The sequence below is a fragment of the Meriones unguiculatus genome, chromosome X (assembly GCF_030254825.1).
Source record: "Meriones unguiculatus strain TT.TT164.6M chromosome X, Bangor_MerUng_6.1, whole genome shotgun sequence".
Classification (NCBI taxonomy): Eukaryota; Metazoa; Chordata; class Mammalia; order Rodentia; family Muridae; genus Meriones; species Meriones unguiculatus.
The window spans coordinates 57,487,190-57,548,137 of NC_083369.1; the positions used below are offsets into that span (position 1 = coordinate 57,487,190).

Here is a 60,948-nt window from a genome sequence, read left to right on the forward strand (position 1 = left end):
CCTATTTCACAATGAGAAAACTGAAGCTTCTGAAATAGTCCTGGGAGACCTAGAATTGAAGCCTAGTTCTGTCATGGCTGGTATTCTCTCCATTACCCAAGGAAGATGCTGCAAAGAAATATTTCAGAAAATACTAAATTATGTATTAAAGGCAACTAGAAAAAAATATACCAAAGATGGTAGGTGGAGAGATGTTCCCAGATAGGGGGATTCTTTGTGAGGGAAAAGAGTTTACCCACTATAGGCTATAGTCTTTTTCTCTGGCCAGCTTCGAAATCCAGCACTGAAATACTCTCTGTGAACAGCAAATACCATCCTTATAGAGTCACTAGATCATGGTATTCCTGAGTTGTTTCATGTAGATGCTATTTTAAATATGGTCTGTTGATCATACTTTTGTATTGTTTGCAAACAAATTTTGTCTCAAGGTCTTGCAGCAGTCTAAGATAGATGTTGTTCCTATGTATAATTAAGAGAAGAAATATGAGCACCAAAGAACTCAAGTGATGTTGGCCACCCAGTAAGGGTTCACAGAAGCCTGACTGCTGGCTGTCTGGTTTCACATACACATGCTGTCAATGAGCATCAGTCAAAGATCATGCAGAATGCACCTGCAGTTGATAAAGCCAGGTCTGTCATGTGTTGCAGTAAATGAAAACACCCTATTCTCACCCACTGTATGCATTTCCCCTCAGGTAGCAAGCAGCAAACTCAGCTGTATCAAGCACAAGTGCATTACTAGTGATCTTTGGCTGGGGGGCGTTGATAAAAATGGAGGTTGCTCAACATTCACCTGAACTATCTCTACTTTGGACCCACAACTTCCATTTAGTGATCAAAAGTTTTCATGTTTAGAGTTGAAGAAGGACACTGAGACAGATTGTCCTTTATTAGAAGAGATAATAACATCATAGACAGAAGCATGGCAATGACTCTGAAGAGAGACCAACCCCAAAGGGTAGAGTAGGAGTCTCTTCTTACACCTTTCACTAGAAGTGGGGCATGAAGGAAATTGAAAAGTTTCCCTTTTCCCTCTGAACTTGGCCATTGCTGGGGTAATCAATAAATGTCCAGTTAAAGAATGTTAAGTTCACAGTAAACATCTTTTGTAGCCCTTTTATAACCCTAGACAACAGTGACCACAGTTGAAATTCTTTCTATCTGCCTCTTTGAGATGTGAGTCTGCCCACATGTTTGTAGGGGGTCTAAGTTCACACTGAACTGAACTGTGAGGTCTCATTGAAGTCCTTCATGTGGTTAACATGATTAATATTTTTATTTAATATTTATTATATTCAAACATAGTTAAAACCTTAAGATTATAACCTCTTTTGCTTATGTATTTGTGTACATATAAATTCATACATATAAAGGCACAGTGATTATTCATTTCCTACAAATTTTACAATTTTACAGGAATAAATTGCCAAAAGTGTAAAATTTCAACTTTTGCATAGAATAACTGAATTATTTGACATCCAGGTTACTTGTGGTTCCTTTCTTGACTCAGAATGTTCTTTTACCTCTCAGAGCTTTACTTTATACATTTTAGAATAATTTTTAAAAGCCCTTACTGGTAAACCAAAAGTTAATATGCACATAGATATTATTTATTGCTGAGTGACTTTTCAATGATAGCTAAAAACCTTCCTTAAGGTATTCATGGCTTATATATTGTTCCTTATAATAAAGAGTCCTAACTTCACCTTTATCCAGTGGCTTAAAGGAGGCATGTGCCTAAGCTCACGTATTTGAACACTTGTTCCACTATTGGTGGCACTTTTTGAGAGAGGTTAACTAATACGCTTTTATCACTGCAAAATAATAAAATCATTAAAATATTTTATATGCCTAAGATATCTTTGGGTTCTCTAAAATGGCCATTTAGGTGACACAACAACTTAACATTTTACCCTACTATAAAAGAATGAGGGGAAGACTTGTGAGTGGATGGAGAGGAGCAATGGGAAAAGATAGAAAGGGCAGCAGGGGCAAATACAAATAAAATATAGTAACATGTATTAGAAAGATATCACAATGTAACCTATTTCTGTATTCTAATCCAAAAAAGCAAAAGTATGGTGTGTGTGTGTGTGTGTGTGTGTGTGTGTATACAAGCACTCATATGTATGTGTATTTATGTGTTTCTGATGCATATCAATGCATTGCCTAATTTCTTCTGGGGTTTTACCTGGTTAATAAAGTCACTGTGACCCTATCTACACAGTACAAAAACAGGAAAAACTTTTTTTCCAGGTCTCTTTGAGGCTCATGCTCATAGAGGTTAGGAGCTCTGCAGGCCATTGCAAGGCTGCTTCTAGCTCAGCGCAGGAGTTTCCAAGGAGATTGAAGAGAGGGGCCAGAGCTAGGGCTTCAGAATATCTATTAGGTGCTAATGGAGAAGAATTACAGCTAGTATTACAACAAGAACGCAGCAAATCCTCACTGATGTCAGCCTCCTGCCGACTTTTCCACTTTGTGATAGACACAAGAAGTACAGGGAGGGGGTTGGGAAGAAGTTTAAGGCATGAATTCTACCCTAAGGAGCTTCCTGTAATGGGTAAAACTTTCTCTTCTCTCCTTCCCAACTGGGAACAAGTGTTGAAATACTAAAGGAAGCTCTCTTGGTGAGAGGGAGGGTACATGTGCTGGATGATATAGGCATGAAGCCTGTCATTGACGTAGGAAAACTAGTGTGCACAAAAGCTTCCATAGCTGAGAAAGAATGTAGGGAGAGGAACAAAGTTTATTCAGCAGAGCTTTAGGGACAGCAATCTGAAATATGCATTAGGAGGATGGGTGGTGGGATTGCCTAGAAGCCCATTTATTTAAGTCTTTTTCATTTGAATCTTTCTTTAGTTTTGATTGGTTAGGTAAGCAGGTGATGGATTGCATTAGTGTGAAGTGAAGCTGTCCCAACCACCCATGCTTTCAGGTGTATGAGAGAGGCTTGGGTCTGGAGTCTGGAGAGGGAGCCATTAAGAATCAAATTATTTCAGATACAGTAGAGCCTTCTTAAGACTCAGGTGCGACAGTGTTGTTGTAGACTCCCTAAGACCATATTCAAGGCCTTTCCATAAAAGCATTGTGTTTGTAGGGCCAAGGGTTGTATTAGGTAGATCTCACATGGGGAGGACTCGGTTGCCAGCTCTTTGATCACCTCCCCCTAGTAAGGCCACAGAGGAAAAGGATGCAGGCAGTCCTGATGAGACCTGATAGACTAGGGTCAGATACTAGGGGAGGAGGACCTCCCTATTGGACTAGGCGGGGGAAAAAAGGGAAGAAGGGTGGGACCAGGAGGAGATGAGGGAGGGGGCTACAGCTGGAATACAAAATATATAAATTGTAAACAATAATAATATAATTAAAAAAGAATAGGGGACCATCTTCTCACAAGACTATAGATTAGAACAATTCCTTGGCATGGTTCGTTTATTAAACGATCACAGAGCATCATAGACACAGGAGAGCCATGGGACAGGTAGAAGATCCACGTGTCCTGGAGATTTCACCCTCCTGACTGTAGTCATAGAGTTTTGAGTAGAGGGCTGATGTCATCCATCTGGACTACTAGTCTATTGTTTATCTCATAGCCACCACATACAACTACCATTCTGGTTTCTGCTCCTTCCAGTGGAAAGCTCCAACCTTGACAAAGATACAATTCTTCATTGTTCTTCTCCAGCAGCCAAGGCAATATAGTTTGAATTATTTTTTAAATACTTTCTTTAGTATTCATAATGCAAATAATGTATAATTGCAAATAATGCAAATAATTATTTTCCTATCCCTTCTATCACTTTTCCCTCCCAATTTCAGTCACTTTTTAAAAAATTTAATACTTACTGAGTACATGTAGTGTTGCCTGTATGTATATAAGTGTGGGACCATCTACTGAAGCATGAGTGACCTCAGGGCTCACATGCCTAAAGATAGATGAAACCTTTGATACCCTGCTGGGTAGAGTCTTACAGAGGCCCTCTGTTTTAGGCTCCTGGCCTGTTCCCTGTTTTTTCCCTCTTCTGATGTCCTTCCCATTTGTCTTTCTAAGTAAGGATTGATCATCTTACCCAGGGTACTCCTTCTTGCTTAGCTTCTTTAGGTGTACAGATTTTAGTATGTTTATCATATATTATAGGTCTAGTATCCATTTATAAGTGAGTATATAACATGTGTGTCTTTCTGCTTCTGGAATACCACAATCAGGATGATCTTTTCTAGTTCCCACCATTTGCTTGCAAATTTCATGATTTCCTTGTTTTAATTGCTGAGTAGTATTCAACTGTGTAGATGTACCACACTTTCTGTACCCATTACTCAGTTGAGGGACATCTGGGTTGTTTCCAGATTCTGGCTATTATGAATAAAGCTGCTGCAAACATGGTTGAGCAAATGTCCTTGTTGTGTACTTGAGTATCTTTTGGGTATATGCCTAGAAGTGGTTTAGCTGAATCTTGAGGAAGCACTATTCCTAATTGTCTGAGAAAGCACCAGATTGACTTCCAAAGTGGTTGTACAAGTTAACATTCCCATCAGCAATGGAGGAGGATTCCCCTTAATCCACATCCTCTCCAGCATGTATTGTTACTTGAGTTTTTGATCTTAGCCATTCTGATTGTATAAGGTGAAATCTCAAGGTCATTTTGATTTGCATTTCCTTGATGACCCTGGGCGCTCAGCATTGATTTAAGTGTTTCTATGCCATTTGATATTCCTCTGTTGAAAATTCTCTATTTAGCTCTGTACCCAATTTTTTAATTGGATTACTTGATTTATTGCTTTTTAACTTCTTGCATTCTTCATATTTTCTGGATATTAGTCTTCTGTTGGTAAAGATCCTTTCCCCAATCTGTAGGTAGTTGTTTTGTTCTGACAACAGTGTCCTTTGCTTTACAAAAGCTTTTCAGTTTTGTGAGGGCCAATTTATTGATTGTTGATCTTAGAGCCTGTGCTGTTGGTGTTCTGCTCAGGAAGTTATCTCCTATGCCTATGAGTTCAAGGATCCTTCCTACTTTTTCTTCTAACAGATTTAGTGTGTCTGGTTTTATGTTGAGGTCATTGATCCACTTGGACTTTAGTTTTGTGCAGGGTGATAAACATATACTCTACCCAGCAGGGTATCAAAGCTGATGCTGAAGTTCATAGCCAAACATTGGGCAGAGTGAAGGGAATCTTAAAAAGAAGGGGGAGATAGAAAGACCTGGAAGGGACAGGAGCTCCACAAGGAGAGCAACAGAACTAAGAAATCTGGGCACAGAGGTCTTTTCTGAGACTGATATTCCAACCAAGGACCATGCATGGAGACAACCTAGAACCCCTGCACAGATGTACTCCATGGTAGCTCAGTATCCAAGTGGGTTCCCTAGTAAGGGGAACAGGGACTGTCTGTGACATGAACTCAGTGGCTGGCTCTTTGTTTGCCTCCTCCTGAGTGAGAAGCAGCCTTACCAGGCCACAGAGGAAGACAATGCAGCCAGTCCTAATGAGACCTGATATGCTAGGTTCAGATGGAAGGGGAGGAGGACCTCCCCTATCAGTGGACTTGGAGAGGGGCATGGAAGGAGATGAAGGAGGTAGGGTGGGATTGGGAGGGAATGCGGGAGGTGGCTATAGCGGGCATACAAAGTGAATAAACTGTAATTAGTATAAAATATAAAAATAAAAAGGAAAAAATAAAAGATAGATGACTCTTCCCCAGCAGACATCCATTTGTCAATTGCTTTTCAGCTAGGAGTGGAGCTTCACAAGACCCTCCTCCACCATTAATGAGATTTTAGCTGGCTTGATCTTGTGGAGGTAGTCTGCATTTTAAAATGAGAATCTAGGTTGGACATATTGACACATACCAAGTTTTTTTCTTTTTTAAATTTATTTTTTTATTAATTACAGTATATTCACTTTGTATCCCAGCTGTAGCCCCCTCCCTCATACCCTCCCAATTCCACCCTCCCTCTTCTCCTCTCATGCCCCTCCCCCAGTCCACTGATGGGGAGGTTCTCCTCACCTTCTATCTGATCCTAGTATAGCAGGTCTCATCAGGACTGGCTGCATTGTCTTCCTCTGTGGCCTGGTAAGACTGCACCCCCCATCAGGGGAGATGATCAAAGAGCAGGCCAATCAGTTCATGTCAGAGACAGTTGCTGTTCCCATTACTAATCCTAGCACCCAGGAGACAAAGAAAGGTAGATCTCTGTGAGTTCAAAGCCAGTCTGCTCTACATAGAGAGTCTCAGTACAGTCAGAGTTCCCTAGTGAGATCCTGTCTCAAAGTAAATAAAAGGAACCTCTCTCCCTCCACCTCCTCTCCAAACAGAAGATAATGAATTGGAAAGAAGTTCTCAATTAAAAAGCAATGAAAATAAAAAAAGAAATAAAAATAAGTTTTGTAAAAAAAAAAAAAAAAAAAGCAATGAAAATATTCCCAAAGCGCTCATGAATTGTATTAGAGCCCCTCATTGGAGGGAGGAAATTTTCCCAAAGTATGTTTTGGAGAATGATACTTCTACAGGATATTGAAAGGTTAGAGTCCCTTGCATTGTGTAGTTGTTTTTTCTTCAGAATGTAAACAGAGGTACTTCAGTGTTGTCCAGGCCAAAGAAATACAGAGTGTATGTATATCCTGGTTACCTTTAATGGTCAACTCGACACAGCCTAGAATCAAGCCTGAGAAGGTGGTCTCAACTGATGTATTTCCCAGATCAGACTGGCTTGTGGGCAGACAGTTGTAGGGGACTGTCTTGATTATAAACTGATATTAGAAAGCCCCAGCCTGCTGTGTGCCTAAGAATCTTGGGGTATATATATCCCCAGGCAAAACAAAGTAACCACTTAGACATAAAGCCATTGAAGAGAACTCTTAAAAATTGTGAAGTGTAGTTCTCCACAACTGATGACTTCTGACAGAGCTTGGGGTGAGGAAGGACTCAGTTTTCTTTAGGGGTTGGCCACTAGGAATTTGACCATGCTTTAGTGAATATATGGACAACACAGATTGGACTTGATTTTTTTTTTTTTACTTCTTTTTCAGGGAGTTCACAAGTGGGGGTGGACCTGAGAGGACTAAGAAGTGAATGTGATCTGGGAGCATTATGTAAAATTTTCAAATAATCAAAAAAATATTATGTTGGGAAAAAAGCTAACTAAGGTGGGTATGTGAACAAGCCCTCAAGCAGCATTTCTCCATGGTTTCTGCCTTGCTTTCTTGACTATGAGTCCTCTATTTAGAGGGATGCTGTTTGGAATGGCAAGAAGGCCTGCCTTCAAGTTCATGCTGGAATCCCTGTTCTGATTTCCCTCAGTGACAAACGGTGACTGACCTGGAAACAAAATAAAACAAAACATAACAAAACCCCAAAACTTTCCACTCCCAAGTTGTTTTCTGGTCAGAGTGTTTGTAACAGCAACAGAGTTGAAGCTAGAACAGTATGCCTCCTCCAAATTCTTCCTCACCAGTTAGCAGAACTCAGAGTATACAGTAAGGAACCCCAAAGACATAAAAGATGTCCACTCAGTACAATCAAAAGAGTTTGGGCCCAGAATGACTGTGTACATTAAAGCCCAGCATGTTATCCCATCTCTTTCCTTTCTAAGCAACACTGGACTGTGATCACGCTATGAAATCGCTAGTGGCTGTATTAAATCACTGAAAATGGGTGTTACTTGTTACAATATTTATCCTATTCTATTCTGATCAATACAATCAGAACCTTCTTTTTTTTTGTAGCTTCTCCTGGGAGAAAAGCTTTTGAAGTGTTTATCTAACTTGAGGGACAGCTAGTAAGCACCAGATTTAAAATCAGACAGAATTATATTCAAATCCTAAAATACAGCAACTGGGCAATACTGGGCAATTTATTGAATTTGTGTTGTCCTATTTAAAAGTGAAGATGTTAACACACAACTCACAGAACTGGTGGAAAGAATGACTAAGATCGTATACAGAAAGTGCCCAGCATATAGCACATGCTCATTCAAAGAGCAATAATTATCATTACAGGAAAGCCCTGACAGACTAGGTGAGGCTAAATAAAACTAAAGTCTTATAAAAATAAATAGTAGTTTCTGTAGTTCCTTTCTAAACCCTGGTAACAAAGTGATTGGCTTGGCATTCACCTGTTCCAATTACTGCTGTCCCAGCTTCCTCCTGAATACTCTCTTTTAAGCACTATCTTTCTTTACATCATTATTGGGAACTAGTCAGTGCTCAATGTTCCATCCTTCTCTTGTTCCAACCAATACAAAAGCCTCAAGTGAAACTACACTCTACTGAGTCCCTGCTTCTTTAGAGGGCTCTGTGGGGTAAATTTTGTCTCTCTCTAGACTTAAGTTGTCAGCACCACCTCCTCTGGAGTGGTCTGTGATGAGTCCTATGGTTGGAATAGGCCAGGACTCTAATGTTCCCTTTCCACTCTCAGTGTTTAATTTCATGCTCTCATCATTGCTCAAAGATCAGCTGTGGACTGTTTGCCTGTCAGCCAACACACTGCCAATGAAAGCTGCTGAAAGACATGCCCAAGCACTCTGCAAAGAACAGAACTTGCAATTACTGCAGGCACAGAGCTTGATGGAGACTGCTTACTGCAAAGACAATTCTGATGGCAAAGGAATCATTGATCAAGGGTGCTACATGGCCTATGTGGACAGTGGTACAAAAGGTGTAATTCATACTCACCTACCTAGTCCCTAAAAGAGAACAGAATGTTTATTTAAATTTTATGTTTTAATAGATAAGTCATTAAATCATTCCTATCTCCTATTACTCCTCTCCAAGTCCTCACTATCCCCTACCAGTCTTCTCTCTTAACTTCCTGCGTTCTTTTTTAAAAACCCCACTAATCTACATAGTGTTGCCATTATGTGGATGAGTGATTGGCCATCTAAGGGATCATGCCATTTGTTGTGGTGCTGGGGATCAAATCTAAGATGTCTTGGATACTAGGCAAGTGTTGCACCATCTCGCTATTAACTACAGCTGTAAAAAAGTTTTGAGTAACCTGTCTTGCCCCAACCCCCAACACTTTCCCAATTTCTTTCTCCTCTCCTTCTCACTGTCTGTCTCTCTCTCTCTTACACACACACACACACACACACACACACACACACACACACACACATGCACACACGCACATACACTAAAAGCTCAGCAATTTTTAATTCTCTGTTTCTCAAAGTTGGCCTGGATCTCTTGTCTGTTTTTCCTCTTCTCTCTATACTGGATTTAGCATTGATTTGAGGCTCATGCATTCCCTGAAGCTCCAGGCTGCTAAACCTCCTGAGTACGGTAACTGCTTTGTGTGAACTATATTGATAGGTAGTGTTGTAGAATTTGTTCTTATTGAGGAAAGAAACAGCTTCTCATTGCCTGCAAGCAGTGATCACCTCGCCACATCATCCCCCTGTTTTTGTCCTGCAGCTCTTACAGACCCTTCCACAATTGAGGCTATTATGTGCTCTGTGCAGAGAAGTCCCTAAAACAATGACAGCATTGGATTTGGCCCGGGAAACACTTCTTATAGATCCCCCAGCTTCGATACTGATCACAGTGGGTTGCAGCTGAGGTTCTAATCCTCAGACAGAAACCTTTAGGAGTTACCATGGACCTTCATGTGGACAGGAATGTGTCTAATGGGAGCTCCTGGAACTTGGAAATGTAAATTCTCCTGAGCTTCCCTTTAGAAAGAAGACTCAAATTATACTCAAATCCATGGAAAGCTAATATTTTATCTCCTAATTTAAAGGCAGAGGTAATTGAGGCTGTATATGGTTACATAGCCAGGAGGACATAAAACATTTTTTATTTAAACATTCTGCCTCTAAATCCTACATCCGTAACCACTAGGTCCATCACCTGACTAGAATGCCCCTCCTCTGCCCTCTGCCTTCAAAGTTAGTCTTAGTCTTCTACTTATCCCATTTACTCAGAAACTTATCCCATTTCCTAGAGGCATCGTCCATTTCAGAGAAAGCCCTACAATCTACCATGGTAAGGTCCTGGAACAGTGTGGTCACAGGGAAGCCCCTATCAGGAATGTGAGGACTAGGAAATAAAAGAAGAGAAGGAAGAAAAATCAAATATCTGAAGAAGGAAGTAGTTGGCAAAATAACTGGAAATTAGAAAGAAACCTCATCTCACCCCAGGTAATCAGCTGCTGACCCCACTTTCCCCACATATGACTAGATGCACATTATCACATGCACATGGTGCTGTGCTCAATTATTCCAGCAGACAAACTACCAGAGAAGAGATTGCTTGTTAGCAGAAGAATGTGGCAGATGTGCCCTCCAGCTCTGCTTCTGAAAGAAGCCTGAGTGCTGGGGGCTGGGTGAAAACTCCTAGGGATCTGAGAACAGCTCCTTTGAGGGCAGACGCTGAGAAAAATCATCATCTGCTCAGCAGAATTGGCTCATCCAAGACACTATGAGCATAATTTTGTAGGAAGCCTGGTGCACTTCTACAATGGTACCCAAAGTCAGGCTCCATATGCATACCCAGAAGTCCTAAACCATCTTGACTCTGCTTAGTCTGTTCAGTCCCCATCAACTCTGCAAGCTTTCATTCCTCTCCGTAAAAGCTCACACTTCAGTGATTCCCGAGTTCTTGAAGAATAAGCTTAACAGTAAAACAGTCCCATGTTTTTCTTTCACTGGCTTACCACTTTGTGTTTGGAATCTGAACATCACATACTATTAAACATCTTTGCAACTGACACTCTTTTTGAAGCTCTTACTTTCATAGTCTCATTGTTTCACATGTATTATACTTAAGTGCGTTAGTTTCCTCATCTGAGAAATGAAGATGATGCTGTTCTAGCTCCTAAAAGCTTTTGAGAAGGCAATAAGAATTCTGAAGGTTCTGGTTAAGTACACAGGATGTTACAATGTTCTAGGAGACTCATTTGTTTTACCACCAGCTACTAAGCTTCTTATCTCCCTGATAAAATAGCTCCCACTTCTTAATGCCAGGCAGAGTACTGTGTACACAGCAGATTTGCCATAGAATAATGTTGCATGTTATAAAGATTTTACTAGGAGCACTGTATTTTAGAATATTCATGATTGTCAAGCTAATATTTTACAACCTAATCTTCCTAAGAACAGCATCAAATGACATGAAATGAAGACAATGACATTCATTTTTATTTAGGGAGCCTAGAGGTGTGCAATTGCATTAAGAAATAAGACTGAGCCAAAGCATGGTTTTTCTCTCTGATTAATAACAAGAAGTTATGAGCAATTAGTAAGATCAATAAGAAGGACAGCAGCAAATTGGGACGTTTTCCTTGTTCATTCCAAACCATTTGAGACTCAGTCATTATTAGCACAACAAAGAAAAATTGAATGGGATCAAGTCCCTCCAGCATCAGACAGCCTCCTCAAAACAAGGAAAATGATCGAGAGCCACAGAACTGGATGGTGTCTTTGAAGCCACTTTCTTCACTTTAAGATGAGGCCCAGAAACCCACAGTGATTCATCAAACACCACTAAACAGTGAAGGACAATGCCATCACTGAAACTAAGGCAACCAGATCTGGGACCAGTGTTCATTTTACTCCCTCTTTCCTATCCAAAGGAAAAACTCATTCCATACTCCCAGCCAACTTTGACTTTACTATAATCCCAAGCTTGGGAGAACAGAGGTTGTTTCTCTTTATTTTATGGTAAAAGAAACTGAGGCCTAGGAAGAATTTTCTGCTACTAGACACACATATTTGTGACATGGCCAGGAACATTAATGCTCCTTACATGCAACTCTGTGGCTAAAGGCATTGAAGCTGGAGTCAGGAAACCTGGGTTTGAATGACAGTTCCACATGAGATCCTGAGGGTATGGCTTATTCCCTATGAAGCTCAGTTTTCCTAACTATAACCCAGGAAAATATTATACTATTGACCTATTAGAGCCATGGTTAACATCAAGTGAAACAGATATACAGTTCCTATCATGGTTATAGATACTGTGGATACTCTACTTCAAACTCAATAGGAATTTTTTTCCCTTCTGCACTCTCCTATCCTCAGTGCCTCTCTCTAGGAGGTATCCAATGGGAGGAGGAAGAGGGAAAATTGGTAACAAAAGCTGAACTGTGAACTTTGTAACACACAGTTGGCACCATTCCCTTATCACCTGGCGCTAGCCCTTCCCCCACCTTCTTTAATCTACCAAGGACACTGGACAAAAGAGTATCCAAAGTGGACTGGCACTCCCTGTGCCATTTGTGTTCCCGGGCAGGCAGCCTGCAAAATATTTACAAATTTTTAAAAATCAGCAAATCCCAATTGTCTGACCTTGGAGACAAAGACAGACAGAAAGACAACAGATGTAGAGCCAGGAGGACTGAGGGCTACACAGCTTGGCAGTGAGGGAAGAGGTGGAAATATAAACAAGGGCAAGGAGATACATGTACATAAATATGGATGCTTACCACATGAGCCTGTTTTCCCACAGAAAGAGAGATGATCAGCACTGCTGTGTGGTAGGTCTAGGATTCCCATTTCTCTTAGCACCACTAAAACCAAGGTCAATGTCAAGTGTTTAGGCTGGTTCAATAAGAATTCTAACTGGAAGGCTTGACATAGAGCAAATGGGAAAAAAAAAAGAAAAAGAAAAAGAAAAAAAAAGAAGCAATTTCTCTTTCCCTTTTATGCTCACATGCATAGTTATCTGCTCCTTCCCTGTCCATACTGTTTTCCAACTTTGTGGGAAATTGGCTTAGCTCTATCTTGGGACCACTACAACACTGTGTTTACTCCCTAGATATAAGACAGACCAGGGCCACTCTAGAAATATGCACTACTCTCTGTTACCTCATTTGTCATTAATCAGGGGCTCATGGATTAGTCTTGCTTAAACTATGTCCTTGGCAGGAGGGCTCTTCCCATCACTTCTCTTCTCTTTTTTTTTTTTTCTAATGAGTCCCTAAAGGCTTGTTAGAACCTCTAGAACCTCTTCTAGCTCAGCCAAACTTGCCTTAACTGATGGACTTTCAGCAACTAAGACTGAGGCAAGTGAGTTAGTCCTTCTTGAGGCCCTTTAGTTTGGGCTCATTTTCTGTGTCCCCTATATAAAGAGGGTTGTTCCTTTAACTAATATACTAAGTTTCTTGGTTGTGAGGCTTTTATGTATCACTACAACTTCCTGCTGTAAGAAGACAGAGGTTCAGGAGAAGAAAGCAACACTTGCTAAGCAAATGCTTATAACAAGATACTGTTTTTTAATGTTTTTCTATACTATACCTTATCTTTCCTTTTCCTTCCTTACTTTCTTTCCTGCTTTTTTTTTTCAGGATTGAGGATGTTCCTCAGGGCAAATGTTTGTAATTATTGAAATTCTGGTAGATTCACAATAACACTGTTAGTTCATTGATAGCCCATTTCATTTATGCTTATTTGTAGTTTTTCTTTAAGTTTTATTTCATTTATTTCCCTCTTTATCATTGCTCCCATTTCCACTGACTTTTCTAGGGGATACTTTTGTCTATCTGAATTACATAAAGAGTATTATTCTGTATATCTCTTGCTTTTTGTTTCATTTAATACTACAACTATTGAGCTAATTCTGATATCTGGATTTAGCGTGTTTGTTTGAACTGTGGCATAGCACACCATGTTTTTATATATGTTGAATTTTACTCATCTATTCTCTTGTTTGTGGATATTAGATTGTTTCTAATCTATCTTCTTACAATACTATAAAAAATATTTTCATGCAAGCTACTTAGTGTAATCTGAGTATACTTCTTAGTGTATATAATCAGAAATAGAACTGATCTGTTACAGGTTAGATAAAAACTCAAATTCCCCCAGAACTTCCAAATTACACTCCAAAAATGGTTGTATAGGTTTGCAAAGTTCTTAGTAGTATGTGAGGGTACTGATCTCCCTACTTTGTTGACAGCAATTTATAGATTTAACCAATCTGATATGTATGAAATAACATCTTGTAGGTACTTTAATTTGTATATCCTTGATTATGAGACAGAATGGTTTCTTCTGTTTATTTGGACTTCACCTTTTTTAAGTTGTCTGTACTTTTGTTGCTTTCTCTATCTGTTTTCCTTTTTCTTGCTCATTTCTACTCAGTGGAACAGAGATCTTTACTTTTAATGGAATACAGTTTTAAAAATCTACTTTTCCTTTATGGGTTGTGCTTTCTACACTTTAAGAAAACTTCTGAACCTTAACATAGTATAGAAATCACCCCGCATTTTCTACTAATTGTACAAATTTTGCCTTTCATGTTAAAGTCTTCAATATTTCTACAGTTTATTTTACATCTAGCAAGTGCCAAGCATTTAGTTGTATTTTATCTATGCAACAAACTTTTTTTCTAATATCACACATTATATATAGCATAGGCCTTTCCTGTGTCTCTCAGACCATAAGCAGTAAGTTAATACATATTCCCAGAGCTCCTATGATATTTAGATCCCTGAAGAGCAATTCTGAAAGATTTTATGGTACAGAACCTGCCTATGGGAAACAGACCATCTATTAGAAATAATAAACATGGATATATAAAAAAAGATTTGAGATTATATAGTCACAAATTAACAAATAGGTAAGAAGACAAAAAGGAACTTGGAAGCTGAGAATCCATGTTTGGAGACTTAAAAAAATGCCTATTCCTATGCTAAGATGGATAAAAGGGCTGGACTAAGGATATCAGGATAATGCTTGAAATATTTTACTCTGCTGTATTCATCCAGTGTAGGTTGCATTATGCAATTAGCATAGAGTGCAAGAGAGAACAAACACTGAAACTCTTACATATGCCATGATCTGCCTTGCTGATGTGCCCAGGGTTTCCTTCTCTTTAATATTGCTCTTCCTTCAGCCCCAGGGTACCAATTAAGAAGGAAGCGAGGTCAGTTTTCACTGCAGTCCACTCTACAAAATCTTCCTGAGTCAGCTGTCTCCCTTTTTCAGAAAGATAGATTCAACTGAAGGGAATTATTTATAAAATAATAATAATAGGGATAACAATAATTATTACATAATATGTGCATGGTCTTTCCAGAACCCACACTTTCTCTACAAGTATGTTCTATCTTGGTCAGCAGTGAGAGAGAAGATAACTAATTGGGGAAAATCTGGACTGAAAGCCTGGACCTGTCAAAACAAAACAAAACCTTGAATCTCTTGGGATATGAAGACACAGGCCAAAAGTTCCAGGACTGAGCTGTCTCTATTTTTCCATAGGAGTCCTTCTCTATCTCAGAATGCTGCACAATGCCACAAAGGCATAACAACTCTTATTCTAAACTTAGTCCTCCCAAGAGTCTGCAATGCCAAATATACCCCAATTATCCTTGCACAGCAGCCTATATTTATTATAGCCTTATCTGGACCTGATTTTGCTCCTAGTCATCTCCTGCTTTAGTGATTTGAGACTATGAAGGGGTACACAGGAGGGGAGCAGAAGAGAAGGAGAGATAGGGGAATAAAGTAAACAGAACTCATCAAAAGCAATAAACAAAAAAGCTCAAGCTCCCAGATTTTTAATCCTCTCAGGGTCTACTCTTCACCATGGCAACCAGTAAGCCTCCAGGCTTCCTCATCTTCCACCCAGTTGACAGTGATAAACAGAGGCTGGCTGCTTTGCCTCACCTGGGATGATTTCAATACTTGGTAAAATTATGCTGGTTCTGGGACTCTATGAAAACTGAAAAGGGGAAACACCAGAGAGAACAAGGGGAAGACAGAGGTAAGGAATTGAAGGCTTTCCTTAGGGAGCATCCCTAAGCAATCTTCTTGGAAAGGTGGTAAGGGGGTCTCCAATGGCAACTTGTATTAAAGTTCAATAGTCTTGGTGATAAAGATGAACCCCAACCATTTTCTTCCCTAAGTCTCCGAAGGAAGATTTTACAGCCTAAGAGAAATGTCGAGTGTGTGTGGTGCCCAGTCAGTTCTTTGTAGCACATAGCCATTTGCTTCTTCTTGGTCAAAAGGAAGAAGATAAAATAGAGCAAAAGAAAATAAATGAAGAAGTACAATGCTCAGGAAATATTTATGACAACTTAGTTTTTCTGACCTCCAACTCTGGCTCACCAGCTTTCCCAAAGGCACCATTGCCACAGTCCCTATTTGCTTCTTTTTGACCATTGCAAGGCACTGAGCCTCAGGGATGGATAGTCATATGCCATAGTGGGCATTCTTTAAGGCAGTGGTTCTCAACCTTTCTAATGCTGTGACCCTTTAATGCAGTTCTCATGTCCTAATGACCCCAACCATAAATTTATTTCGTTGTTACTTCATAACTGTAATTTTGATACTGTTATGAATCATAATGTAAATATCTGACATGCAGGATATCAGATATGTGACCACTGTGAAAGGGTCATTTGACCCCCAAAGGGCTTGCAACCCATAGGTTGAAGACCACTGTTTAAGGGGATGTCACAGGCTATATTATTGTCATTGGCTACTGCCTAGGTAACTACCTGCCCCAAGAGATTGAGGTAGAAGCTAGGTAAGAGGGGTAAGAGGCAGATTCATTGAGACACACTATGACCTGGTCTTTGACATACAAATCAGACATGAGGCTAATGCTCGGGTAGCTCCCACTGGTCCTATGCTAAAGAGGCATGGCTGAATTCTTAACTTTTCCAAACTCAATGATTTAACAAAGAAGGCTGTAAGTTGTGGAAGAAACACTCAGGGATAGGGAGCTGTAAGTTTTCTTCATGTTCATAGCTGGTAAATGGTTACTTGCTCAATTTATTTTCTTAATGGAGTTGATGTCCTAATTTGCAAATGGACACAGCTTCCTCCTTAAAAATGCATCTTCCTTCCTCTGTGCCCTCCCCCAGTGCCTGATATAATTTATGTATTCTTCTCACATCCCGAGTGAATAGCTGAATCTTAGTCTTAATCATCTCTTTAGCCACAACCTCTAAGACCTTTATGTATATAAAGCAATTTACTGATCACTTTAAATAGCAATATCATACATACATCCAATTTTCCATTTATTGAGCAATTACTGCTAGCCTACAGGCAGTCCCTCTAACCTAGTGCACGAGGTCTCACTAGCCTGCCTTTCAGGGCCCTAGCAATCTCCAAGGTCATCCATCACATGCCACTGTCACCGTGTGTGTCTGATAAGAGGACCCCACTAACTTCCTTAGCTCTTTTTTTTTTCTCTCTCTCTCTCTCTCTGTTTCATTCACTTTCTCTGTCTGTCTCTCTGTCTCTGTTACGGGTGCCTTCCTCTCTCTCTCTTACCCTGCTCTCTCTCTCTTCCCCTCTCCCTTTACCATAATAAACCTCCTTTATACCAAGTATGTGTGTGGCATATTAATCATTATTATAGCAATTACTCTGTATCAGTGCATATGTATACTCTAATATAACACTAAGAATAATACTGAGAGGTAGAAAGCATTAGTTCTCTTCCATAGATAAAAATAATGAGACTCAAGTATATTAAGTGTTTTTTCCAAACTCACATGACTAATAAATGACAGAGCCTAACACCAAACTCTTGTCCCTTAGACTCTAAAGCTTCCCTGTCCATCATCTCTGGGGATGGGGAATTGCCACTGATAGTAAAGTCATTAATTGACCAATCGTCAGTTAGCTTCGCACAGGCAGTTCCTTAGCCAAATTATTTGCTCTGAACTCTAGTAAGCCAGTCTGAGTCAGGCCAAAGAGTCTCAGGTGAGAACTCACAGATTGTTAAGTGCAACTTTCTACCTATATATATCCCAAGCACAAGGGCCAGATCTCAGTTGTAAACACACACACACACACACACACACACACACACACACACACACCTACACCTTCTATCAAATAATTGAAGGGTATTATGCTAACTGTTACTTATTTTACAGATAACAACACTGAAGCTTAAGAAGGTTACACCAATTTTCTAAGGTCAGGTGGTTAAGGAGTAGTAGAGATGAGGTCAAATCCATTCTTTTTTTATTCTAGAACACCAGAACCTAAGCCACTGGACTGGACCTCCTAGGCACTGAAAGCCCTGGAAACCCTGCTTTTGTTATGCTGATATCCTAACTAAGAGACTACCACTTTTTATTCAAACAATGGCTAAGGCTTCAGTGCTGTGTCCTAAACTGTCACTTGGCAAGGAACTCTCCACGCTCTAACAGAATTACAGTCACAACACCTTGGAGGAGAAACAGTTTATGTCATCCCAAAAAATGCTGTCTAAGAATGACATCAATAGCTGCAGCCCAACAGGGGAGGGGCTTATGCTCAGATACAATATGAGCAACAAGCTGCTTCTTTGCCACTTGTTTTTCTATCCTACCATGTAAACAAGAAATTGAGTCTTAGGGTAAGGACTGTAATATGAATCTTCACAGGAGAGAGGGAAAAATTGTAATAGGCATAACATCAAGAAAACAGTACTTTCCAGACATAACAGAGCAGTTGCACATAAGAATTTGCAGAGACTGTGACAACACAGACAAGTCCCACACAAGCTACAGACATACAAAACTCCAGCATACAAGGAGGAAGGTAGGCATGAAATTCAACCATTAGTTGAGGAGCTAGTGGCATTCGATAGCTCCTGGGAGAAGGAAGAGTCGCTTTTCTTTAATGATGTGATCCCTAGTAAGGTGATCTATATAAGGACAGCACCCTCCCCCCAAGAATAGCTAAGCACCACAAATTAGACTTGACAAAGAAAGAAGGTGAAAGCAAAGAAATCACAAAGTTGGGTGGGAAGGCATAGGAGGATGCAGAAGGTGGTATGGAGGAGTTCAAAATACATTGTATGAAATTCTCCAAGAATGAATTAAAATATTGCTTAAGACAAACTTGAATGCATGTCTGTCCTTCTCTTTTGTCTTCTTCCCCTTCTGAGCAATCTTAATCATTTTGAAAGTCAAATGAATTCAGAAAACACATTATCTCCTACCCATGGATAACAATGCTATTCTCTGGAGGTAGACAATGGTCATGAAGAGACCATTGCTTTACGAGGCAAAAGCCACATAGAGGAGATTTTATAGCAGCCTACATTGGCTTAATTCCAAAATGGCAAAGAAATTGTGACAAAGATCTCTTAGCTTTCTGCTCGTGACTCCTGTGTCATCCCCCTCCTGCTCCTTCCCAGAAGTTGCAGTACTTCTCCCACTGTCAAGGGAATCTTCTCTGAAGCACTAACATTCCTTGGCTTCCTTTGCTGAATTATTCATTTTTGCTTCCTGGGTATAACCAAATATGCCCTACAAAAAGCCCTGGGTTGGGGTGACCAACTCCATCCAGCTCCACAGATAGCTGGAATGAAAGCCTAAGAGGAAGACAGATGGTAGCAGGGCTAGCAGCTGCCGCCTAAGCAAGAAAGGAAGGCTAAAAGGAACCTCTGGAAGATGGCAGCCACAGAGTGACTGTGTAGTACCATGGCACTGGTCGGGGCTGAGCTACTTCTCCAGTACTTTGGTCCAACCCAGAAGGCCTGCTCTCACCATTGACTCCACAGTCCCCGAGTCAAGAGCACTCACAGTTAGCCTAGCCCTAGGACTTAGGAGATCTCAGTGCCCTCTTTAGATTGGTTGTACCCTCTGTGGCTGGAGACACAGGACAAGTTATCTCTAGTATAGTTAGAGACACTGGGGTCATGAGATTGACAGGAGCTGAAGAGGGGAGGTGCATTTAACTGCTGACTCCAGCTCTAGCCTTAACTAACCATCTGAATCCAGGAACATGGCTGCCTTCCTTTGCCTGGGTCCTTTCCTTACATAGGAGATAGAACACACTTGATTTTCCCAGTACAAAAGGTGTACAAACACTTTGGCTCCAGGGTAGAGGTCTACCATGCTCTATCTGCATTTGCCTTCTTTCCACACTTGCCTGAATGTTGCTTTGTTTTTCATGGGAATAAGGCTTAAACATCATCTCCACGGGGGAGCAGCCTTACCAGTCCACAGAGGAAGACAAAGAAGCCAGTCCTGAGGAGACCTGATAGACTAGGGTCAGATGGAAGGGGAAGAAGACCTCCCCTATCAGTGGACTGAGGAAAGGGCTTAGGAGAAGAAGAGGGAGGGAGGGTGAGATTGGGAGGGGATAGGGAAGGGAGTTACAGCTGGGATACAAAGTAAATAAATTTTAATTAATAAAATTTTTAAAAAATTAAAAATCATCTCCATGTTTTTAGCCTCTTACCTTGTCTTACACTCTGTCTCTTTGTTTCATTGCACTTGTTGAAATTTGCTTGTGAAACAAACCCTCTAAGCCACTAAGCCATCTCCCCAGACACACAAATGGTTTTGTGTACTAAATGTTCATAAAATTCATATGCTGAATCCCTTATTCTCACTCAGCATGGTGATATTTAAAGTTGAAGTTTTGGAAGATAATAAGGTTCACTGAAATGATGAGTATAGGATCCTCACAACGGGATTAGTGTCATGAGAGGGGAAGAGATCCAACTTGAGATTCTGATTCTTTCTTTCTTTTTTTTTTTCTTAGCCATTTTCCCATTTGGGCAAGGTTATTTTGCTAGAGGTCTTGCAAAGAGAACGTCTAGGACTGGGGCCCCATGGAAACACTGCCTTTAAGCATTATTTCATAGGCTGAGATGGGCCCCAGTGCTCCTTTGTGAACTCTGTCATTCATATATTGATTCAGCAGCAATACTTAGCTGACATGTTTCCCATGTTAGATGCTGCAAGTACACAGGAGTGAGAGAAACAGGCCTGACCTCACCCCTGTGGAGTCCAAGTCTAGTAGAGAGAGGCACTTATGTATACAGGGATATGGAATTACAAATTCCAACAAGTGCAATGAAACAAAGAGACTGAGTGTAAAAAAAGGTAAGAGGCCAGGAAAGTGGAGATGTGTAAGCATCATTCCCATGAAAAACAATGCAACTTTCAGGCAAGTGTGGAGGGAAGGTGAGTACAGATAGAGCATAGCAGACCTCTACCCTAGGGCCAAAGTTTGCACACCCTTTGTATTGGGAAAATCAAGTTCTCTGATGCCTGGGTGTCCTTTGGCTTTCCATTGTCTAGAAAGCATTCCCGCATTTAAACTTATGTCAGATTTTGTGGAAGTGATCATGAGGAAGGCGGTGTGACAGAAACTTTGATTAAGCAGATCTTAGTGGAGTCTTAAAGTTTTCATTTTTTCACATCCCAGTTGGTTTAAATATTTACCTTACATATCATGAATAAATTAAGTATGATAGGGTGATGGCAAAAACTAAACTACTATGTGGTACCATGTTCACGTACCGGTCTGTAAAAGGAACTTGTATTTATGTTTTAATTTTTTCAGAGGCTAGCTCATTTGGTAGAGCATGGGACTTTTAATCCCAGAGTTGTGGGTTTGTGCACCACTTTGGGTACCATTTGTAAAAGGAACTTTTATTTGCCTGTTTCAACTATTTTTTTGTAGGCTACTGCCTTTGTCTACTAACCTCAGCCTAGTCCTGGAATCTTCTAGCATCTGAACAATCTAACCTAGGCCTAAAATGTTTACAGCCTCTCAGATTTACTGCTTTATAAGCTCACCCTTTCTTGTTCTTACTGAGCTCTGGACTGGCTGGTTGAACTCAGCTGTTCTGACTCAAACTTCTCTCCCAGCTGACTTACTCAATCTGGCTTTAGCTCTCTAGCTCTTGGGCTTTTAGCTGTTGGCTTTTTCCTCCTGCGCTATTGGGTAAGCTAGCAAGCCTTTTACTCCTGGGCCATCAGCTCAGCTAGCAAGCTTTTAGCTTTGGGATTTTGTCCTTTTCCTTCTGGGACATGAGCTAAGTAGGAAGATCAACTGGGTACTTTCTCTGCCTCTCTGAACTAGTAGGTTTTCAACCCAGCATCTGGCTCCTTAATGTTCGTTGGTAAAATAGAATGGTTGGGATTTTCATTTTTTATAACAACAGTCAAATTGTGAATTTGCATCATGAGCCTTCATTAATTTCTACTAGAAATTTAGGGTTTTTTTTCCCCCATAGGCGTCCAACCATCCTGGTTTGACTAATATCTGCTCAGTTTTATAATAACATCGAAAATTCTGTTTTCATGGAAATCCCTTAGTCCTGAACAACAACAACAACAACAACAAAATGTTTGTGTTTGTTGACTCAAGTTTTCCAGGGAAGTACTCACCTTAATTTATCTTGAAAAGGAAGGTGTTACAAAATTTTCTTAAATCTGCCCATCCATAAGGTGCTCCTGGCCTGCTAACCATGCCTTTTCATTCATCTTAATAGAGTACAGAGGCTTCTGCCTCCAGATTCCCAGTATGTAATTTCTCCATTGTCTTCCTAGATACACCACTTATCAAAAACAAACTAAACAACAGCCAATATGTCTCACAGCATAACAAAAGTATTGGAGATGGAAACAGCAATAATTCACTAAGGGCTAAGCCCTGGCATTAGAAACTACAGCAGAAAGAAACCATCTGCTGACAGATTCACAAGGTAATAGAAGACATATAGCATCACCATGGTAACCAGCCTCCAAAGGCCCCAGCACCTGCTCCTTTCTATATGAGATTTCCCTAAACAAGGATATTTCCTACTTCCTTGTTTTTCTTTTCAATAAAGATGTTAATTTTATTTTCCCTCATTTGTGCTTAATTTTCAAGGAGCAATTTAGTGTCTCTTTAATTCTACTCCTTCACTATATTTTGCAAACCTTTTCTTCTGTGCTCCCATTTTTACTTTCCCTACTATGTCTCCTTTGGTTTTTCTTTTTCTCTCTGTCTTCTCAATTTTCAGTCCACTGTACCCTTAGCAATATTTTTATCTCTCTTCTGCCAAAGGCACACTCTCATCCAGGATACTTTTCAGCCATAGTATCAATGGTCTAGCAAGTACTGGCTATTGCTCTAACTGAGCTAGTCTACATGGTATTCCTTCAGATGTCCACATTCTTGGTTCTGGTACCTTCTTGCCACTAAGCTAGGGACACAGAATAGTAAAACCATTTCAGACCACAGAGCAAATGAAAGGAAATAAGGGCTCCATAATCATTTATCAACTCATAATCATTTATCAAGTGTTGTGTGTCTGGCCCTGCTCTACTGCTTAATATCTCTTAGTCTACTTAATATTCACAAGCACTTATATAGAGGTTATTTTCTCACTTAACAGAGGCTGAGAATGGGCTGTGGTGAGGTATGCATGTAATCCCAGAAGTTGAAAGGGCAGAGCAAGAATAGCATAAGCCCAAGGCAGTATGGGGTACATAGAGTTCCAGGCCAGTATGGACTACATGGAAAGATCCTATCTAAAAACAAAGCAAAACAAATATGACTAGAATTGGGGATATAGAAACTTAGGACAGTTAAAATGCTTGTAAAAGGTCACATAATAAGGAGCAGAAGAAGGATTTGAATCCAAGTGGTCTACCCAAAGCCTGCCCCCTTTGTCTACTTCTTGAAGAGAGTTAAGGAACATACTGTCCTAACTTATTTAATGAGAATAACAGAAGCAAAGAAAATGCACTAATCAACACTATTTGAAGTATGCATTGGCCAATATAAAGGTTCTGGAGAAAAATAAATAGACTAAGACCCACCCGCATACACATACCATCACTACCACCAATCACACGAAACAACATGTCTTTTGCTGAAGTCCATAGGAAAAATAGAGCAGAAAAGGGGTGGAGGAGCCCTAGCTGTGAGCCTCTTTTCTTCAGACAGTTCCTGCAAACACTTATTCTTTATTCACCAAATACACATACAGTTAGTGTTCCCTATAAGCCAGGCTCTGGTGATCTTGGAGTTTCACATATACTTGTGAAGAGGTTGTTAAGGGCCACAAGTCCTGTCTACAAGGCCTAGATGTTCAGTTGTCATTTCTGAGCTTGTTCATAGAAATGAGGACATTAATGAGTCACACAAATTGATGGCTATTGAAGTTCCATGTAAAGTGTCTAGCACACAGAGGTCAACTTTGCAGGGGCAGAATCCCTTCTACATACACAAATTCCCAATACGACAAATAGGGGTGCTGCATTTTCTCAGAGATAGAATGGATATGCAGGGATGAGGCCAGCTACCAATGCTCTTAGGGCGAGCTTCCTTTGTTTTGTGTTTTCCTTTGTTTTGTTTCATATTCATTATGTAGCTGACATAGCTTAGAACTCCTGATCCACTTGCTTTCACATCCCAAATTCTAGGAATACAGGCCGGTAGCACATGCCCAGGAAGGTTCAGTTTCCTTAAAACAGGAAACTCAAACATTTTCCAGAGAATGTACCTACTTGCCTCTTGAAGGAGGTAGAACCTTGCAATAAGTTGCTTACTTCTTGTTGCTAAAGCTTCTCCCTTTGAAAGACTCTACCCAGCAGTGTATCAAAGCAGATGCTGAGACTCGTAACCAAACTTTGGGCAGAGTGCAGGGAATCTCATGAAAGAAGTGGGAAATAGAAAGACCTGGAGAAGACAGGAGCTCCACAAGCAGAGCAACAGAACCAAAAAATCTGGGCACAGGGGTCTTTTCTGCGACTGATACTCCAAACAAGGCCCATTCGTGGATATAACCTAGAACCCCTGCTTAGATGTAGCCCATGGCAGTTCAGTCTCCAAGTGGGTTCCATAGTAATGGGAACAGGGATTGTCCCTGACATGAACTCAGTGGCTGGCTCTTTGATCACCTCCCCTGAGAAGATAGCAGCCTTGCCATGCCACAGAGGAGGACAATGTAGCCAGTCCTGATGAGACCTGATAGGCTAGGGTCAGATAGAAGTGGAGGATGACCTCCTCTATCAATAAACTGGGGGAGGGACATGGGAGGAGATGAGGGAGGGAGGGTGGGATTTGGGGGGGGATGAGGGAGGGGGCTACAGCTGGGATACAAAGTGAATAAACTGTATTAATATAAAAAATAAAAAGAAAAAATAAATTTAAAAAAGACCCTCTCTGCCCGCTGTAGAGCATGACACTATGTTCCAAAATCATGCTGAGGTTGTTTCTATAAAAAGACACTGCCAAAAGATTATTGTCACTATTGTGTTGATATATTTGATGCCAGAGCTACAAAGGTTGGTTGTCCCAAAGAATATAGTTTAAAGAAATGGTTCAGAAAGGCTGAGTGCTTGCCTCTACAAACATGATGGCCTGATTATGAATGTCTAGCACCCACATAAAAATTCTAACATGGCTGTGCATGCCAGTAACCCCAGCACTGGGGTACTGAAACAGGGAATTCTTGATCCCTCTGGCCTAGCCAAAATAGTATGTGTCCAGTTCTGTGAGAGACTCTGTCTCAAGATAATAAGGCAGACAATAATAAGACAGAGATAGAGGAAGATACCGGTAACTTCCTTTGGCCTCCACATGCCTTCTCACAGGTATACCCACAAGCACATGCACCCATATAATACACACACTACACTATCTTATTACTTTTCTATTGTTGTGAAGAGATACCATCTCCAAAGCACTTAGAGGCTTGGTTACAGTTTCAGAGAGTGAGTTCATAATTATCATGGCAACAGGCAGACAAGCATGGCATGATAACAGTAGCTGGGGGCTTACATCTGATCTGCAAGGCAGAAAGAGAAGCTAACTGGTAATGGTATTGGCTTTTGAAACCTCAAAGGCCACCCCCAGTGATATACCTCCTTCTACAAGGCCACACTTCCTAATACTTCTAAAAACATTTTTTCAACAACTAGGGACCAAATGTTCGAATATATGAGCATATGGGTGTTGTTCTCATTCAAACTACCACATACACAGACAGACAGACAGATGGACAGACAGATGAACACATACACACACACACACACAAACACACACACACACACACATACTATGGTTTGGGTAAGTGAAAAGAGTGTCAAAATTTTGCAGGATATTGACCCAAATCTGTTTTTCTTTCCTTCTCTTATTTCTTATCTCAGTTTTTTTTTCTTTCTTATCTGAGTTTTGTTTTGTTTTTGAGAACAAGAAACTGAATAAAGCATGGAGGATGTATATTATAGATGCATAATTTGGCTGACTTGTGATTTAATATAAAATGCCATCCTTGACCCTTTCCTAAAAACTGGATCCTCGGGATGGCCCAATTTTCTAAACTTGTGCTGTACAAGAAGAGGTCATTGCTATGAAGTATAGTATATAGCATAGTTGTGTCGTGCATGTCATTTGGGGAAGAAAACATTGGAAATGTCAAAGAGCATAAAGCAGACTAATCTGAGCTTTTGGTGAGGAGGCAACAATCTACAAGAAACAGATAATGCAGAAACCAAAACTTCAAAGGTCTCATCCATCATGTTCACTAAATCCTTGGATTACCTTGAACCTTTCACTTCAATGATTCTACCGGTCACACCTGTGGCCTTCAAAAAGAAGTTCTTTCCATTTGGTCTTCAAGATCTGGCTACATCTTACTTGATTTGTGCATAAGATTTGGAAGCATATTAAGAAGTCTAACCTTTCTTCCTTTGCTACATGAAAAAGCCTTTTCTCTCAAATCTTAGTCTTTCTCTCAGTTCATCACCAAAACAATGTTTCAGCTATCAAACAGAACCCAGAACGCATATCTAAAGCATCTATGAGGACAGTCAATTTTACTGACATTTCTGATCATGGTTAGATGTAAGGCAAGCTACTAGGCAGGAGTGAGAAGAACTAGTTTCGTGGGATGACATTTTAGAAAGAAAAGAAGACCTTTAGAAGAACTGAGTTGATTTTATGCATGGTTCATCTTGTGGATGTAGAATATCTTTACTGGGATTGAGACAACTTCATCATTAACCAAGAAAAGTTTGGTAAGGAAAAAAGGCATTGATTTTGACTACTGCCCCTTAATATTTTAAGCAAATGTTAAAAATCCAGTTTATTCTTGCTTGACCCTGGCTGGCTTTATCTTTTGAGTTCATTGTAAATTGTTTGACTTCTGAAAAAAAAGGCCTATTCTTCAGCCACGTTCTAAAGAACGCAGGCTGGGAGGTGTAGTTCCTTTGTATAAACACTTCCAGGGTGGCTTTAGATTCCTTCAAATGTTGAATGACGCCTCTTTTCTATTTTCTACTCATCTCCTGCGACCATACAAGATGCACAGTAGAAATAAAGTCCAGTGAAAAATCAAACATTATCTACTTCCTACTGCCTGATTTGTAAATGAAAAGATTAACACTGATAATCTTGCTGTGCATCAGAAGAATTCAATTTATCTCTGGAAGATGACATTCTGAAACAGCTTGTTAGTACACAGCAGTGGAGAGACAAAGTACAGGCTTGAACATTAGATAAATAAGTATTTCCTGGCCACAAGCTACAGAATAGATGCTTTATATAATCTCTTCTATTATCTACCTTGATTTTTTGCCAATTTTTAAACATTGTATAGTTGTGTTTGGGGAAGTCAAAGTGGGATAATAGTGGAAATATAAGAATATTTGGTCAAATATAAGATATACAGGTATGTATGGTATTGTGAGACTTTTGTTTGCCCATTTGCAAAATTAATTGAGGAAGGATTAATGATAGCATGTCAGATTGAAAAAGGATGCTGAAATGTATCAGATAATTCTCCTGTATCCCACCAAACTGGAACAAAGTCTCCTTATAATTTGACTCCCTTATAACAAAGACTCTAGCACTCCCTTATAACAAAGACTCTCGAGCACATTTAAATGCCTGAAATTTCTCTTATAATAACTACACTTTCTTTTTAGTCTCTACAGGATAAAGTAATCCACTCAGGAGAGTGGCTTGGGGAGCATCCTTTAGAGACTATAGTAGATTAAATTCTGCAGCAGGGTTCAATCAATGTAATTAGCATGAAATGAGGATCCCTAGACACTGACCACTTTAGCACTGACTGATTAAAAGTTTCTCCAGGAGACTAAATCCTCCTATTTTCCTTCTGGAGGAGTGTTTTGTTGTTGTTGCTGTTGTGGCTTTTGATATTGCGTGCATTTTTATTATTTGTTTTTTTTTTTAATCGGGTCTTTCTATATTGCCAAAATTGGCCTCATACTCTGTATGTATCCCAGGCTGACCTCAAATCTACTATCCTCCTGCTTCTGTCTACCAAGTGCTGAGAATGAAGGCATGCATGACAATCTGAGGCTAATCACTTTAGCTTTCTCTTCTGACTGCTGCTTACTGCTGTTTGATTTTGAATAGATTCACAGCAAGCATTTTGTTGGCATCACAGCCATTAAAAGAAAAAACAGAGAAAGGAAGAAATAGAAGAAAATTTTCTCCCTTTAGTACATTGCATAAGCTGAACTCCCTAGCTCTCATTTCCAGTTTCCTCCTGAGTACTTCTCAGTAGTGCTAAAATGTTTACGTCTATTCAGTCAACCTTCTGAACAGTTTTCTTCTATTCCTTTCTACCATTTCATTGACCTAGCGATATACATGGTCACCCAAGTCCCTTTGCTTAAGGTGATACAGCTGAGCAGATTTCCTGCCTCTGTGCTCCCGCTTGCCAGAAAAAAATCAAGACCTCAGCATCCTATTTGTCTCTCCTGAAACTGGACCATAATTGAGGCTAGTTGTACTGGGTTTGCAGTTGTGAAAGAGCACCTGCCTTTGACTCAGCATTGGGCACCTGGGATGTAATGCATGATAGAAAGGCAATGTGAAGGTTGTAGAAAGAAACTGACAATGGGTAGAAAAGAGAAGTCAGATTTCTCAAAACAACCCTCAGTGTCTTGATGATGTAGCTGACATTGTTGGAGATGGTGGCAGCAAAAGCTGAGGTGTGTGACCTGCTGAGGTTTTGAGTAGCCTGTTGTCTAATTGGCATTTCGGTGATTTTTTTTTTTTATATTTACTAAATTTTTTTTCATTTGGGACCATACAGAGTATAACTTCAGAAAATGAGTAATAATCCCTGGTACAAAAAGCAGTTCAATGTGGCACCTTACCTAGGGATTCTAATTATTCTGGCTAGTAACTGTGGCTAAAGGGGTTTCCTTAACACAATATATGTAGAAACCACAGCTACAAATAAAAAGGTACGTTCATCCAAATTCTTCAGCTACCTTCAATCACTCTTAGATGATAATTGCTAGCAGCAGGAGTATCATTTTCAGATTATGAAGGAGAGACTGTATATTAGTCTGCATGCACACACATGTATGTACTCAGACAATGAACCTTATGGTAGTACAATAATAATGCTCATTCAATTTAATTTCTAATTCTTGCCATATAAATTCTTTTCAGATGTAGCTTTATGTATATTATTAATGTAACTACTGCAAATTTAGCTTTGCACATAACTCTATGTAGTCACCAAGCAAAGATTTCCTTGCCATCTACTCCTGCAGTGTCAGCAACATCGTGCTGAAAAAGGAAAGGAAGAGAGACAGAAAACTAAAAATAAAGGTGGAAAAGGAGGGGAAAGGAAGGAAACCACAATCCCAAATAGAAACTACATAGAGAGGCTCCACAGTAAACAATGCTTCATGTCCCACCTAACTTTCCTAGTAAGGACAATGTGTTTAGGGCTAGAATACTGAAGAAAGTATAAGCATTTGGGGAGCATTTCTGGAGAGTGATGAGCTATGTCATGACTGGCAGGTAGACTCTGCAATAGCTGGAAATGTAGCTCACTACTGCCTGCTGAAAAGTTGCTTGTTTTCTATGTCATGTAATATGTAACCTGCTCAGATGCTCTGAGTGGCTCTCAGGCCTGGAGCTGATGATAATCCATGCAGAAGCCCTCATGGAAAGGAATTATATCACTAAACCACTAAAATACAAGCTACATAAGAGCACACACTTCAGCTTTGTTCACTATCATATCTCTGGCACCTAGAACATCTGCCATATGATTTGCACTCAATACATCTTTGTGGGCAACACATGCATGAATTAGTAGAAATGAAATCCATTTGATACATTTCTGTTGCTTTTGTTCCATAAGGACTTCTCATTTTACATAGCCACAGAGTATTAAAAATGTCCAAATGACTGAAATAGGATATTCACAAGCATGGCCATACAGAAAAACAAATTTAGCTTTGAGGAAAGTCATGACATGGTCCTATCAATTCTGAACAAGAATGTGGAAGAGTTATGAAAACTAAGAGATGAGAAGAATCAATGCAAGCTCTGTGGGAAACCTTAATGAAACTTCTGCACAGCAAGCAAATTGCTCTCAAGTGACTAATGGAGTGAAGGATGGTTCTGAGGCTGCAGCAGGGGAGAAAAGATGTCATAGTGCTAGTCAATATATATTCCCTAGTTAGAGCACTACAACACTGTTACATACTGGTTACTGAATATGGAAGCCAGCAACAAAGTCAGGGCTTGCTCCCTGGTGTTGCTCTGGTGCTGAGAGCTGTCCAGTCCTTAAAGACTGAAAGGATCTCAGTAACCTCCCCACAGGTCTCCCAGAAGTTTATAGTCCCAAGTTATCCCTGCAAAATCCATGCCTGAAATGTTTCATAAAAAAAAAAGCAGGTCAAATCTTTGAAGCATTGAGCTTGAACCAGTGACTCTCCAAAGCTTGGAGGAACTCTGAACATATCTAACACATACAATTTTGTTCTTCTTTGCCCCACCTGAATCTAGCACTGTGAGCCTCGCAGCATCCCTGATGGCTGTACTCTGCCATACTCTTGACCCCATCATCTACTGTCTAGAGGGATAAAGGGCCTCCTGCCTCTGCTGCCAATGCCCCCAAGTACCAGAAGTGGAGCACCTACTTTCAAGTAGACTGTCACATCCTTGAAAGTTAAAAACAACTCTGAAAAGAAAATTACATGTACAAAAAAGAAAAAATGAAAAAAAAAAGATGCAGCCTTATTCCTTGGAGGTCCACAGAAAATGCTCCAGTCATCATCATCATCACATTTCTTAAAAGGTGCCTGTCTTTTATTTCCATACACACCCTCTTTCGATTACCTATCCCATTACTTCCAGCTTAAGCCTAGGAGTTTTCTCAAATTATGGATATGGCCTACTTTTTGAGGTATGTCTCAGTACACGCTCTACTTCAATAAGTGGAATTGGCAACATCAGGACCACAATATCCATGACTATTGGAATAGGTCCAGGAAACTACTAAACCATTCTCCAATTTTAACCCCTAAGTGTAGCCCAGAAATCACAGAATTTACAAGCAATATCCATTCCAATAATGAAATGCTGCTCCTCACATGAAATTTTCTGGAAGTCTGTTTGTCAGCAAGGTGTAGCTGCAATTTTCCCTGCATAGGGCTAAAACTGATGGCTTCCCTTTGTAGAATTAAACATTTGTGAAACTCTGCTGAATGCACTTTCAGAACTTACAAAGTTATACTTACAGAAGTGACTTTTTTCAACACAAAATATTAAAAGTGAGTTGTTTGTTGTAACTTGTATACCACCTCAGTGATGCATAGAAGACAGTTCCTATGCCAGTGTAGCATCCACCTGATGAACTGGAAAAGACACAGTGCTTTTTGGAACATGAGGATTCATGTGCATCATAGTGTAGTAGTGAGAACGAAAAGCAGTCAAGGCTGGACACCGTTTTGTATCGTTCCCCCTCCATCATTTCAGATAAATGGCTTTCTTTTTGGTACAGCAAATTTTGGAATTAGCATCTCAGCTGATCTGTGCCAAAACCAAGTGGCAACTTACTCAGTTTTTTTTTTTATCTGTTTGTTTGTTTTCTTCGTTATTCAGAGTCTGCCCCTGGGCACTCTAGGAAAGCTGTACCTTTCATCAGACCAGCCAGACATTTGCTTATTGCTGCAGCCTCTCAAGAGACAGAATCTGTCCTCCCAGGAAGCTGACCCTGCCATGCTTTCAGCTCTCAGGGATCCCATGGGACACAGAGGAGGTGAGACCTACAACAATGGACCAGTCCCCAGGGGAGTATGCCTTCCATTAGCCAAGAATTCCAGATGGCTGGATGTGAGGCCACAGGCCCAAGGGGCAAGTGAATAAAAACAGCTTCCTCATTTCTTATTACCATTGACTCATGCTGGTCCTTTCTCTGTATGTCAAACTTATATCATTCTAACTTAACAGAGAGTGACTCATGGATGGCAAACTTAAAGATGTGGATGTTAAGGGTACATCTTTTAGAAAGCTTTCCCTAATTGCCTATCCTGTGTTGTGGATTTGGCAGATAATATGTCATTGCTCTCAGGGGCCTCTCAAAAGACTTGAGGAGAGGCAAGAAAATCAGTGAGTGTGGCATGCTGAGGAGTTGGAAGAGGAGGGATCTGGGGGAGAGTACAAAGGGTCATCTAATTCACACCTAAGGGCTGTGGGGGTGGTTCCATCAGTGTGTTGCTTGACAAAGCAACAAGAACACTGAGTCCAGAAAGGTAACAATATGGGGGGTACTTTGTAGGCAACATGTGAAATATCACAAACTGGAAAGACAGAACAGGCAGTGCTAGACAAATCAGTGGAAAAAAAATTATGATCAGATAATTTTTCAGGACCTTGTCCTGCTACCTGAAAGAAGTTGGGGTACTAATTGAGATAAGGGAAGAGACAGGATCAGGGTTGTCAGAAGGTGGGGAAGTTATAGAAAGAAGACAAGTGCAAACCTGTTCTCAGCTCCCCAGCCTGGTACATAGCCCTGAAAGTTTCCAGGTTCTGTTTCTGCCTAAAAGTAGGGTATGTGATGCTTAAGGGAAATAAGGAGGAAGGGTGAGCAGGTAAAAGGCTGGTTAAAGATGTTAGCACAGTAATTGGTATTTTGCTTTTAGCCACCATATAAGCATTGATGCATATAACAGTTTTGGTCCCAATTCCAAAAACTGGGCTCACTCATTAATATTTCAGCATTTATTTCTGAAAATTCTCTTCTTTGACGTTCATCCATAATTTAAAAAATCCTCTTTCTTAATAATAACACAGTAAAAAAAAGGAGATGCTGAACAAGTTCTACACATAAATGCCTTGTTATTAATCCCTCTATATAGGCAATAGGACCCCTTGGGCAAGAGCATACAATCTTCTCCAACCTCTTTCTGATGAGGCTGGAAAGACTACGGCCAGGCAGAAGACAAAATGACTAGTATAGAAAATGGTACTGATCCCTTCCCCCAGCACAAATGCCAACCCTGCAGAGATTGTAGGAGAGTTTCCACTGAAGAAAAGAAAGCCCTTGGTTTCTCACTGCTATAATTTAGGGGGAGAGAGTGAGAGATTTAAGATACAGGGAATCTAGAGAAAAAGAACAATGAAAGAGGAGGAAGAAGGGAAGGAAACAAGAGGCATAGGAGGAGAAACATGGAAAAGGAACAGAGAAAAACTGAGATTTCAAAAAAGGTGGGTGATGAAAAACTTCAGTGAGAAGGTGGAAGAAAGGAGTGCAAAGCAGGGAGGAGGCCATGAGGGGAAGTCCCAGCACTTCTTTAGATGATGCATGGAAAAAATCGGACTAACAGGCAGACAGGGGGAAAAATGGAGCTGCTTAAGCATCTAGAAGCCATGGACAAATATGCAGAAAGCAAAGGAGAAAGCTAGGTAATGCCTTATGTCTCTCTTCCTCCACCCAGGGCTGTGGGACCTGTCTGTCACTGTCCTTCCCATCTCACTTCCTACTTGCGATTACTCTAAGGCTTAGAAAGCCAATGTCTCAGCCATGTTCAGCCCTTACCTCCATCCCTGTTTCCCACAAGCAGCCCTGAAGATCAGACATTGAGGAGGAAGTCTTTGAGGAGTCACAGGCTCCTCAAACATTACTGGAGGGATGGGAACCCAGCAGGAGCGAGAATGTGCAACTACCAAGCTAAAGCAGATAGGACAGTAATAGAACTGGGCAGGTAAAAAGAAGGGCAGACTGGGAGCTGTCATCCTCCATGCTTCCATCCAGAGGGTACAGAAAAGCATCCCCTTCAGTTAGCCATCATCTTCAGTATACCCTGTGTCTCCCCTATGACACCTCTGAGGTGTTTATCCCCTTTGAGAAAGCATTAAGACTTTTACTCTACGGCCCCATCTTGACTCTAGGCTAAAAGGAAAGCTGTTGGGTACAGGAGTAACCAGGCTGCCTATGTGTGAGCAAATGTGCCTCCTATTAGAGTTGGAGGCTGGACCTAACACCTCAGGCTCTCCCCAAGCGGCAGCTCAGCAGCCCAAGCTCCTCCCCAGCTTTCAAACAAGCTGGGAACCCCACTCCAGCTGCTGGTGACTGTGCCTTTAAATTACTGCTTTCGGAGGGTGCATCTAGGGGGATGTGGGAGGGAGGGAAACATCTTTTTACTGCTCTCCTTCCCTCCCCTCCAAGATTCTCCAGGGTTTGGAGAGTGATTGCTACCCAAAGAGAATCTTTTCTGGCTCCCTGACCATCCGGCTGAGGCCGTTCTCAGTCCAAGACAAGCCCAAGCTGAAGCTGGAGCTGGAGCTGGTAGGGTTATCTGGGTCAGGTTCAGTGCCAGAGAATACAGTTCTAGACCCTGACTGCTAAGGACAGGGCAGAAAAGAGGCAGGAGAGAAAAGAGAGCTCAACAGCTAGTCTGGCCATACAGGCTCCTTATTCAGGTCCAAGCTAGAGAAGGGCTCTATACTATTGGTGTTCCCACAGGGATACCTGCTCTCACCTTGGCAGCCAGACTGAGAAAGGACTCCAAGGTCCCTGAAGAATGACAACTCTTGTTCCTGCAACCCTCTTCTTTCTTCTCTGGACCTTGCCAGGGAAGGTCCTCCTCAGGTGAGCTCAATGGGGTGAGAAGGAGGTGCATGAAAACACTAACTGGGGGCTGGTGGTAACAGATGAGGTAGCTGGCAGAGTTTCTTCTAAGTTTGAGGAAACAAAACAAACAAGCAAAAAAAAAAAAAACAGGTCAGGTCTGGAGGGCATCAGGAGAGGACACATCCTCCTCAGTCAGGACCCAGGAGCTGTCCAATGCAGATGTAGGGCCCCAGTGTGGGCAGAGAGGCTTCTGAATGGGTGAATTGCATGAATGGGGTAGGGGTTAAGTAGCTGAGCTCTAAGATGGAGGTCATTTGTCCTGTAACTGAACCCAATCTTCCTACCAGCTAGATCTCTAAAAATGACAGAAACAGCTATTGGATGCTTGCCAAAGAGGCTGCAGGTGGCACGAGATTGCCACAGGACCACAGCAGGATGAAGCTGGGATGCCTGAACCTTAGTTATCTGCAGTCACCCTGCCCTTTAACATATGGATTCTCACTGTCCCCTGACCATTTTTTGCCCCTTTCTCATGATAGTAAGAGCTAGTCTGCGTTGACAGGGTATGCTAAGTAGAAATGATGGCTATAACTTGGCTGAACTGGCCTTAAAAGAAATACCTCACAGAGTGTAAAAGAGTGAATGCTGGAGCCATGTCTTCTTCCTTTTAATACACGGAGCATCCCAGACCATCTTGTTTCTGAGGTGCTTTCAGCTCCATTCCTTGCAAAAATATGATGGCAGGCAAGAAGAGGCACAGGAGTGGGACAGTATGCTTAGAAGGGAAAAGCAGCTCAAAGTGGAATGGCAGTTTAGAAGGAATTGACAAGATTCAGACATATGGAGTCATAGAATTGGGTCTTTCTGACCCTTGTTGAGGGGGAGACTGCCTCAAGATGCAAGGACAAGTGGGAAAAGTACCATGTGTGCTTATAAATGGGATATAAATAGAGCAAGATGGCCTCTTAGAGAGTCCTAAGTTCAAGCTATTTGTTGTAAATATGGAAACTGAAGCCAAGAGAAGTGACATTCTCAAGGTTGCCCAAGTACCCCATAGCTGAGAGCCTTGTATGAGGATTGTCAGTTCTTGATCCTTTTAGGTCCTGTAAATGTTTGGAACTTACCAGGAATGAAAGGGTAAACAGAATGGTTTCACAAAGTAAGTTCCAGTCTTGGATCTTTAGACAAGATAATCTCAGAATTTGAGGAACCAAAACAGGTTTTGGGACTGAAGACAAGACTCACTCCCTATCCTAGAGTTATTAGACATGAGTAGTGGAGAGGTAACCCGAGTGATGCTGAGGACCATAAAGAGGTCTGCTTGCCCTGTATGCAGGGCCATGTGACCTCCCAGCAAGCAGGTGGCAGATGGCCAACAGCAGCAGCAACAGCAGCACAGAAGCACCTGGCTATTGTGGAGATCCTGTGGTGAAGGTCCAGACCTCTGCAAGCCCCAGCATCATCAGCAACCTCCCTGGAGTCCCATAGTGAACTTAGGGCACCTGCCCTGGCTACTCCTGCCAGGGGCCAGGGTGGCCTCAGTCCCCGGGGCAAGGGATTTCTCCTGCTTTTGGGGTTCAAGACAGAACTCTAAGAAGTCACAGTGTAACAGATCCTGACTTTTCCTCATTCCGGTGCTTTGATAGATCATTCTGGGCTGCTTGTCTTATGACAGTTCTGACAGTCACATTGAATCCTGAAGTTGCTGTCTGGTTCTAAATTTTGCCTTTACCATTCACTAGCTATAGGCTCTCAGAGGGGTCACTTCACTTTCCTGATCTCCAGGTTCCTAATCTATGTACAGTTAGCTCTTCATATACATCAGTTCCACATCTTCAGATTCAAGCATCACAGACCCAAAATAGTTAACAGCACTTGTGTTGACCATATTTGGATTTTCCTTGTCCTTATCTGCTAAACAACTGCTTGTATAACATTTGCAGTACATTAAGTGTTAAAACCCAGGACTGATTTTCTAGTATACAGGAAGATGTGCACAGGTTATATGCAAAGACTATACCAATTTATATAAAATGTGAGCATCTGAAAAGTTGCTTATGTACAAAGGGGTCCTAAAAACCAGTGTTCCATATATGCAGAGAGCCAGTTACAATAGAGATAAGCAGGAAGGAGGACTAACCTTGATAAGGCTTGTAGAGCATTTAATGTAGTGCCTTAGCTCCTTTTATGAGTCTAACAGTCACAGACTAGAACACAGATTTATTGGAAAAGGGGTAACCATTGACTTAAAGAAGACTAGGACTAGAAAAGCAGCAGTTACTTTGCTGCTCAGTCCCATAGTGCAGCAGTTGTAGCAGCCATCGAGATGGCTATAATACCTGTCGTGGTGATGATAGTAAGATGCAGCAAGAAAGTACCTGGCAGAGCCAGGAGTCTAGCCTGAGTTCAGACTTGAGATCTACCTCTGCTTCCAAGGCTTGGCTGAGTCCCTAGTGCCTAGTCTATGTGTTGGCCACTAGTAAATGGGTATGTAGAAGTGACGTTTCTGCCCCCAGAAGGAAACTTGTATGTGTGTGAGTATGTTTGCCTATGTGTGGGCACAAATGCATGTGGGTGTACACTGACATACATGTGTGCATATTTTTGTAGAAGCCTGAAGTTGATGTCAAGTATCTTCTTTGTCATTCTTTTTCTATTAGATTGAGGCAGGGTTATTTGTTGAACACATATCTAGCAGTTTCAGCTGGGCTAACTATCCAGCTTGCCACAGGAAAGCTATACTCCTAAGTGTTGTTGCCATGTCCACCAGATTTTTACCTGGGTGCTAGAAATCTGAAACTTGTTCCTCACATTTTTGCAGCAAGCATTTTACTTACTGATCCATCTCCTCAGCCCTCTTAGGGGGAAGACTGGCAAAAAAGGAGGCTAGATTCTATGCCAGGCTAACACATACTGACTCTGTCCCAAAGTCAAAGCTGTTAAGTAGAGAAAAAAGGGAGTTTACCTCAGAATAATCACTTGATTGGGAAACTCTCCGATGGTAATAGAGCCCTGCATAATTACCATAGTTCGGTAGCCATGTATTAGCTCTGACTCTACACTTAACATAGATTCCTTCCATACAAAAAATAAAAGACAGACAGACAGACAGAAGCTGGGTCCCAAGTCCTACAACTCTTACCGGAAGCCCAAGAAACTCATAGCAGCTCTCAGGGAAACAGCTTCTCCAAAAAGTCCCTATTACCCTTGGCTAGCCCATATTAACAACATACCGGTTGAGCTATCATTCTTCTTTAAATACTTTCAAAGCACCTTCAGGGTACTTAGTCCAGTTTTTGAGTCCTGACTGTGTCACTCAGAGGTTCTGAGACTTTGGGCAAGTAACAATCTTTTTAGCCTGTTTTCTTGTCTGTAAAATGAAGATAATAGTTCCAGTCATGCACTGAGGATATACTCTATGTGAAAGCCATTTCCCAGGACTGCTGTTGGCCAGGCATGTTGGCTCATAACTGTTTTGTTCTCCTCATTTAGTATGTCAAAGACCAATTCTCACTTATCTTCCTGTCAGATGGGTAGATCCAACAAAGGGGGATGGAAATATGTAAGCACAGTCTGTGATAAGTAGAAAACAACTATCCTCAAACTTCCTTTTCTTTTCCCACCCAGTGTGGCTTTGGCAAAAGAGGATGCCAAATCTGGCCCCAAAGGATCCCAGCCCATGTCCCCCTCTGATTTCTTGGATAAGCTTATGGGACGAACATCTGGATATGATGCCAGAATTAGGCCCAATTTCAAAGGTAAGAAAGGTCCAGCTACTAAATCCCCTCCCATGCTTACTATACTGGGTGGCACACTGCTTAGCTAGTAGTTGCTGGCTGGCCTTCAGGAAGGAAGCCGTAAGTCCAAGGCTAGATCTTACAGCTCAGAAATTGCCTTTACTCCCTATTGCCTGTGAGTCTGTGAAGCTGTCAGTCTTTTCCCAGCAGTGGCCTGATCTGAAGCTGAGAGAGGGACTTGAGGAACCTGCTCTCAGCTTTCTGGATTGCCCTGCCAATGGGCTGTGCTTTACTACCTTTAGGACCACCTGTGAATGTGACCTGCAACATCTTCATCAACAGTTTTGGTTCCGTCACTGAGACCACTATGGTAAGGGGTCTTCCTATTCCCCACTTCCATTCCTGTGTGAATGGGAGAAGCTCACCACATTGAGAACATTTCCTTTCTGCTGTCCTCTTTTTCCTGCTTTGTGATCACAGCTTAAGCTACAGGACCTTTGAGGTGATGACTGAGAGTTTATTCTTAGGCCAAGTTTTCCCTAGATAACTGCAAACTAGTCAAAGAACAGCTCATCAAATATGTAAAGTAACCTGATACAGAGCAAAGGTTTTTGAATCAGGAAAAAATAATTGAGTCCAAATCCCAACTCTGCCACCTAATAGCTATGTTAACTAGGTTGACTTCAATCTTTCCTGGTCTTTGTTACTCATAGGAAAAGCATAGATCATGAAATTATTCTCCACACAAAACTGATGTGAGGTTTAAATAAAATGATGTGTATGAGAAAAGCACTCAGATCTGAGGATATGGCTCAGTGATACAGTATTTGCCTAGCATGCTCAAGAACCTGGGTTCAACCTCCAGTTCTAAAACAGAACAAAACAAACAAACAAACAAACAAACAAAAAACACTTAACAGGGAGTCTAGCACATAGTAGGTTGCTAAATACATGTCTTTTCCTTTCCCATCTTTGCCATATTTGCCCAAAGTGGGCTTTTTCTACTGGAAAATGCCTAGTTCCCCCAAGATTTATCTCCAGCATTTCCTGTTCATAGCCTTTCTGCTCATGTTGGCTTTATTGGACCCCTGAGAAAAGTACTGCCTCTGATAGGCCTTCCTCTTCACCCTTCCAGGACTACCGGGTAAATGTCTTCTTACGGCAGCAATGGAATGACCCACGACTAGCCTACCGAGAATATCCTGATGACTCTCTGGATCTAGATCCCACCATGCTCGACTCTATCTGGAAGCCAGACCTCTTCTTTGCCAATGAGAAAGGGGCCAACTTCCATGAGGTGACCACAGACAACAAGTTGCTGCGCATCTTCAAGAATGGGAATGTGCTCTACAGCATCAGGTGCACCTATTGTATAGCAAGGAGATTTGGGATCAAGAGGAAGAAGCCAGATGAAGGTGGAAGGGTGGAAATATGGTCCGTGCTATACAGTGCTGGACCCCCAGTAAATTGATGTTGTTACTTTTTCACTGTTTCCACCAGATTGACCCTCATTTTGTCCTGCCCAATGGACCTCAAGAACTTCCCAATGGACATCCAGACCTGCACGATGCAGCTGGAAAGCTGTAAGTATCTCTAGTGAATTGCAAGGCAAGGCCTGAAGTAACAGCTAGTTAATGATATTTCAGACAAGACAAACACTTGCCCTATAAATTTTTGTCATGGGCATTAGAAGCCAATGTTCCTTGACACCCAGCCCAGTGTGATTTTTGTACTCCCATATTACTTGCTGGAATGACTGTTGCAGAGAGCTGAGGAATATAATGACTCCCAGCCTTCTACAGAAATGTGGTTTGTGCTGGCCATGGGGCAATCACGGGCCACTGGGTGCTTCCTGTGCCCAAATTTCTTCTTGCACTCCCTACCTTTATTTCCTCAGAACTAAGACATTGAATATGCCAATATAGATATCAGTTTTGGGCAATACGGAGGTGCTCTTACAACTCTGATTCTACATGAATACAGATAATGATTGCAGAGACTAGGAGGACAGCTTCAGGCATAAGAAAGTGCCTGGAGATGTGAAGTCAGCCAAGGTCTCTTCTATGGCAATCTGTATAGACTGCCAATTATGCAAAGAAAGCAAAGCATGGCGAGGAAGGGTCTTTACTTACTCTTTACCTAACACCTGGGTGGAGTAAAACTGTGAGATCAAGAAACATCCCTTAGAGAAAAAAAAAAAAAACATAGCATTGTTTCCACCACATGGGAACAAAGAAAGTGCCCTTTAGTCCACCATCTAGAATTCATACACCATCTTTACAGGCAAGTTCCCGTCATCCCTCACAACCACTTTAAAAACTTAGTTGAAACAGCCTCTACTAGCCTCATTTCACAGACGAGTAGATGACTCACCTGCAGTCACGTAGCTACAGTGGACCTTAAACTAGATTCTGTAAACCTCAGTCTTCCCTTCCATACAAGAACACAGTCACATCTATGACAGGAACCCTCATGAACTGCAAGCAATCTGTGAGCAACTTGGCATGTTCAGCTATTAGCTCTCAATTTTTTTCCCAATTAAAGTCCCTGGCTAGGAGTCTGTGGTGTGCACATTCTCCCATGCATGACTGGAAGGACAGAAATAGCTCTCTCTTTCCTGAGGTGAAGTGGCAGAAGCCCTGGCTCTGAGGCTCAGCTCAGGACATGTGGTTGATGCACATGCTTACTCCTCTGGGCTTAGGATGTGGCAGGAGGTTCCCAGCTGGGGCTCTTGACATCTTTCCAAACTTCTTGGTCTGCATCCTATGTCTGCCAGAATAGTTTCTCTCTAAGCATTTTTCAAGCTTGAGACCTACACAGTAAAGGCGTCTAGGATCTTTCTAACTTGCTCATTTAATATAAGCCCATGAGACAACTGAGGAAATACCCTCTTCAGAAACATTCCCCTTTCCAAGCTAAGTGTGTCATTTCTAAACCTCAAACCTAGTCCTTCAACCATGTAACTTTGCTAACTTTAACTCCTCTTTCCTCAATCTAAACACGCGCTCTGAAAGTCTGCGATATCTCTTGCACTTGCAGTTGGTTACACCATGAATGACCTTGTGTTTGAGTGGCTAGAAGATGCTCCTGCTGTCCAAGTAGCTGAGGGGTTGACTCTACCCCAATTTATCTTGCGTGATGAGAAGGACCTAGGTTACTGTACCAAGCACTACAACACAGGTAAGAATCAGGCAAGTCTCTACTGTCTATGAGGCCCTAAAGGGTCTCAAGATGAGAGACAACAGGACAAGGCAACCAGGTTCTACTAGTGTCTCAATACAAAACTATGATGCTGTTCTACACCTCATTTTATTATGGAAGATGCTATCAACACCTCTTGCATAAAGAACACAAAAAAGATATAAACATGGCTCAGCAGGTAAAACTGATAACCTGTGTTTAATTCTAGAACCCACATGATGAAAGGAGAGAACTGACTCCCTCAAGCTGTCCTCTGACACCACACATGCACTAAAACATGCTCATACTCACATATACACATAAAAAATAAATAACTGTAAAATAAAATTTAAAAAAGTTAATAGGAGGAGTTAGAGTTCAACTCAGTTGTCACACAGTTAATAAATGTCATATTCATAATTTGAAAGAGATCTAACTCCAAAGCCCATGTTTGTATCTGTCTCATATACTTCAGAGCAAAGAGCAGAAAACGTGTCTTATTTTTCCTAGGGTCAATTTTGTGTGAAAGTTGGAAATCTACATTTAGAAGTTGTCAATAGCTGTGCCCAAATAGAAAAATAAATAAATAAATAAATAAAATAAAATAAACAGGCCTGAAGGAACAGGCAACTGAGAATGCATACACTTTCCATTGTCACCCCTATTGCCTAGCTCTCCTGAACATCAGAAGACATTTTCTCCTGGATGCGGAGCATGGGAAGTGGAGAGGAACTGTTTTCCCAAAGTGGACATGTTACTCTTTTAGCTTTCCCAAGAGTTGCTGGTCCTCATTTCCTTCAGCAACTTTGCTGTGTGGGAGTAGGGATGGAACAGTTCCTTGAATTTAGAAAATCTAAGTGTGGGTAGAACCTGGTAGAGACTAGGGAGAGGGAATGGCAATTTGTTTGTAGATGAATTGTTTCCAGGCTTTTGTGGTCAGTATACTTTACTGGGGAGTCTTTTAAAAAGATTGATTCCTAGGCTTTAACTCTCTGAGACTCTGATCATATATTCTAGAGAAATGCCTAGAAATTTACATGTTAACAAGTATCATGAAGGTTATGATGCACATAGTTCAGGAAACACTGTGTTTTGAGAAACGTTAGTCCAGAAGCTAAATTTTGTCCTATGTATTTATACAAGAATTTCATTCCTTAGAATATATTTTAAGAAAATATTACAAAATATCTCATTGGCTTTAGTCACTAAGGTTTCTCTTGTTGATGCAAGCAAACACTGTTCTAAGTAGCCACACACATGGCAAAAATAAATTATACAATGTGCCTATTTGGTAAGATAATATGCAGTCATGAACATAATACTTTCACAGATCTTATGTCTTCATGAGAAACTACAAATATACAAAGGATAAGATTCCATGTTGTATACAGAGCATGACTATATTATGATAAGAACAAAGAAAAAATATGGATTTAAAATCTCTGAAAGAAAATAATGCTAAATGTTTCTAATGTAATATGATGCAATGGAAAAAGCAAGAACTTTGCAGTAAGATAAGTCTAGTTTAGATGTTAGCTTCTTTATATACTGGTTAGGTATCCTTGAGAAATATTTTTAAATTTCTTTATGCTTCAGTAGCCTTATCTGTTATATGAGAAATAATCATTTTACCCACTCAAAAAAGTTCTATAGAATTTTGTTAAAATATAAGAACTCCAGGAACTTAATAGTGATTTGATAAATATGAGCTTTAAAATATTATTCTTTCTCTCTAATTTTTCTATATTAAAAGTGTTAATTTGATAATTAAATCCCCAACTATTATTACAGTAAAAGGATAAATGGAAAGGAAACATGATACATAGTAAAGGCATGTCATAGGAAGAAACACACAGTGCTGAGCAGGGGTATATTCAGGAACAAATATAAGAAGATCATAGAGTCATAGAGCATGCCAAAGCCCCAAGCAGTAAGTTCAAATCACTGGTCTTGAGTAATCAGATAAGAGTTAAGCCTTAGTCAGAACAACATGAAAACACTCAGTTGGCTCTCACAGGTTCCACATCCAATGGTTCATCCAACCTCAGAACAAAAGCATTAATCATAAATTTCATCTGTGCTAAAGATGTATAGACTTTTCCTTACCATTAACCCCTAAAAAATCCAGGGTAACTATCATTGACATAGAACTTGTGCTGTGTTATAGTATAAGTAATATAGAGCTGACAAGATGGCTTAGTGGGTAAATGAATTGAGTTTAGTTTCCAAGACCCACATGATGGAAGGAGAGAAATGACTACTGAAAGTCGTCCTCTAACTTCCACACAAATGTTGTGGCACACACACACACCAAACAAACAAACAAATGTTTAGGGTGTATAATATAGTCCTAATTTAAAGCATATAAAGTTTAAATAGTTTATATAATATATATAGTTTAAATACAAATATAATGCCACTTTGTATGAGGGTTTTGAACATCCACTGATTTTGGTATTTTGTAAGGGGATCTTCTGAGAGCCATCTCCCAGTGAATACTTAGAGATGGCTGTACAAACCCTCTCCATTTCTTCTTGTGTTATCCTTAGCCTCTCGTTTTGAGAGAAGCTGTAAACTATTGTTTTCTTAGCTTCTGCAATATGGGAAGCAGGAGAAAGTAAAGAGGACTGGCTTGGGAAGAAGAGCACAGTTATGTGCCAAGAAACAATGCATTGTTTCATGGTGGAACAAAATAGTGCTTCCTGACAATCTATGACAGTGCTTCTCAATCTTCCTAATGCTGCACCCTTTAATACAGCTCCTCATGTTGTAGTGACCCATCAACCATAAAATATTTTCATTACTACTTCATAATTGTACATTTGCTATTGCTATGAATCATAATGTAAATATCTGTGTTTTCCAATGGTCTTAGGTGACTCTTGTAAAGGGTTGCAACCCACAGGTTGAGAACAGATGCTCTATGGGAACCTGCTTTCCAGTATCCAGATCAGATTTCTGTTGTGAATCCTTTCCAGCTGAATACTAGCTGGTTCTTCTTGCTTGCTTAAGACAGACAGGGTTTATTCCAGCTGTTGCTAGAGAGATTGTAGGATATGAGTAAGTCCAAGGAAGGATGGTGAGATCTAAATGAAGTCCAAACTAATTCTTTCTTATCAATGATTTAAAAAATAGAAATAGATACTCTGTTCAGCACCTCAATTACAGCTTTTCATTAAACTTTTCTAACGGCCCAACGACATTGCTATTGTTGATTACTCTGTTTTCTAGGTAAGAAAACTAGTTTAAAACACTTGAGTAGAAGTTAGCATGGTGGCACAGCAGAGTATTCCAAATCTGATGCCACCCTGGGCTACATAAAAGAGACCTTGTCTTAAAAACAAAAAGCATAACAAACAACCAAAAAGCTTGATGACTTAGTCAAGATCACATAGCTATTAACAAAAGTTGGGATTCAGCCCCAGAGAGGCTGATTCTGGAGCCTTCTTACTCTTTATCTTCTTTCTGTAATTGTTACTTGAAATATCTTACACTGAAAGTAAAACTTCTGGGAGCAAAAAACAAACAAACAAACAACAACAACAACAACAACAAAAAACAATATTTATGGCTTATCTGAGAGCTGTCAGTCCATGCGTCTGGCACTATCTGGGGCCAGCTGAGCATCCCAGAAGTTGGGTTCAGCAGGGCTGCCCTTCTCCTGACCTACACTCCCTCAGGCTAAGCTACAGTCTGGGGACTCAGAACCAAATACTTCTTCTCTTACAGGAAAATTCACCTGTATTGAGGTAAAGTTTCACCTGGAACGGCAGATGGGCTACTATCTGATTCAGATGTACATTCCCAGCCTACTCATTGTCATTCTGTCCTGGGTCTCCTTCTGGATCAACATGGACGCTGCCCCTGCTCGTGTAGGCCTTGGCATCACCACTGTCCTCACGATGACAACCCAGAGCTCTGGATCCAGGGCCTCTTTGCCTAAGGTGAAGAGATATGCAAGAGAGCATGCTTGACATCAAGCCCCGTATTTCTCATTCATCACATGCTCCCTGCTATGCTACTCCCTCTTTACCTTGGATTTAGGTTTTAACTGTCAATAAGCAATAGCCAGCATCCAACATTTCCTCTTCTCCATAGCATACTATTAATAGCAGCATAACAAGGAGAACGCTAGGGATTGAGTAGCAGTAGTGCCTTACTAAATTTTCTTTTGGAAATACTAGTATGCAAAAGACCGTTATCACATGGAAAGCCCTATTCTCTCATAGTCCAGATGAGAATGCAGATCAGAGGTGAAATGACCTTCTCAAGGTGAATGCTGATAAGAAATAACCAAAAAAATAGTAGAGTTTTGAGCCAAATTCTGTCATCTTTCTATAACAAATAAGATACTATTACAAAGTACTCTAAATATACATGTTTACTTGGGGGTGGGAAGGAGAATATTTTGAGGTTGCAAATATAATAGTAATTAAAGATGTAAACTCTGATCATCTGGGGCCTGTTAATGTTTTGACTATGCAGAAAAATTTGTGCTGATGGGACTAACAACAGCTCTCCCTGCATCGTCTATTTATGTGGGGAATTTAAAGGTCACCTCAAAGTCCTTATGGTCAGCAAGGCTCTCAGCATATCAGAGAATAAAGCCATTTTTTTCATTAAATATTTGTTGAGCACATACTATATACCAGGTACTATACTTGGTCATGGAATAATCTTGCCTTGAACATATTCCTTCTTATTCTGATTTGTTGGGAACCTGGTTCTGAGATATGCTCTCATTGTTTGTCCAATATAAGACTTCTTTTATTGGAGACTTAAGCAATGTGTAATGTGGATATTGATGTCATGTTTATGAAATTGCTGTAGAGAAGTTAAGTGTAGGAGAATAGAGTTGGCAGATTTAGGTTCAAATCCCAGCTTCATTATTTACTAATAGTGTGACGTTGAGTAAATTGTCTTACAGTTGCCTTGCCTGTAATATGAAACTAAGAATGATACCCTCTCCTTGGGGTTATTGTGAAAAAATAAATTAAGTGTTAACATACAAGGATAGTGTTTGGCACATAATAATTGCTCAATAAATGCTAATTATTTTATTAAAAGTTTTAAAAATGAGTATGGAAAAAATGAGTATTGGATCTGGGAGTAAAGCAGGTGATATTTCCTGTATTGATTTTTTCATTTGCTGGGAAACCTCTGAGTTACTTCAAAGCCCCCTATAGATATAAACAGTTATCAAGTTCAGATTAGCATGTGGAACCTGAGACGAGGTTGTCAGGGACCCCTTCCTATGTGTGTTTCTTAAATGGACTAGGGTATTAATGAAGATCTTAGAGGCAGAATATCCCTAGAGAAAAGCCATAGGACCAGCCTGGGCTATGATACTTCTATTACTATAATAGCCTTATATGAGGATCACTGCATTAAGAGCCCTGTCTTGAATTACATGAGGATCACTGCATTAAGAATCATTCCTTGAATCAAGTAAGATTCTTCATAACCCAGACAGATACTTCAATTTATGACTTCCTGACAAGAGAATTTCCTTTCTGGTCCCCTCCTGCCAGTGAGCACAATCCATCTGCTCCTAGCTATCATACAGTTCCCTCATTTTAGAAAAAATGCTTTGTTAAGCAGTTACTTATTTACAATGTTTAGTAATTTCTTGTCATAGTTTCAGGACTTTTCAATAGCCTCATTGGCTAGTAAGCAAAAGTTCCAGGCATGTGCCCTGACATGAACTGTTTGGCTAGGTAGATCCATGGAGCAAAGGACTCAGCAAGCCAAGGAGCTCTTGCTAAACCCTTGAGTTTATGCAGTATTAGATTTGCTTGAGGGTTTAAAGAAAGAAATGAGGTCAAGCCAGAGGCTACTGACAGTGATACCACTCCCATCCAAAACAACATGCCTACTATCTAGGATGAGAGTAGAAGAGATTTCTTTGTAAGGGGACTCGGCCAGGGTAATTTTTCTCCATAGTCTCCAGAAAGCATTCCTTCATTGCCTTGTGCGGTACCCTAAAGGCTGCAATTTCCATCTCTTTGCCAGGCTCTTGATTTCCATAGCTGCAAGAAGCTGAGCAGACAGGAAAAGCTAAATGGAAGACAAGATATAAAGCTGCACCAGAAAGGAATGATACAAGTTTCTATATCTTGCCCTTAGCTTGTGAGGCAAAGAAAGGAAAGAAGAGCAAAGATAGCAAGTAGGAGCCAGCAGAGATAAACACATTTCTGTTTCCACTCACTCAAAAAACACTTATTCGGGATATAAATTGAATAAATTGTAAAAAATTATAATAATAAAAATGGCAAAAATTATCAATCATAAGGACATGTAAGGCGCATGAGGGATCAGTTGCAATATAAATCTTAGGCTGCAATTTCTCATTGGATGGAAGGAATAAAGAAGCAGTAGATGGTTTCTTTTTCCTCTCTGTTTTATTCATAGTTAGAATTTGTATGCATTTTAGGTAGTGGGTGCTAAGATGCCTATAATCTGCTTTACAATTTGTTAGCATACATGCTTTGATAGAAATTCGCATTACATAATTTTAATCTCTACCTAAAGGGTAGAGTTACCAAAACCAGTATTAGTTCTCCAGTGGTGATCATCCAGCATTTAATTAGTAAGGACACACTCCAGAAACACTATTACAAGTGTTTTAGCTTTCTTTTTCCATTGCACCAATGATTAATTAGCATGTTAGCAAGTTTTCATTGTCATACCTAATGACTTGTCAGTTAGCATAATAGATGAGACAAATAAGTTATGAGGAAAATAGTACCTTAAATGTATCAGATTCATCAAAATGTTTCAGATATTCATTGTCTTTGGCCAAACAGAAAATGAAATTGTATGCTGACTCTTAAAAACAAAACAAAACTTATTATGTGCCAAGCACTCGGGTACTGGGGATAGAACACTGGACAACATAAAAATAGTTCCTGACATGGAAAAGCTCAGTCTAGTGGAGGAATTGGCCAGGTATATGATAAATATGCTAAAGACATAAGGGTAAGCCACGCTCATACAGAAGGCACACTAGCATGATGAGAAAAGACCTCTCAAATATATGATACTTAATGTGGAAGATAAAGGATAAGTTACCCAAATCACAAATTTTTAATATTTCATTAAAAAAATGAAATATTTCACTGTAGCAGGATCATAGATCACAAGGGGCATACTGAGGGTGAAGAGACAGAGGTCAAAGGCCATGGTAAGTGTAACACATCTAGATCACAAGGGCAATGGAGAACCTCCAAAAGGTTGTTTGGGGAGTTGTGATATGATCACAACGATCTCTTTAAAATATCTTAGTGACACTTTTATCATTAACAAGCCATAAATACATAAGGTGTTCTTTTCATTGATAGTCTAAAGGTCTTCATGACTATCCCTTATAATTGCCTCATTATTGATCTTCAGAGCAGGTATTTGAAATTCTTGAGAGCTCAGTGGGCCTGGGTGATTGACAGTTAAATGGGATGACTTCTTCATAGGTGGTAAAGTGGAGACAACACCAAGGAATTTTTAATCCAAATTACCCATAACCCATTACTGTTCTTTCAATGGAGTTTCCCAGAAATGAAGTAAAGCAGGTTTGTCAACTTTCACATATGTTTTTGGAGAGAAGAATGGTATACACTTTACGATGCCTTACAGCACCCTTGCACATGGCAGTATCTCTGACCACCTTAAAATGTGTTGCCAACATTTTCTGAAAACACTGGGAAATGCTCTTGTGGGTAAGAGCAGCTTTTTTTTTTTTTTTTTTTTTTTTTTTTTTTTTTTTTTTTTTCAGCTAAGAAGCACTAAGATGGGTGGTTGGGGATGTAGCTTACTGGTAAAACACTATGCCTGTAATGCATGGGTTCAATCTCCACTATCATAGTGGAAGCCAACAGGTAGAGAATCTATGCACTAAAACCTTTTCTGACCTGGGACCTGCAGCACTCTTGCGGGGGACTCTATAATGCAGAAGCTGATACAAAGAAGTCACTTTTCACAAATCCTACTCCTGATAGGAAACTATATGGAGTGAGCTCAAAACTATACAAGGACTCCCTGTGGTTGAGGAAGAGAAAGGATCTCAATAACCTGAAGTTCTGCCCTACTTCTTGGCCCCATCCAGTTATACCCTGCTCGTGCAGAAGTTGGTGTTCAACCTTTACCAGGGAAATGGGAGAGAAAAGCTCTTAAAAGCTGCCAAAGGCAAGGGATAAGCGGAACATAGTAGGAAACAGATGGGTGAATGCAGCCCTGTTGTCTCCAAGGTGAGAGATGAAGTTTTGGCTTATCATTGCACTCCATTCCTTAGCAGTGACTCTTGCAAAGGCAGCAGAAAACTCCACAGGGCCAACAGGAGAACAGGAATGGAGGAGTTCCTAGTCTGCCAGTGAGGCTGTAACCTAGGCAAATGTCAAGGTCACTGATTTGAAAGCTCAGAATTTCCCAGTCCTAATACCACCTTTAACTAAGTAATCCCTATTAAAACCCTTTCTCTCTGAGTTTTAAATGTCTCCACACACCTCACATGGGAATTGTGAGCCTTCCCTAACTATCACTGTGACTATGAGAAATCCAAGGCATACTAGGGAGCAAACAAATATGATTTTGATCATTGTTGTTCATCGAAAGAGAAGAATCAGAAGAAATAAAAAAATAAGAAACAAAAGGCAAAACAGGCATGCAAGAAGAATAAAGAAAGGAAATGAAGAGTAAGGAGAAAGGGCTCATAAAAGTGGAGGGTGGAGACTGCAGAAAGAGAAAGGATGATGGCTAGCCAGATCTCTTTGACATGGGCCTTCAGATAAAGATACATATTGTGACAGACTTTTTTTTTGTAACCACAGAAGTTTCAGGATAAGATTGAACACTAACAGGCAATTGATATGGATTAGAAATCCACTGGATAGTCCATGGAAGGACTCCAGAAAAGATAACTGCTCTGTTCATGGATGTTGCAGGTATCCTATGTGAAGGCAATTGACATCTGGATGGCTGTATGCCTGCTCTTTGTATTTGCTGCCTTGCTTGAGTATGCTGCAGTCAATTTTGTCTCTCGTCAGCATAAGGAGTTTATGAGACTTCGTAGAAGGCAGAGACGCCAACGCATGGTGAGTACCAAAAGGGAGGAGGTCACTTCCCTTCTCCTTTGGACTCCTTCCTTCCTATTACTCCTCCTACAAATGAAGACCCAACCCAGGCCTCTAGGACTGGGTAATTAGGAATCCTAGATTCTAGTCCTAGGCTAGTGACAGTTAAATTAAATACTTAGTTTCTCTGGTTCTGTTTTCTTTATCTATTCAATGGGACATTAACCTTATAAGGCAATAAAGGGATTAAGAGTATGCCACATGGTAAGTTCAAGGCCAGCCTGGTCTACAGAGAGAGTTCCAGGATAGCCAAGACTACATAGAGACTCTGTCTCAACACAAACAAACAAAAACATATTTGCCAGTATTAAAACCTCAGTGGCTTAGCACAGATGTTATTGCTTTGAGAAGGAACTATTGTTACTTCAAAGGGAGCATTGTAAGATGGTCCCCATATTTGAACTGGAACTGAAAGATCACTACTTGCCTCCTCTGATTGTTGGAATTTGTCTTGATCTTTATCAAGCACTTTAGAGTTGGTGGGCTTGAGGTGGAGTTCTTCCTCAGTATTGTTTGTTAGCCCTATTTCTTCCAGAGCAAAGTGATCACCAAGGGAAATAGAAGAGGAAGTTGTTGTCATGACAACAGAGGTAGTTTTCCCTTAATTGCCCTGACAATAGACGCTAGGTAAGTTGTCATGACAACAGAGGTGCGTGGGCTACCCTGAGAAAAGCAAGCTCCAATTATGAGCAAAGCCAAAAACCTTGTCACTGGTTACTTAATTTTCAGAGACACAGTGTCTTGAGCTTTGACTCCATGTTTTCTGCCTAATCCACAGGCTTCAAAACCAAAGGTCAAGCACGTAATTACTTTCAGAGGACAGAAAGCAAATTACTTGAACCCATTGTTGAAATCTTGACTCTAGGGGGCAGCAGTTGTAGCTCAGTGCCTGAGTGCTTGCTAAACACATATATATCTATTGTGAGAAAGAGAGAGAGAGAAAATGAGTCTTGGGTTTGATCCACAGTAACACGCACGTGTGCCAGCGGGCGCGCGCACACACACACAAACACATAAATTCTGATTCTAGCCTGAGACATACTAATACAAGGACTCTTCTGTTCTAACACTCAACCCTCAGTAGCTCGTGGCACACCCCCTACCATATGACCTCCAATGATCACACAAACTATCTGCATGATATTTCACATTCGTTGGTATGGTTCCTTTCTGGGGGAAGACAAGGATCCTCCTATCTCACGTAGATTTTTCTGAATACCTATTCTTTCTTTTCTTTAGTTCTTTCACGGTTCGTAAAGAATGAGCCCTCTAGTGGATTAATCTACAACTGCATCTCTCTAAATAAAAGTCTTTCTTCCAGAGACCTGCCTAAAAACTTTGCTGCCTCACAGTGGGGTCAGGAACATATGTACCGAGTTAGGAGAGAGAAAGAAAACAGGATGCTTCCTTTAATAAACTATCTCAGTCTCCTCTTTAGTTGTGTGAAATTTGTCTGAAAGTTCCAAAAATCTCTGATTCATAGGTTTGTTTTTTGTTTCTTTTGTTTTTATTGGGTTTTTTTTAAACATTGTCTTCCTTGGAAAGAACAACAGGTCGTCAAATAGTCCAGAGTCCCTTTCCCACCTAAAATGCCGGTGTTGGTGTCCCAGTAACGAAGATTACTACAGTTACTACAGAGCTATTCTTGACGCTAGTCCCACCACCTACCCTGTAGCCATCCAACCAGCTACTGCCCAAATTCTGTCTGCTTATGCTTATATGCAGGTTGGCCATGAGCTTATAATGGAGTGTGTGCTAGTACTCACTTATTACAAAGTTACTTAGCAGCAGCAGCAGCTTGATACCTTCTTAGGACCCTATGGCTTGTCTAAAAGTGTACTGTAGTTTGTTAATGGAAATAAAACCTGAAAGCCAAACCTGAATTGTTAATAATATCCCTTTCTTGAGTTTTCTAGAGCCAGTGCAATCCCAGTGAAACCATCCAGCAGTCTTGGAGGCCCCAAACAACAGGATAAACAAGAGGGCTCATATTTGTCTAGACTCTCTTTGGGGACCTTGAAGTTCCAGCAAGCGAACTAGAAGCATTCAGTCTCAGAAAAACCCAATAGGAGAGGACAGAAATATAATTCTCAGGAGCCCAGAGTGAAGGTCAAGATAGGGTTCTTCAAGAAAAACTCAACTGTTCACCCAGCTCTAGGGCTAATAATTTTCTTTCTAATCTCTCAACCACTTGTCCCCTGTATGATGCTCTTCTCTTGTGGCACTGCCAGAAATGATGGACATTTTTTTTTGCGTGCACTTCTGTTTTGTCTTCCCAGATGATCTAAATGATTTAGAGGAAAGGTTAAACCTTTTTCTCATCATCCCTGCATGGTTAGACTCTGGTTCTGAACACAGCAGCCAAAAGCAAGGGCTGTCAAACTGGAGTAGATAAGAATTCTTGCTATTATTACTAACTAGAAAAATTACAAAATAACAGCAAATCCTCCCAGAGGCTTACTTTCAGAACCTCATTCACCTCTGCATCTTCCAATGAGCACTCTACCCTATCTCCAATTTCTTTCCTTCCTGCCTGTCTCACTTATTATTTATTACTCTTTTCCATCTTGTACACTGGGCTTTTATTTCCAAGGTTGGCTTTGATACAGCTTCTTCTCTAGCCTTTCAGCACTTAGCTTCTAGATAAGTAGAAACAATTCAACCCTATTTCAATAACCATGGAGAGTGCAGAGTGGTATTTAATGGCACACTGTCCCTCCCCAATGCATACACAAACACTCACCATTCAGAATTTGACTTAAGTATCTAATATCGAAACCCAGGCCCCCCCAGTCCTTGAATTTCACGCTACTGATCTTTGCTGGGCCAGCCAAAACGATACATATTAAGATAAAAAAGAGCCAAGAACAGTTTACTTTATTGGATATATTTTCTCTCCTATATGAAATTACTTTTTCTAGCTTGGGATATAGTTCTACATAATTTCTTCAGATTTACTTGATAAAAGGAGAAATAATAGAATTTATTACAACAAAATTGTAGTTGGATCTAACTTTCTCCCTCAGAACTTTTTTCTCAATACCTGTATTTGGTGGTTTTTGTCTTCTTGTTGCAGGGCTGGGTGAATAGTGGGGTACAGGATACCAAATTGAAATGCTAGGGAAAAAATTCTTTTTAATTTCACTTACTCCTCTCAATTTTCAATTCCTTGTGAGATACTTTGCTTGCCCCTGGTTCTTTGTCTGTACAATGGGTCCAGGAAACTTCCCCTGTAGAAAGAGTATGAAAATTAGTTAGAATACATGTGAGATAAATCAAGATCTGTGATTAAAAAAATCAAAATGATGAAAAGCAGAGCCTTCAGGCTGTCAAATTCTAACAATTCATGTTTGAAGAGCCAGGATCCTGAACTGCCCCTGACATACACATACACAACCCTCTGTGAAGACCCTGATGAATCAAGAACAGGACTACAAAGCACTCTGGTGGGCAGACTTCAATTCTTTCCTATATTCAAAGTGCCACTCTGTAGAAGCCAAAGGCTATCAAACCACTGTATAGTGGGGCAGGTAGTAATTGTGTTTCTTGCCAATTATTTCATAACTGAGTGAGACTCTTCTGAGTGGACTCTTTAGTTGCGGACCCTGACAAGATATTGGCATCAGAAGAATAAAAGGCCACTCCTTTCCTTATATCTTAAAGCATGTGGCTCTTCAGCCCAGTTTCCCATTCAACACACATCTATGAGTGTCTATTGGGTTCCAAGCACAGTGCCTGTCACTAAGAAAACAGTAGTGAACAAATCTCTGTAAGAGCTAAAAGATGACAGAAAAGAGGGATAGGTTTTGTTTGTGAACTTCTGGCCTGAGTTTGTCTGCCACTGATGCCCAGTACCAGAATTGTCATCATTAACAGATCAGTCTTAAGGTACTAATCAAGAGTTACTATGACCAACCATACTAATGAATCATCAACAAAACTACTTTTCAGTTTTTATGTAGCTGCAAAGGCCTTGTTATAAAGATTCCACAGTGTCCCTCAAATTGTACAAAATATTTACCACCTTTGTGCTCACTTTACATGTACATATGTGGGACATACTCGCACAATGTACATGTTTCTTGTTTTTATAATTCATAGAACTGCACCAGGTAACTAGGGTGGCCTACTCTTCCTGTTTTACCTTAGATTCTCCAGTGTGAGCAATCAGAGACTCTAGTCTCTGGAACCTCCTCAGTTTTGGGCACACTTGAGTTGGTAGGTGAAGGATCAGACAAAAGAAGATTTCATTTCAGGCAATCTCTTAGCTGAAGCTTTTTTTTTTAACAGGAACTGTCACATTTATTTTAAGAAATGCTGTTTGACAGGTTCTGATAATATCAAAAGACACTTAAATCCTTACATGAGAGAACATCAAACAGAAGAGATCATTTTTCGTGCAAAATATTTTTTTCTACAGAACCTCTATAGATAACTCTACTTCAAACCTTGCAATGCTCTGACAACAGTTTCTACTTAAACTATACCCGTGCTCACCAAAGCCCTGGCACTGCATCCCGAGCCAACTTGTTCCTCCATGGTGACCCCACCTTAACATCCTGCCTTACTTCCTTATACAGATCAAGTACCCCATTCCACTTTTTCCTTGTTTCTTTCCCTCATTAACAAGGTTCTTTTTAATTTTTTCTTTTTAATATACAGTTACATAAGTACATTATTTCAAGCATATAATATACTTAAAGCATATCCCCCAAAGCCCATTACCCTCCCTCTTTTTTGTGGGCCTTATTTATTTTTTATTAATTATAGTTTATTCACTTTGTATCCCAGCTGTAGCCCCCTCCCCATGCCCTCCCAATCCCACCCTTCCTCTTTCTTCTCCTCCCATGCCCCTCCCCCAGTCCACTGATAGAGGAGGTCCTCCTCCCCTTTGACCCTAGCTTATCAGGTCTCATCAAGACTGCCTTTAGCTGAAGCTTTTAACTGCAGAGCAGTCAATACTTTTAACTTATAGGATCATCTTCTATTTGAATGAGGTGTTTCTCAAATTTGCCCTAAAATGAAAAAATAGGGTAAATAAGTTCAGAGGTGGAGGGCCTGAGGGCTTCTTCCATAAGTAAAACTCTTGTGGATGTTTCTTTCCTCTTCTTCCTCTTCCCCCTTCTATTCTTTTTTATTTTTACTTTTCTGTCCTTACTGCTTCCCATCTGTATCAAAGCCACTCAGTTTTGTCAGCCAACTATTGTATTAATGGACTTTTGCTGTCTATTGTGTACTGCTTATTATAAAAATGTACCACCTCCATGTTAAAGTGGCTATGAAAAGGAATGCATTGTATATGAATGTAATGCACAATGGCTAATAAGTTTTACTATACATTTATGACTCCCGTGTTCAATAAGCAAATTTGCAAAGAAATAAATAGATATTCAAAAGAGTGATCAACAAAACAAGCTAATTCTAAATCTTTTTAAATTCATTAAAATCAGTTTCACCAAGGCAAAATATCTCAGCTTCACTGTCTGGTGGTTTTGTTGTTCTGTTTACCTGTCAGAGATAATTTGACATTGAGATGTTAGCACTGACTCCAAATGATGTTACAAATTTTGAAAGGCACCTCAGTGCATGGTTGTAAATGAACTCACAGCATATAGCTACTTAATATATACGTGTGTGTGTGTGTGTATTTTAATTATTTTGTGGTCATCCAAAGCATGGAAAAGGCCTAAGTAGTGAGCCATTTGCCTGTATTTTACTTTTCTGTCCTTACTGCTTCCCATCTGTATCAAAGCCACTCAGTTTTGTCAGCCAACAAATTGCTTATGAGGCATTTATGTGTGGTCTGGCTTCTACTGAGGACTCAAATACCACCTTTTATCGCTTGTAATTCTAGGAAGAAGACATCATACGAGAGAGCTGCTTCTATTTTCGTGGCTATGGCCTAGGACACTGCTTACAAGCCAGGGATGGAGGCCCAATGGAAGGTTCCAGCATTTATAGTTCCCAACCTCCAGCCCCTCTTCTAAAGGAGGGAGAAACCATGAGGAAACTCTATGTGGACCGAGCCAAGAGAATTGACACCGTCTCCAGGGCTGTCTTCCCTTTTACTTTTCTTGTGTTCAATATCTTCTATTGGGTTGTCTATAAAGTTCTAAGGTCAGAAGATATCCACCAAGCACAGTGAACAAGATGGATGCTATAGTGTATAGCTTCTGGCTTCTTGCTTTTACCCAGGTGGGCTGTTCCCTTCCACCAGACTCTATCAGGAGCTTGACAGTTTCCTCTTGACTTTCCACTAATAATTTCAGTTACCATTTCCCAAACTATGTGGGAACTGCCTAGTGCCAATGGTGGCTGTACTTAAAAACAGGCTTATCTCCCCCAATCCAGATTTACTGCTTAGTATGCCATTTCTCATTGTTTGTCCATGTGCCTAGTGCCAAAATGACTTTTTGCCATTGCTGGGGCTACTCTGTGAAGAATATTTAGACTAATGGATTCTTAGTTTTATCATCTTCATCTTTTCTACTTCTATTCAGAGCCTGACCTTTACTTGGCACTTCTCTCCCTCCCACTATAAGCTCAAATATGGAGTCCTTTCAGTCCACAAATACTGCCCTGAATGACCTAGTGAGATGTCCTTACTGATAGGAAGACAAAGGCACACATTTCCCACCTCTTAACCAGGATGTGATAGTTACAGGCTTCATGGGGCTAGGGTACTATTAAATGGCCCAACAGACAGGAGTTCACTTCTCCTAAGAAAGTTGCAGTTTTCAGAACTTGGGCAAGAACCCAGCACTCTCAGGAAGTCTACCCTTCCAGATCTACCTAAGCTTCCTGGTCCCAGACATACTTGTTATAGTATCTAATCAATTAGCATGGCCACAAGTTTTGTTGTGGCATTAGGTAGGATAAAGGTAGGGAGAGGCTTATTCTTTAAGAAATTTATTTAATGATCTAGGAAATGTGAGATGAAAGGACTAGAAACTAAGGAGTGGAGTACAGAAATAATCTTTAGAGAGACTGATACTATTTTGTTTCTTCTTTTTCTTCAAAGTCTCTTTATCTTTCAGGACCTTCTTTCTCCTTTCTTTTGGCAAGCAAAAAATGGTGCCAGGGTAGTAGTTGTACAACGTGGAGATCCATAATTGGGTTCTTTACCCTTTTATGCTTCCCTTTCTTCTTCCATAGGATTACTCAGAAAGCTACAAGAAAGGTCAGAATAGAGTGGGTTGGTGTGTCACTCTGGGTTATGGGTACACATAGGCCTGGTACATTGAGTTCTTTAAAGTGATCTGAGTATGAAGAACACAGAAATGAGATGAGAAAAATTAAAGTATGAAGGCAGCAGTTGGAATACACAAAAACATAATCTCTTAAAATATTATGATTTCCCCCCCTCTGGACCCAGAATAATAATTAACTATATAACTGGAGCACACCTCTGTCCATTCCAACTTTCCTCCTTCTCTCTCTCTCTCTCTCTCTCTCTCTCTCTCTCTCTCTCTCTCTCTCGCTCTCTCTCTCTCTCTCTCCATCTCCTCTCTTCTCTATCTCATTTCTGCCTCACTACTTCATTCCACATAGTATACTAAATTCAAAGTCAGTAAGTCCAATGGTCAATGTAAATTCTATAGTGCAAAGACAAGACCACCCAGCTTTCTCTATTTTCATATTGAATTTGTCTGGCCGTTGTTATTCATTGAGATATCCTTTTGTCTCCTTGATTTTGAAGAAAGTAGTTTGGAATGATCAAGGTAGTTAGCGTAGAATTTTTTTTTTTTTTTGAGACAAGGTCTTGTTGTATACCCTAAGCTAGCCTGGAACTCATTTGCAATCCAGGCTAGCCTTGATCTCATAATCTTCCTGTCTCAGCCTCCCTGGTGTTAAGATTAATAGTGTGTACTACCATATTCAGATCTAGAAATTACTTTTACTGACCAAGAATTAAAATTTAAAAACTGGTTTATAGGAGGAAATTAAATTGAAAAGGGAAGAATGTCCCTATATTCCTATTTCTGCCCAGGTAGTGCCAATCAATGAGAGGCCACAGCAATACCCCTTTGAAAAGAGCAGAGAGTATCTCTTTGATACTATCCCTTATGGGGCTAGGGTGTCAGGCTGCCACAGTCCGGAGGCGGGGATCGTGGGTGTGGACTATGGAGATGAGCTTATTGCACAGAGCTCTACTTGTTACAGATCTTGTCCAGATGGGCCAACTGCACAAATCTCCCCTGTTGGAAGTCTCAAGAACAATGCCCTGGAAACAGCTACAGTACTGAGCAATAAAGGCTGTCCAACTGGGACTCAGATCAGGGAGGGCATCAGCTGGTGCTGGGTGCCAAAGAAGCCAAAGTACCAATCAACATAATAGACCAAAGGAATTCACAAAGCCACTCAGAGCTAGTGCCAGGTGGAAAGTACTATCCTTCTCACTGGAGCCCTTAAGCAAAGGAAGTATTTGCATAATGCCAACATCAGATCCAGAACAAACGGCTTTCATTTTCTTTATTCTTCCCACATATGTAGAAATGCTAGGTCTCACTGAGGCGGTTTGACATTTAGCAATCTGTTCAATCACAAAATTGTTAAACTTGTGTCTTTCTTGCCAATGAATTGAGAAAAGGTGACTTAAGTGTCTCATTTAGAAGTCATGTCCACTTATCAGGTAATACTTACCTTCCAGAGAACCATACTGTTTTCTGCCTGAATCAGTCTGATGTGATTCTGAGATTTAAACAGCATTTTAAGGCAAGATCCTATGAAGATAGTGTTTCAGGTATTTTTATTAATATTTATATTAGATAAATATTTCATAAATATATTTTTCAAGAGGAAAATCTTTATTTACTCAGTTGTTTATCGGTGCCTCCATCTTCCTTATAGCTTTTTTCTGCCTTGTGCAATGCCAGTGGTTTAGCCTCCTCATTCCCTTTAATCTACAAGTCATTTTGTACTCTCCAAATTCACAGACCAAGCAAAAGCAGCTTTCTAAGTGGAAGAAATGTGCTGAATAAAATTTATTCCTTTGTCTTTCCATAAGCATTTTTCCCACCTATCGTAAAAGAACAGGCACTCTTCTGTTTATAGTGTTAGACTGATTTAATGTTACTTTCTCTTTTTGTTGATCCATATAAATGCCTCAACTGTATCCAGAATATATTATTTCTTCTGGATTTCTTACGTGTATACCCAACACTCTTGATCGTCTTTATCAACATTAGCATTATTAGTCTTATCTCATTATTTCTGGTTACTAAAATATCAAAAATTATACTTCACTAAGCTGGGATTGATCTTGTTAGGCATCACTGTTAAGGAACAATAACCAATCTAGTACAGGAACCACCTAGGGATCAGCAAGCAAGGTTCCACTTACTGGTTCAATGGAAGAAATAAGCAAAACAAGTTTTTTATAGAATAAGTTTTTTTGAAGGCAAGAGATGCATTTTATACAACTTGTTAGCTTGCACAGCTCCTGGTACCTAATAATACACAATATGTGTAATTAGAATAAAAGCCTATCTTCCCACTTGCTATATCATGTGTCTTTTTATTCCCTTTCCATTAATTTATCGAACACAGAAAAGGAGATCTGGAAGAAATCTTACAGTGTCAGAGCTTATACAGATATATACATACACTCTTCAGGTATAACAGAAAAAAAATTGAGAAGGCACTAAAAGGTTGCAGGTTGCATCCCTGAAAAAAAAGTAATATTCTAATTAAACATTAATAATACACCATATATTAAGGCTAGGATCAAATATATCTGGGCACAGGGGTCTTTTATGAGACTGTTTCTCCAACCAAGGAGCATGTATGGATATAACCTAGAACCCCTGCTCGAATGTAGCCCATGGTAGCTCAGTATCTAAGTGGGTTCCCTAATAAGGGGAACAGGGACTATTTCTGACATGAACTTAGTGGCTGGCTCCTTGACCTTCCCCCATCCCACCCGCCTGGGGAGAAGCAGCCTTGCTAGGCCACAGAGAAGGACATTGCAGCCAGTCCTGGAGATACCTGATAAGCTAGGGTCAGACGGAAGGGGAGGAAGACGTCCCCTATCAGTGGACTTGGAAAGGGGCAGGGAGGAGATGAGGAAAGGAGGGTAGGATTGGGAGGAAAAGAGGGAGGGGGGCTACGGCTGGGATACAAAGTAAATAACCTGTGATTAATATAAAAAATAAAAATTATTAAAAAAAAAGACTAGGATCAAGCAACAATTAAAATACCAACCATTAGATAAACACCATCAATGACAAGTGAGTACAGTAGTGGGAATTTAGGCAGCAAACTATCTGCTTCCCCCTGTTCTACATGTCATTTCTGTTGAGGAGAGCATCATCTCTAAAAGGAAAGCAATTAATATGTTTTTCCCTGCCTCATACTCTGCTCTATGACAGTCT

At 40.4% G+C, this 60,948-nt stretch overlaps 1 protein-coding gene across 1 annotated transcript; it reads left to right on the top strand.

Moving 5' to 3' along the window:
• The first annotated feature begins 34,029 nt into the window (after positions 1–34,029).
• On the top strand, positions 34,030–60,066 carry LOC110564234 (glycine receptor subunit alpha-4). The gene is made up of 9 exons (XM_021661593.2): positions 34,030–34,554; positions 38,164–38,294; positions 38,576–38,643; positions 39,409–39,632; positions 39,774–39,856; positions 41,313–41,453; positions 45,183–45,397; positions 50,387–50,536; positions 56,430–60,066. The coding sequence occupies exons 1-9, from the start codon at positions 34,487–34,489 to the stop codon at positions 56,718–56,720; spliced, it is 1,371 nt and encodes a 456-aa protein (XP_021517268.1). The 5' UTR covers positions 34,030–34,486; the 3' UTR covers positions 56,721–60,066.
• The last annotated feature ends 882 nt before the right edge of the window (positions 60,067–60,948 follow it).

Coding starts and splice junctions, on each gene's coding strand:
- LOC110564234 (XM_021661593.2), top strand. CDS start 34,487: ATGACAACTCTTGTTCCTGCAACCCTCTTCTTTCTTCTCTGGACCTTG. Junction 38,644..39,408: donor CCGTCACTGAGACCACTATG/GTAAGGGGTCTT, acceptor TCACCCTTCCAG/GACTACCGGGTAAATGTCTT. Junction 41,454..45,182: donor TACCAAGCACTACAACACAG/GTAAGAATCAGG, acceptor CTTCTCTTACAG/GAAAATTCACCTGTATTGAG.